The following is a 72,089-nucleotide window of genomic DNA, read 5'->3' on the forward strand; positions in this document are numbered from 1 at the left end:
TGATTGGTTCTCAGTGAATGTTGGTATGCGGCAGGGGTGCGTGATGTCTCCATGGTTGTTTAATGTGTTTATGGATGGGGTTGTAAGGGAGGTGGATGCAAGAGTTTTGGAAAGAGGGGCAAGTATGCAATCTGTTGTGGATGAGAGAGCTTGGAAAGTGAGTCAGTTGTTGTTCGCTGATGATACAGCGCTGGTGGCTGATTCATGGGAGAAACTGCAGAAGCTGGTGACTGATGGAACCATGGAAGCGGAAGTGAATCATAGGGTGGGGGAGGGAGCGAGAATTCTGGGAGCCTTGAAGAATATATGGAAGTCGAGAACATTATCTCGGAAAGCAAAAATGGGTATGTTTGAAGGAATAGTGGTTCCAACAATGTTGTATGGCTGCGAGGCGTGGGCTATGGATAGAGTTGTGCGGAGGAGGGTGGATGTACTGGGAATGAGATGTTTGAGGACAATATGTGGTGTAAGGTGGTTTGATCGAGTAAGTAATGTAAGGGTGATAGAGATGTGTGGAAATGAAAAGAGTGTGGTTGAGATAGCAGAAGAGGGTGTTTTGAAATGGTTTGGTCACATAGAGAGAATGAGTGAGGAAGGATTGACCAAGAGGATATATGTGTCAGAAGTACAGGGAACGAGGAGAAGTGGGAGACCAAATTAGAGGTGGAAAGATGGAGTGAAAAAAATTTTGAGTGATCGGGGCCTGAACATGCAGGAGGGTGAAAGGCGTGCAAGGAATAGAGTGAATTGGAATGATGTGGTATACCGGAGTCGACGTGCTGTCAATGGATTGGACCAGGGCATGTGAAGCGTCTGGGGCAAACCATGAAAAGTTGTGTGGGGCCTGGATGTGGAAAGGGAGCTGTGTCTTCTGTGCATTATTACATGACAGCTAGAGACTGAGTGTGAACGAATGGGGCCTTCGTTGTCTTTTCTTAGCGCTACCTCGCACACATGAGGGGGGAGGGGGTTGTTATTCCATGTGTGGCGAGGTGGCGATGGGAATGAATAAAGGCAGACAGTATGAATTATGTACGTGTGTTTATATGTATATGTCTGTGTGTGTATATATATGTGTACATTGAGATGTATAGGTATGTATATTTGCGTGTGTGGACGTGTATGTATATACATGTGTATGTGCGTCGGTTGGGCCATTCTTTCGTCTGTTTCCTTGCGCTACCTCGCTAACTCGGGAGATAGCGACAAAGTAAAATAAATATAAATATATCTATATATATATATATATATATATATATATATATATATATATATATATATATATATATATATATATATATATATATATATATATAGAGAGAGAGAGAGAGAGAGAGAGAGAGAGAGAGCTTTGATAACCTCTCTCATGTTTGTCGATTAGTGCTGTAGTTTCCATCTGAAGAACAGTCTCTTCCATTTCCTCACTAATGCTTTGAAGGTGAGTAAACTCTACGTAAATTTATTTAGTTTCACTTTCACTATAGAAAAAAAAGGTAGATATACAGCGTAAGAGAACGAGAGTAAAAACCACAACAAGACACTACTACAACTCTGTTTTTTCAACGCTTCTTTCATGTTTTCTTACTGTCTTAATTTCCTCACGTCTGTGTTTCATATTGGACTGCTTCAACACGAGAATGTTTTACAAAGAACACGCTGTTTACTGGAGGTTACGTAGCTCCATCCGGAAGAGTCATGACTTTAAAATCTCTACGAGACCAAAAGCTGGAAGTAATCTGCAAACATTTGGTTCATGGTACACTCAAACTTTCCATACAATGACACATCTTCATACCACACCTTCATGTCTCAATATTATAAGGGACTGGAGTCCATGAACCTATACGAAGGCTGAGGTTGCAAGTATTTTTCTTTTTTTATATAATTCATAAGATATTATTATCAAATTTGACATGTTCATCGATAACGGACGACCAGAAAACCAGTTCCCATTTTTTAACATCTCAATCGATGACCACTGCATAAAAAACGGGACCCTCGGTCGCCGCTGAAAATGTTCCCGCTCACTCAAGGGGAAAATATTGACTCATTTTCTCTTCTTTCGAAATCCTTGTTAGACATGTAAATCTATCTTGTGTGTGTGTGTGTGTGTGTGTGTGTGTGTGTGTGTTCAAAAGACTACAGGCAATAATTCTTAACAAATGACCCTGACTTATCTCTCAGACTGCTTAGCTCCACTTACCGCATCCCACCTGCCCTAACTCAGCCCAGGTCCTCATGTTACCTCACTCAACCTTTCCTTCATGCAGACCCTCACTTACTTCCTCTCACAACTCCATAACAAAATAGTAAACAACACTTACGACGAGAAGGAGTCCCTCTTGGTACGAGAAGTCTGACCTACTCATGATAAGCAGAAGAATTCTTGTATTACTCTTACAGTCAGCCAGCGGCTCCCAACCAAGGAGAGAAAGAGTGTATGTGTGAGACCTTCCATCACCCGCAGCCAATAGAAAGACAATTTCTCGAGGTGTGCTACTTTAGCGTCCGGCCAACCAACAGAATATTCAGGTTCCGCTTCTATTGGAACATTTTACACAACACACACATCCACTCCAAAGCCCACTACACTACAGTTACACAAAGGCCGCCTTGTATTGGTAATACCACCCTGCACACACACACACACACACACACACACACACACACACACACACACGACCTTTGACAAGGGACGGTGCCAAATTAGTCTTGGTGACTCTCTACACCCACACTTCTTCTGAGCCACATAAGGCTGTACGTGGACTCATGGTTATGCCTAACTCCAGGATGATGTGTTAAGAATTTTTCCGTTGGTGGATGTAGCCTGACGTTTACTGCCTTAATGACCCTGGCAGATGATTGGCCTCAAACCCAAGAAACCAGTGAACCATCAGAACACACAGTCACGATACTGTCGTAGCCAGCGTCAGGGCACATTCTCCTCAGACCTGCACGTTCAACTGCTACTAACATCTACATATCCAGTGGAAAGAATTGAATAAAAACACCAGCATATCCATCCCATACCATCCAATGGAAAGAAGACACGCACAGCGCTCCTTCCATCTGGACCCCTACCATACACACTACACACATTCTGGGTCAAGCCATGGCTCTTTCTCTTTCAATGAAACTTCCTGCCTCTATATGTTCATTCTTTCCCTTTTCCTTCCTATTACCCCTTCTTCGTGTGTTACGAGGAGAGACGTTTACACTCGTGTTGCCCCGGTCTTTAAACGTAATATGTGCCATGTCTTTCGTGTATATATACGTATACTCATCATACACTCCCTAGCCTAAAGCAATTTTACTCTTTATCACCTAACCCAGAAGGGAGAATAAACACCTGGGTTGCCTATGGACTGACCGCCAACCCCAGGATTCCAATCCATGTAGGTCCGATCGAGAGGGTGTATTTTAGATGAGAGTGCGTTGAAGATTTAAGCGTAATGTAGACGAGGTTGTTGGTGTTCATGCTCATGAAGATAAAGGTGTTGTCAAGATGCAGTTTAGTGAAAGTGTAATAAAGATGGCATTTCCACTGGACCTCTGAGGTTTGGTTTAAAGCGTTCCGGAAACATGTCGAAGAACCAGTTCAGTATTTTTCTTTGTATGTAAACTATTAACCAGTGTCACACTTAATGAATACATCGAAGGTTAGTGGTGTTCTAAGAGCAGTGATGAGGATGTGAATATTTGTGTAAATGTGTGTAAACATGAGAGCTAACTGAGTAGTAGTGATGAGAGACTTTCCAGCGAATGTGGAGGTCTAGCTGGGGTAGAGTGACGATGGCCGGCCTGTCAGCGTAATGAAGATAAGAATGTAATGAAGAAGAGTTTCTTGAACACTAAATATTCAGTGGTTCAAGTTCGGTCTTGATCATAACTTAGTGAACATGTGGATATCATGAAGATGAGGATGTAGTGAGCTAACCCACATAATTATCCAAGATAGTAGTAGTAGTAGTAGTAGTAGTAGTAGTAGTAGTAGTAGTAATGATAATAATAATAATGATAGTAATGATAATATAAATGATTAAAAGAATAATAACAATAATAATGATAATAATGATAATAATAATAACAATATTGATAATAATAATAGTAATGATAATGATAATGATAATGATAGAATAATGATAATAATAAATAATCATGGTAATAATAATAACAAAGATAATAATAATAATAATAATAATAATAATAATAATAATAATAATAATAATAATAATAATAACAATAATAATAATAATCGATAATGATAATAATAGTATTAATAATGATAAAAAAAAGAGGTGACTGTATTGTTGACTGGTTGGTAAAGTTATTTAATGTACGTATGACTCATGGTGAGGTGCCTGAGGATTGGCGGAATGCTTGCATAGTGCCATTGTACAAAGGCAAAGGGGATAAAGGTGAATGCTCAAATTACAGAGGTTTAAATTTGTTGAGTATTCCTGGAAAATTATATGAGAGGGTATTGATTGAGATGGTGAAGGTATGTACAGAACATCAGATTGGGGAAGAGCAGTGTGGTTTCAGAAGTGGTTGTGGACGTGTGGAACAGGTGTTTGCTTTGAAGAATGTATGTGAGAAATACTTAGAAAAGCAAATGGATTTGTATGTAGCATTTATGGATCTGGAAAAGGTATATGATAGAGTTGATAGAGATGCTCTGTGGAAGGTCTTAAGAATATATGGTGTGGGAGGCAAGTTGTTAGAAGCAGTGAAAAGATTTTGTCGATTATGTAAAGCTTGTGTACGAGTAGGAAGAGAGGAAAGTGATCGGTTCTCAGTGAATGTCGGTTTGCGGCATGGGTGTGTGATGTCTCCATGGTTGTTTAATTTGTTTATGGATGGGGTTGTTACGGAAGTGAATGCAAGAGTTTTGGAAAGAGGGGTAAGTATGCAGTCTGTTCTGGATGAGAGAGCTTGGCAAGTGAGACAATTCTTGTTCGCTGATGAGACAGCGCTGGTGGCTGATTCGGGTGAGAAACTACAGAAGCTGGTAATTGAGTTTGGTAAAGTGTGTGAAGGGAGAAAGTTGGGAGTGGGTGTGAATAAGAGCAAGGTTATTAGGTACAGTAGGGTTGAGGGACAAGTCAATTGGAAGGTACGTTTGAATGGAGAAAAACTGGAGAAAGTGAGGTGTTTTAGATATCTGGGAATTGATTAGGCAGCGGATGGAACCATGGAAGCGGAAGTGAGTCATAGGGTGGGGGAGGGGGCGAAAATTCTGGGAGCGTTGAAAAATGTGTGGAAGGTGAGAACGTTATCTCGGAAAGCAAAAATGGGTATGTTTGAAGGAATAGTGGTTCCAACAATGTTATATCGCTGCGAGGGGTGGGCTATAAATAGAGTTGTGTGGAGGACGGTGGATGTGCTAGAGATGAGATGCTTGAGGACAATATGTGGTGTGAGGTGTTTGATCGAGTAAGTAATGAAAGGGTAAAAGAGATATGTGGTAATAAAAACAGTGCGTTTAAGAGAGCAAAAGAGGGTCTTTTGAAATGGTTTGGTTATATGGAGAGAATGAGTGAGGAAAGATTGACAAAGAGGATGTATGTGTCAGAGGTGGAAGGAACGAGAAGTGGGAGACCAAATTGGAGGTGGAAAGATGGAGTGAAAAAGATTTTGAGTGATCGAGGCCTGAACATGTATGAGGGTGAAAGGCGTGCAAAGAAATGAGTGAATTGGAACGATGTGGTATATCGGGGTAGACGTGCTGTCAATGGATTGAACCAGAGCATGTGAAGCGTCTGGGGTAAACTATGGAAAGTTTTGTAGGGCCTGGATGTGGAAAGGGAGCTGTGGTTTCGGTGCATTATACATGACAGCTAGAGACTGAGTGTGAAGGAATGTGCCCTTTGTTGTCTTTTTCTAGAGCTACCTCGCGCACATGCGGGGGGAGGGGGTTGTCATTTCATATGTGACGGGGTGGCGACGGAAATGAATAAGGGCAGACAATATGAACTGCATACATGCATATATATGTGTATGTCTGTGTGTGTATATATATGTATACCTTGAGATGTATAGGTATGTATATGTGCGTCGGTGGACATGTATGTATATACATGTGTATGTGGGTGGGTTGGGCCATTCTTTAGTCTGTTTCCTTGCGCTACTTTGCTAACGCGGGAGACCGCGACAAAGTATGATAAATGAATAGATATAGATAATAATGATAACGATAATAATAAGAGTGGGGTGCCTAAATGTGTGTGGATGTAACCAAGATGTGAAAAAAGGAGAGATAGGTAGTATGTTTGAGGAAAGGAACCTGGATGTTTTGGCTCTGAGTGAAACGAAGCTCAAGGGTAAAGGGGAAGAGTGGTTTGGAAATGTCTGGGGAGTGAAGTCAGGGGTTAGTGAGAGGACAAGAGCAAGGGAAGGAGTAGCAATACTCCTGAAACAGGAGTTGTGGGAGTATGTGATAAAATGTAAGAAAGTAAATTCTCGATTAATATGGGTAAAATTGAAAGTTGATGGAGAGAGGTGGGTGATTATTGGTGCATATGCACCTGGGCATGAGAAGAAAGATCATGAGAGGCAAGTGTTTTGGGAGCAGCTAAATGAGTGTGTAAGCGGTTTTGATGCACGAGACCGGGTTATAGTGATGGGTGATTTGAATGCAAAGGTGAGTAATGTGGCAGTTGAGGGAATAATTGGTATGCATGGGGTGTTCAGTGTTGTAAATGGAAATGGTGAAGAGCTTGTAGATTTATGTGCTGAAAAAGGACTGATGATTGGGAATACCTGGTTTAAAAAGCGAGATATACATAAGTATACTTATGTAAGTAGGAGAGATGGCCAGAGAGCGTTATTGGATTACGTGTTAATTGACAGGCGTGCGAAAGAGAGACTTTTGGATGTTAATGTGCTGAGAGGTGCAACTGGAGGGATGTCTGATCATTATCTTGTGGAGGCTAAGGTGAAGATTAGTATGGGTTTTCAGAAAAGAAGAGTGAATGTTGGGGTGAAGAAGGTGGTGAGAGTAAGTGAGCTTGGGAAAGAGACCTGTGTGAAGAAGTATCAGGAGAGACTGTGTACAGAATGGAAAAAGGTGAGAACAATGGAAGTAAGGGGAGTGGGGGAGGAATGGGATGTATTTAGGGAATCAGTGATGGATTGCGCAAAAGATGCTTGTGGCATGAGAAGAGTGGGAGGTGGGCTGTTTAGAAAGGGTAGTGAGTGGTGGGATGAAGAAGTAAGAGTATTAGTGAAAGAGAAGAGAGAGGCATTTGGACGATTTTTGCAGGGAAAAAATGCAATTGAGTGGGAGAAGTATAAAAGAAAGAGACAGGAGGTCAAGAGAAAGGTGCAAGAGGTGAAAAAAAGGGCAAATGAGAGTTGGGGTGAGAGACTATCAGTAAATTTTAGGGAGAATAAAAAGATGTTCTGGAAGGAGGTAAATAGGGTGCGTAAGACAAGGGAGCAAATGGGAACTTCAGTGAAGGGCGTAAATGGGGAGGTGATAGCAAGTAGTGGTGATGTGAGAAGGAGATGGAATGAGTATTTTGAAGGTTTGTTGAATGTGTCTGATGACAGAGTGGCAGATATAGGGTGTTTGGGTCGAGGTGGTGTGCAAAGTGAGAGGGTTAGGGAAAATGATTTGGTAAACAGAGAAGAGGTAGTAAAAGCTTTGCGGAAGATGAAAGCCGGCAAGGCAGCAGGTTTGGATGGTATTGCAGTGGAATTTATTAAAAAAGGGGGTGACTGTATTGTTGACTGGTTGGTAAGGTTATTTAATGTATGTATGACTCATGGTGAGGTGCCTGAGGATTGGCGGAATGCGTGCATAGTGCCATTGTACAAAGGCAAAGGGGATAAGAGTGAGTGCTTAAATTACAGAGGTATAAGTTTGTTGAGTATTCCTGGTAAATTATATGGGAGGGTATTGATTGAGAGGGTGAAGGCATGTACAGAGCATCAGATTGGGGAAGAGCAGTGTGGTTTCAGAAGTGGTAGAGGATGTGTGGATCAGGTGTTTGCTTTGAAGAATGTATGCGAGAAATACTTAGAAAAGCAAATGGATTTGTATGTAGCATTTATGGATCTGGAGAAGGCATATGATAGAGTTGATAGAGATGCTCTGTGGAAGGTATTAAGAATATATGGTGTTGGAGGCAAGTTGTTAGAAGCAGTGAAAAGCTTTTATCGAGGATGTAAGGCATGTGTACGTGTAGGAAGAGAGGAAAGTGATTGGTTCTCAGTGAATGTAGGTTTGCGGCAGGGGTGTGTGATGTCTCCATGGTTGTTTAATTTGTTTATGGATGGGGTTGTTAGGAGGTAAATGCAAGAGTCTTGGAAAGAGGGGCAAGTATGAAGTCTGTTGGGGATGAGAGAGCTTGGGAAGTGAGTCAGTTGTTGTTCGCTGATGATACAGCGCTGGTGGCGGATTCATGTGAGAAACTGCAGAAGCTGGTGACGGAGTTTGGTAAAGTGTGTGGAAGAAGAAAGTTAAGAGTAAATGTGAATAAGAGCAAGGTTATTAGGTACAGTAGGGTTGAGGGTCAAGTCAATTGGGAGGTGAGTTTGAATGGTGAAAAACTGGAGGAAGTGAAGTGTTTTAGATATCTGGGAGTGGATCTGTCAGCGGATGGAACCATGGAAGCGGAAGTGGATCATAGGGTGGGGGAGGGGGCGAAAATTTTGGGAGCCTTGAAAAATGTGTGGAAGTCGAGAACATTATCCCGGAAAGCAAAAATGGGTATGTTTGAAGGAATAGTAGTTCCAACAATGTTGTATGGTTGCGAGGCGTGGGCTATGGATAGAGTTGTGCGCAGGAGGATGGATGTGCTGGAAATGAGATGTTTGAGGACAATGTGTGGTGTGAGGTGGTTTGATCGAGTAAGTAACGTAAGGGTAAGAGAGATGTGTGGAAATAAAAAGAGCGTGGTTGAGAGAGCAGAAGAGGGTGTTTTGAAATGGTTTGGGCACATGGAGAGAATGAGTGAGGAAAGATTGACCAAGAGGATATATGTGTCGGAGGTGGAGGGAACGAGGAGAAGAGGGAGACCAAATTGGAGGTGGAAAGATGGAGTGAAAAGGATTTTGTGTGATCGGGGCCTGAACATGCAGGAGGGTGAAAGGCGTGCAAGGAATAGAGTGAATTGGAGCGATGTGGTATACAGGGGTTGACGTGCTGTCAGTGGATTGAATCAAGGCATGTGAAGCGTCCGGGGTAAACCATGGAAAGCTGTGTAGGTATGTATATTTCTGTGTGTGGACGTGTGTATGTACATGTGTATGGGGGGGGTTGGGCCATTTCTTTCGTCTGTTTCCTTGCGCTACCTCGCAAACGCGGGAGACAGCGACAAAAAAAAAAAAAAAAAATAATAATAATAGTAGTAATATTGATAATAATAATAATAATAATAATAATAATAATAATAATAATAATAATGATAATGATAATAATAATTATAATAATAATAATAATAATAATAATAATAATAATAATGATAATAATAATAATAATATTAATAATAATAATGATAATAATAATAATAATAATAATAATAATAATAATAATAATGGTAATAATAGTAATAGTAATAATAATAATAATGATAATAATAATAATAATAATAATAATTATAATAATAATAATAATAATAATAATAATAATAATAATAATAATAATAATAATAATAATGATAACGATAATAGTAATTGGGGAAGAGCAGTGTGGTTTCAGAAGTGGTATGGGATGTGTGGATCAGGTGTTTGCTTGAAGAATGTATGTGAAAAATACTTAGAAAAGCAAATGGATTTGTATGTACCACTTATGGATTTGGAGAAGGCATATGATAGAGTTGACAGAGAGCCTCTGTGGAAGGTACTAAGAATATATGGTGTGGGAGGCAAGTTGTTAGAAGCAGTGAAAAGTTTTTATCGAGGATCTAAGGCATGTGTACGTGTATGAAGAGAGGAAAGTGATTGGTTCTCAGTGAATGTAGGTTTGCGGCAGGGGTGTGTGATGTCTCCATGGTTGTTTAATTTGTTTATGGATGGGGTTGTTAGGGAGGTGAATGCAAGAGTTTTGGAAAGAGGTGCAAGTATGCAGTCTGTTGTGGATGAGAGAGCTTGGGAAGTGAGTCAGTTGCTGTTCGCTGATGATACAGCGCTGGTGGGTGATTCATGTGAGAAACTGCAGAAGCTGGTGACTGAGTTTGGTAAAGTGTGTGAAAGAAGAAAGTTAAGAGTAAATGTGAATAAGAGCAAGGTTATTAGGTACAGTCGGGTTGAGGGTCAAGTCAATTGGGAGGTAAGTTTGAATGGAGAAAAACTAGAGGAAGTAAAGTGTTTTAGATATCTGGGAGTGGATCTGGTAACGGATGGAACCATGGAAGCGGAAGTGGGGGAGGGGGCGAAAATTCTGGGAGCCTTGAAGAATGTGTGGAAGTCGAGAACATTATCTCGGAAAGCAAAAATGGGTATGTTTGAAGGAATAGTGGTTCCAACAATGTTGTATGGTTGCGAGGCGTGGGCTATGGATAGAGTTGTGTAATAATAATAATAATAATAATAATAATAATAATAATAATAATAATAATAATAATGATAATAATGATAATAATAATAATAATAATAATAATAATAATAATAATAATAATAATAATAATAATAATAATAATAATAATAATAATGATAATAATAATAATAATAATAATAAAAATAATAATAATAATAATAATAATGATAATAATAATGATAATGATAATAATACTACTAATAATAATAATGATAATATTAATAATAATTATAATAATAATAATAATGATAATAATAATAATAATAATAATAATAATAATAATAATAATAATAATAATAATAATAATAATAATAATAATAACAATAAGGCAAAGGGGATAAGAGTGAGTGCTCAAATTACACAGGTATAAGTTTGTTGAGTATTCCTGGTAAATTATATGGGAGGATATTGATTGAGAGGGTGAAGGCATGTACAGAGCATCAGATTGGGGAAGAGCAGTGTGGTTTCAGAAGTGGTAGAGGATGTGTGGATCAGGTGTTTGCTTTGAAGAATGTATGTGAGAAATACTTAGAAAAGCAAATGGATTTGTATGTAGCATTTATGGATCTGGAGAAGGCATATGATAGAGTTGATAGAGATGCTCTGTGGAAGGTATTAAGAATATATGGTGTGGGAGGCAAGTTGTTAGAAGCAGTGAAAAGTTTTTATCGAGGATGTAAGGCATGTGTACGTGTAGGAAGAGAGGAAAGTGATTGGTTCTCAGTGAATGTAGGTTTGCGGCAGGGGTGTGTGATGTCTCCATGGTTGTTTAATTTGTTTATGGATGGGGTTGTTAGGGAGGTAAATGCAAGAGTTTTGGAAAGAGGGGCAAGTATGAAGTCTGTTGGGGATGAGAGAGCTTGGGAAGTGAGTCAGTTGTTGTTCGCTGATGATACAGCGCTGGTGGCTGATTCATGTGAGAAACTGCAGAAGCTGGTGACTGAGTTTGGAAAAGTGTGTGGAAGAAGAAAGTTAAGAGTAAATGTGAATAAGAGCAAGGTTATTAGGTACAGTAGGGTTGAGGGTCAAGTCAATTGGGAGGTGAGTTTGAATGGAGAAAAACTGGAGGAAGTGAAGTGTTTTAGATATCTGGGAGTGGATCTGGCAGCGGATGGAACCATGGAAGCGGAAGTGGATCATAGGGTGGGGGAGGGGGCGAAAATCCTGGGGGCCTTGAAGAATGTGTGGAAGTCGAGAACATTATCTCGGAAAGCAAAAATGGGTATGTTTGAAGGAATAGTGGTTCCAACAATGTTGTATGGTTGCGAGGCGTGGGCTATGGATAGAGTTGTGCGCAGGAGGATGGATGTGCTGGAAATGAGATGTTTGAGGACAATGTGTGGTGTGAGGTGGTTTGATCGAGTGAGTAACGTAAGGGTAAGAGAGATGTGTGGAAATAGAAAGAGCGTGGTTGAGAGAGCAGAAGAGGGTGTTTTGAAGTGGTTTGGGCACATGGAGAGGATGAGTGAGGAAAGATTGACCAAGAGGATATATGTGTCGGAGGTGGAGGGAACAAGGAGAAGAGGGAGACCAAATTGGAGGTGGAAAGATGGAGTGAAAAAGATTTTGTGTGATCGGGGCCTGAACATGCAGGAGGGTGAAAGGAGGGCAAGGAATAGAGTGAATTGGAGCGATGTGGTATACCGGGGTTGACGTGCTGTCAGTGGATTGAAGCAGGGCATGTGAAGCGTCTGGGGTAAACCATGGAAAACTGTGTAGGTATGTATATTTGCGTGTGTGGACGTATGTATATACATGTGTATGGGGGGGGGGGGGGTTGGGCCATTTCTTTCGTCTGTTTCCTTGCGCTACCTCGCAAACGCGGGAGACAGCGACAAAGTATAATAAATAAATATAAATAATAACAATAATAATAATAATAATAATAATAATAATAATAATAATATAATAATAATAATAATAATAATAATAATAATAATAAAAATAATAATAATGATAATGATAATAATAATAATAATGATAATAATAATGATAATGATAATAATACTACTAATAATAATAATGATAATATTAATAATAATTATAATAATAATGATAATGATAATAATAATAATAACAATAATAATAATAATAATAATAATAATAATAATAATAATAATAATAATAATAATGATAATAATAATAATAATAATAACAATGATAATAATAATAATAATGACAGTATTCTGAATTTCAATATTGGTGTTTTGAGCGTTTTAGTATGCGCGTCTTTGTATAACTAACTGTGCGAAGAACTTCATTTTTGACCTGACGGTGATAATTCGAATAAAGGTCAGTGGTAATGATGGCCTTATTAGTCCATATGAGGGAGTAGTGAACACAAAATGATCCAGTTTTACTAGTGAAGATAATAAAGATGTAATGTAATGATAATAAGGGAATAGTGAAGATGATATAGAAAGATGACTAGCAAGATGGGATGGGGAAGGAGCATTAGAAAACATTGCTGTATCAAGAGTCAACATGAACAGAATATTGAAAGGTTTGACCCATACGAGACTCTTAGTCAGGACGACATTTCACGACATATGTTGAAAATATGTGCAGAACCAGTAGACACACCTCTTTGAATACTCTTCAAGAAGTCGTATGACAAAGCCAAACTACCATCTATAAGAAAGAAGACTGGGATTAGGCGCTGATATACAGACGAGAGTGGTCAATGAGAAGTTATTCATAAAACAGATGGACGATTTTCTACAGAAGAAAAATTACTTAAATTTGGATACGCATCTCTTAGCTTTCTATGTGAAAGCGAGCTATGTCGCAGACGAAATGGATGGCAGGGCAGACCGTACCTTGATCGCCAGGAAGAATTTGACACGTACCATAGAGAAGACTGATTAACGAACTAGCTCACATGGCCGAAATAAGGAGGAAACTCCTCTGATAAATAGATGATTATTTCAGTAAAAGGGAATAGATGACGCAAGTCAGATGGGCCACCTCCAAATGGGTGGAGGTCACCAGTGGAGTGCCCCAAGTTCCTATTCTGGGACTGATACTTCTTGATCTATGTGAATGACTTGCCAGAAGGTGTGTACTCCTATCTGAATATGTTTGCAGATGATGCATAATAGGTCATGAGGGAAATGAAAAGCGAGTTGACGAGTGATACATGGTTGATGAAATTCTTTCCGAACAAATGTGAAGTAATGAGGAAGGGATGTAGTTCAAGAAGGTCTCAATATGATTATTATCTAGCAGGAAATAAGTTTCAGGGTTCTGTGTGTGAAAGGGACTTTTAAATTGACATCGTCCTTAACCTGCCGCCAGAGTTTTATATTAAAAGTAGAAAAAAGCAAACTGTCTGCTTGAAAACATCAGACCAGCTTTCAACCTTATGGTTAAGGAAATATGAGCTCTGGGAAAAGGATACGGGCTTGGAATTTGTCTATCTTGTAGGAGAGAAGAGTAAGGGGTAACCTAATCATATGACTTAGTAAACAATTCTTAGAGATGGAAGGACAGAGCAACCTGAAGACATATCATGAAATTAAGCAAAAGACTAAGTAAAGAAGATGAAAGATGTAGTTCTTTAGTGTAAGAATGGTGGATGAATGGAAGAGAATGACTGAGGACATGGTTAAAGCAGACAACGTATACAAGTTTCAAAAGTTATGTGATATTAAAGTTTGTTCAAGAGGTGGGGCCCCAAGGGACCATTACGTCCTTCCGAAAACCACAAATTGATATTTACAAATAAATAACTACAAACAGGTTTCCGCGTTTAGCGTTGTTGACCACGAGAAGGGGCAGCAGGGTTCGAATCCTGGACACAGCGGTGAGTCTGGATGGGTTCGATGCGATACTGGTGAGGGCCTGTACCACGAGAGACAGGGATCTCTGGTGGGAAATTACGGTGGCGGGGATGGTGAGGTGGCCTCTCCTTGATCTGTAAGGTTTGGTTTGTTTCCTGGTGTTGCTCTTATCTTAGCGATCCTTATTCCCCTTACTTAGCGAATTAGCTACTTAGCGAGCAGACTACTCTAACTACCTATTTATTACTCTGTTTGTCACACGTGATTCTTCCTCAAAATGAAGATGCACTTTGGGTAAATCTAAGAAAAGCTAAAACGTAGAAAGAAAAAAGAATGGTTTCTTATATTTAGCTGAGTTCTCCGTTCTGGATGAAAAGTTATCATCTCAAACGTTGATCAATCTTTGTGTGAACAGATAGTCCTGGACACCGTGAGGAAGGCGGAGGAAGGGACCAGTTTGGTCTAATTGTTTCGTTAATCATCATGATGAGTCACTGTCTGGAACAATGTGTCTTAGTTAGTACATTATAGACACATATCGTAAACATATGTATTAAAGAGAGCAGGAAAGAAAAGGATGTTACCCGTCTATTTAGTTAAAATGTTGGTGTTGACGTCCATTTCTCCTAACAACGGAGGGTCTGAACCTCAATTTAGTGTCGAGCATTAAGTGTGTGTGTGTGTGTGTGTGCAGCAACACAATGCACAGCATATTTTACCCCCGTCCATGTTGGTTTGATCACATTAAGAAGTGAGCTTCCAGTTCGTAGCTACAACGTTACCACAGTCCTGGCGCATCACTGTGACAGAGACTTGTAGGTCAACGCTCCCTTGTTTCAACTCGCCACACTGGACCCGGTAACCTCCCTCTCTCTTTCACCAATCACATCCCCGCCCTCCCATCGCTCGGAAATAAGCGCCTGTGATTGGCTAATGGTTTTACGCTCGGTCAGAGCCCCACTTATAACGTAAATGTCATTCTATTACGGCTCTGAAGCAGAGACGACAACCACAGAGAAAAGGAACATAAACTGTACACCATTATTACAGATTTTCACTTGGGAATTTGTGTCTTTTCAGTAATGAGATTCCATTTATCATACAAAGCAATATCTGTCATTTATTATGATATATATCATATATGTTGTATATAATAATATATGTCGTATTACTGATATGTATCATATATGTTGTATATTATGATATATATCGAATAGTATGATACGTCAGGTCTAGACGGATCATATATGCTGCCTATACTGGGGTTCCTTCTATTCCTATATTACCACACCAACCACATCAGGTGATGTTTGCCACAAACAACTTAAGTTGACGAACACTAAGGTGATAACTCACTCTTCCGTCCTGCCTCACACCTTGCCAACACCATCCAACATACCTGCAAGACACAAACAAATATTAATATGATTTCTTTAGTGAATATATATATATATATATATATATATATATATATATATATATATATATATATATATATATATATATATATATATATATATATATATATTATTAATTCATTTTGCTTTGTCGCTGTCTCCCGCGTTAGCGAGGTAGCGCAAGGAAACAGACGAAAGAATGGCCCAACCCACCCACATACACATGTATATAAATACACGTCAACACACGCAAAGATACATACCTATACATCTCAACGTATACATATATATACACACACAGATATATACATATATACACAAGTACATAATTCATACTGTCTGCCTTTATTCATTCCCATCGCCACCCCGCCACACATGAAATAACAACCCCCTCCCCCCTCATGTGCGCGAGGTAGCGCTAGGAAAAGACAACAAAGGCCACATTCGTTCACACTCAGTCTCTAGCTGTCATATATATATATATATATATATATATATATATATATATATATATATATATATATGGTGTGGGAGGCAAGTTGTTAGAAGCAGTGAAATGTTTTTATCGAGGATGTAAGAGCATGTGTACGTGTTGGAAGAGAAGAAAGTGATTGCTTCTCAGTGAATGTTGGTTTGCGGCAGGGGTGCGTAATGTCTCCATGGTTGTTTAATTTGTTTATGGATGGGGTTGTTAGGGAGGTGAATGCATGAGTTATGGAAAGAGGGGCAAGTATGCAGTCTGTTTTGGATGAGAGAGCTTGGGAAGTGAGTCAGTTGTTGTTCGCTGATGATACAGCGCTGGTAGCTGATTCGGGTGAGAAACTGCAGAGGCTAGTGACTGAATTTGGTAAAGTGTGTGAAAGAAGAAAGGTGAGAGTAAATGTGAATTAGAGCAAGGTTATTAGGTATACTAGGGTTGAGGGACAAGTCAATTCAGATGCAAGTTTGAATGGAGAAAAACTGGAGGAAGTGAAGAGTTTTAGATATCTGGGAGTGGATTTGGCAGCGGATGGAACCATGGAAGTGGAAGTGAATCATAGGGTGGGGGAGGGGGCGAAATTTTGGGAGCGTTGAAGAATGTGTGGAAGTCGAGAATGTTATCTTGGAAAGCAAAAATGGGTATATTTGAAGGAATAGTGGTTCCAACAATGATATATGGTTGCGAAGCGTGTGCTATATCTAGATAGAGTTGTGCGGATGAGGGTGGATGTGCTGAAAATGAGATGTTTGAGGACACTATGAGGTGTGAGGTGGTTTGATCGAGTAAGTAATGAAAGGGAAAGAGAGATGTATGGTAATAAAAAGAGTGCGGTTGAGAGAGAAGAAGAGGGTGTTTTGAAATGGTTTGGTCACATGGAGAGAATGAGTGAGGAAAGATTGACAAAGAGGATATTTGTGTCAGAGGTGGAGGGAACGAGGAGAAGTGGGAGACCTAATTGGAGGTGGAAAGATGGAGTGAAAAAGATTTTGAGTGATCGGGGCCTGAACATGCAGGAGGGTGAAAAGCGTGCAAGGAATAGAGTGAATTGGAACGATATGGTATACCGGGGTCGAAGTGCTGTCAATGGATTGAACCAGGGCATGTGAAGAGTCTGGGGTAAACCATGGAAAGTTTTGTGGGGCCTGGATGCGGAAAGGGAGCTGTGGTTTTGGTGCATTATACATGACAGCTAGAGACTGAGTGTGAAAGAATGTGGCCTTGTTGTCTTTTCCTAGCGCTACCTCGGGCATATGCGGCGGGAGGGGGTTGTTATTTCGTGTGTGGCGGGGTGGCGATGGGAATGAATAAGGGCAGCCAGTATGAATTATGTACATGTGTATATACTGCACACCGCTTTGACCAAAACACCCAATATCTGCCACTCTATCATCAAACACATTCAACAAACCTTCAAAATACTCACTCCATCTCCTTCTCATATCAAAACAACTTGTTATTACCTCCCCATTAGCCCCCCTCACCGATGTTCCCATTTGTTCTCTTGTCTTATGCACTTTATTTACCTCCTTCCAAAACATCGTTTTATCCTCTCTAAGGTTTAATGATACTCTCTCACCCTAACTCTCATTTGCCCTCTTTTTCACCTCTTGTACCTTTCTTTTGATTTCCTGCCTCTTTATTTTATACATCTCCTAGTCATTTGCACTATTTACCTGCAAAAATCGACCAAGTGCCTCTCTCTTCTCTTTCACTGATAATCTTACTTCTTCATCCCAATACTCACTATCTTTTCTAATCTGCCCACCCCCCACCTTTCTCATGCCACAAGCATCTTTTGCACAAGCCTTAACTGCTTCCCTATATACATCCCATTCCTCCTTTACTCCCTCTACGTCCTTTGCTCTCAGCTTTTTCCATTCTGTACTCAGTCTTTCCTCGTACTTCCTTACACAAGTCTTCTTACCAAGCTCACTTACTCTCACCACTCTCTTCACCCCGACATTCTCTCTTCTTTTCTGAAAACCTCTACAAATCTTCACCTTTGCCTTCACAAAATGACGATCAGACATCTTCTCAGCACATTAACATCCAAAAGGCTCTCTTTCACGCGCCTATCAATTAACACGTAATCCAGTAACGCTCCTACTTACATACGTATACTTATGTATATCTGTCTTTTTAAACCAGTTATTCCTAATCACCAGTCCTTTTTCAGCACAGAAATGTACAAGTTCTTCACCACTTCCATTTACAGCACTTCACATCCCATGTACAACAATTTTTCCCTCAACTGCCACATTACTCACCTTTGCATTCAAATCACACATCATTATAACTCGGTCTCGGGCATCAAAACTGCTTGCACACTCACTCAGATGCTTCCAAAACAATTGCCTCTCATGATCTTTCTTCTCATGACCATGTGCATAGGCACCAATAATCACCCATCTCCCTCCATCCATTTTTATTTTTACCCATATCAATCTAGAGTTTACTTTCTTACACTCTATCACATACTCCCGGTAAGGCGGCGGGTCCAGATGGTATTGCAGTGGAATTTATTAAGAAAGGGGGTGACTGTGTTGGTGACTTGTTGGTGAGGATATTCAATGTATATATGGCTCTTGGTGAAGGTCCAGAGGCGTGGGGGAATGCATGCATAGATTCTTGTACAAAGGCAAAGGAGATAAAGGTGAATGTTGAAATTAAAGAGGTATAGGTTTGTAAAGAGCATCTGACTGGGGAAAAGCAGTGTGGTTTCAGAAATGGTAAAGGATGTGTGGATCAGGTGTTTGCTTTGAAGAATGTATGTGACAAATACTTAGAAAAACAAAAGGATTTCTTTGTAGCATTTATGGACCTGGAAAAGGCATATGATAGAGTTGATATATGTTCTCTGTGGAAGGTATTAAGAGTATATGGTGTTGGAGGCAATTTGTTAGAAGCAGTGAAAAGTGTTTATCGAGGATGTAAGGCATGTGTACGTGTAGGAGGAGAAGAAAGTGATTGGTTCTCAGTGAATGTAGGTTTGCAGCAGGGGTGCGTGATGTCTCCATGGTTGTTTAATTTGTTTAAGGATGGAGTTCTTAGGGTGGTGAATGTAGGAGTTTTGGAGAGAGGGGCAAGTATGCAATCTGTTGTGGATGAGAGGGCTTGGGAAGTGAGTCAGTTGTTGTTCGCTGATGATACAGCGTGGTGGCTGATTCGGATGAGAAACTGCAGAAGTTGGTGGCTGAGTTTGGAAAAGTGTGTGAAAGAAGAAAGCTGAGAATAAAGGTGAATAAGAGGAAGGTTATTAGGTACAGTAAGGTTGAGGGACAAGTCAGTTGGGAGGTAAGTTTGATTGGAGAAAAGTGGAGAAAGTGAAGTGTTTTAGATATCTGGGAGTGGTTTTGGCAGTGGATGGAACCATGGAAGCGAAAGTGAATCACGTGGTGGGGAAGGGGGCCAAAGTTCTGGGAGTATTGAAGAATGTGTGGAAGTCGAGAACATTATCTCGGTAAGCAAAAATGGGTATGTTTGAAGGAATAGTGGTTCCAACAATACTGTATGGTTGCGAGGCGTGGGCTACGGATAGAGTTGTGCGCAGGAGGGTGGATGTGCTGGGAATGAGATGTTTGAGGACAATATGTGGTGTGAGGTGGTTTGATCGAGTAAGTAGTGCAAGGGTGAGAGAGATGTGTGGAAATAAAAAGAGTGTGGTTGAGAGCAGAAGAGGGTATTTTGAAATGGTTTGGGCACATGGAGAGAATGAGTGAGGAAAGATTGACCAAGAGCATATATGTGTCAGAGGTGGAGGGAACGAGAAGTGGGAGACCAAATTGGAGGTGGAAAGATTGAGTGAAAAAGACTGTGAGTGATCGGGGCCTGACATGCAGGAGGGTGAAAGGCGTGCAAGGAATAGAGCGAATTGGAACGATGTGGTATACCGGGGTCGACGTGCTGTCAATGGATTGAACCAGGGCATGTGAAGCGCCTGGGGTAAACCATGGAAAGTTCCGTGGGGCCTGGATGTGGAAATGAGCTGTGGTTTCGGTGCATTATTACATATATTATTATTTTTTTTTATTATTTTGCTTTGTCGCTGTCTCCCGCGTTTGCGAGGTAGCGCAAGGAAACAGACGAAAGAAATGGCCCAACCCAACCGCATACACAATGTATATACATACACGTCCACACACGCAAATATACATACCTATACATCTCAATGTACACATATATATACACACACAGACACATACATATATACCCATGAACACAATTCACACTGTCTGCGTTTATTCATTTCCATCGCCACCTCGCCACACATGGAATACCATCCCCCTCCCCCCTCATGTGTGCGAGGTAGCACTAGGAGAAGACAACAAAGGCCCCATTCGTTCACACTCAGTCTCTAGCTGTCACACAATAATGCACGAAACCACAGCTCCCTTTCTACATCCAGGCCCCACACAACTTTCCATGGTTTACCCCAGACGCTTCACATGCCTTGCTTCAATCCACTGACAGCACGTCAACGCCGGTATACCACATCGATCCAATGCACTTTATTCCTTGCCCTCCTTTCACCCTCCTGCATGTTCAGGCCCCGATCACACAAGATCTTTTTCACTCCATCTTTCCACCTCCAATTTGGTCTCCCACTTCTCGTTCCCTCCACCTCCGACACATATATCCTCATGGTCAATCTTTCCTCACTCCTTCTGTCCATGTGCCCAAACCATTTCAAAACACCCTCTTCTGCTCTCTCAACCACGCTCTTTTTATTTCCATACATCTCTCTTACCATTACACTACTTACTCGATCAAAACACATCACACCACACATTGTCCTCAAACATCTCATTTCCAGCACATCCACCCTCCTGCGCACAACTCTATCCATAGCCCACGCCTCGCAATCATACAACATTGTTGGAACCACTATTCCTTCAAACATACCCATTTTTGCTTTCCGAGATAATGTTCTCGACTTCCAAACATTCTTCAAGGCTCCCAGGATTTAGGCCCCCTCCCCCACCCTATGATTCACTTCCGCTTCCATGGTTCCATCCATTGCCAGATCCACTCCTAGATATCTAAAACACTTTACTTCCTCCAGTTTTTCTCCATTCAAACTTACTTCACATTTGACTTGACCCTCAACCCTACTGAACCTAATAACCTTGCTCTTATTCACATTTACTCTTAACTTTCTTCTTTCACACACTTTACCAAGCTCAGTCACCAGCTTCTGCAGTTTCTCACATGAATCAGCCACCAGCGCTGTATCATCAGCGAACAACAACTGACTCACTTCCCAAGCTCCCTCATCCACAACAGACTTCATACTTGCCCCTCTTTCCAAAACTCTTGCATTCACCTCCCTAACAGCCCCATCCATAAACAAATTAAACAACCATGGAGACATCACACACCCCTGCCGCAAACCTACATTCACTGAGAACCAATCACTTTCCTCTCTTCCTACACGTACACAAGCCTTACATCCTCGATAAAAACTTTTCACTGCTTCTAACAACTTGCCTCCCACACCATATATTCTTAATACCTTCCACAGAGCATCTCTATCAACTCTATCATATGCCGTCTCCAGATCCATAAATGCTACATACAAATCCATTTGCTTTTCTAAGTATTTCTCACATACATTCTTCAAAGCAAACACCTGATCCACACATCCTCTACCACTTGTGAAACCACACTGCTCTTCCCCAATCTGATGCTCTGTACAAGCCTTCACCCTCTCAATCAATACCCTCCCATATAATTTACCAGGAATACTCAACAAACATATACCTCTGTAATTTGAACACTCACTCTTATCCCCTTTGCCTTTGTACAATGGCACTGTGCACGCATTGCGCCAATCCTCAGGCACCTCACCATGAGTCATACATACATTAAATAACCTTACCAACCAGTCAACAATACAGTCACCCCCTTTTTTAATAAATTCCTCTGCAATTCCATCCAAACCTGCTGCCTTGCCGGCTTTCATCTTCCGCAAAGCTTTTACTACCTCTTCTCTGTTTACCAAATCATTTTCCCTAACCCTCTCACTTTGCGCACCACCTCGACCAAAACACCCTATATCTGCCACTCTATCATCAAACACATTCAACAAACCTTCAAAATACTCACTCCATATCCTTCTCACATCACCACTACTTGTTATCACCTCCCCATTTGCGCCCTTCACTGAAGTTCCTATTTGCTCCCTTGTCTTACGCATTTTATTTACCTTTATTTGGACGATTTTTGCAGGGAAAAAATGCAATTGAGTGGGAGATGTATAAAAGAAAGAGACAGGAGGTCAAGAGAAAGGTGCAAGAGGTGAAAAAGAGGGCAAATGAGAGTTGGGGTGAGAGAGTATCATTAAATTTTAGGGAGAATAAAAAGATGTTCTGGATAACATATATATATATATATATATATATATATATATATATATATATATATATATATATATATATATATATATATATATATATATATATATATATACATATATATATATATATATATATATATATATATATATATATATATATATATATAATGTGGCAGTTGAGGGTATAATTGGTATGCATGGGGTGTTCAGTGTTGTAAATGGAAATGGTGAAGAGCTTGTAGATTTATGTGCTGAAAAAGGACTGATGATTGGGAATACCTGGTTTAAAAAGCGAGATATACATAAGTATACTTATGTAAGTAGGAGAGATGGCCAGAGAGCGTTATTGGATTACGTGTTAATTGACAGGCGTGCGAAAGAGAGACTTTTGGATGTCAATGTGCTGAGAGGTGCAACTGGAGGGATGTCTGATCATTATCTTGTGGAGGCTAAGGTGAAGATTAGTATGGGTTTTCAGAAAAGAAGAGTGAATGTTGGGGTGAAGAAGGTGGTGAGAGTAAGTGAGCTTGGGAAGGAGACCTGTGTGAAGAAGTATCAGGAGAGACTGTGTACAGAATGGAAAAAGGTGAGAACAATGGAAGTAAGGGGAGTGGGGGAGGAATGGGATGTATTTAGGGAATCAGTGATGGATTGCGCAAAAGATGCTTGTGGCATGAGAAGAGTGGGAGGTGGGCTGTTTAGAAAGGGTAGTGAGTGGTGGGATGAAGAAGTAAGAGTATTAGTGAAAGAGAAGAGAGAGGCATTTGGACGATTTTTGCAGGGAAAAAATGCAATTGAGTGGGAGAAGTATAAAAGAAAGAGACAGGAGGTCAAGAGAAAGGTGCAAGAGGTGAAAAAAAGGGCAAATGAGAGTTGGGGTGAGAGACTATCAGTAAATTTTAGGGAGAATAAAAAGATGTTCTAGAAGGAGGTAAATAGGGTGCGTAAGACAAGGGAGCAAATGGGAACTTCAGTGAAGGGCGTAGATGGGGAGGTGATAACAAGTAGTGGTGATGTGAGAAGGAGATGGAATGAGTATTTTGAAGGTTTGTTGAATGTGTCTGATGGCAGAGTGGCAGATATAGGGTGTTTGGGTCGAGGTGGTGTGCAAAGTGAGAGGGTTAGGGAAAATGATTTGGTAAACAGAGAGGAGGTAGTAAAAGCTTTGCGGAAGATGAAAGCCGGCAAGGCAGCAGGTTTGGATGGTATTGCAGTGGAATTTATTAAAAAAGGGGGTGACTGTATTGTTGAATGGTTGGTAAGGTTATTTAATGTATGTATGACTCATGGTGAGGTGCCTGAGGATTGGCGGAATGCGTGCATAGTGCCATTGTACAAAGGCAAAGGGGATAAGAGTGAGTGCTCAAATTACAGAGGTATAAGTTTGTTGAGTATTCCTGGTAAATTATATGGGAGAGTATTGATTGAGAGGGTGAAGGCATGTACAGAGCATCAGATTGGGGAAGAGCAGTGTGGTTTCAGAAGTGGTAGAGGATGTGTGGATCAGGTGTTTGCTTTGAAGAATGTATGCGAGAAATACTTAGAAAAGCAAATGGATTTGTATGTAGCATTTATGGATCTGGAGAAGGCATATGATAGAGTTGATAGAGATGCTCTGTGGAAGGTATTAAGAATATATGGTGTTGGAGGCAAGTTGTTAGAAGCAGTGAAAAGTTTTTATCGAGGATGTAAGGCATGTGTACGTGTAGGAAGAGAGGAAAGTGATTGGTTCTCAGTGAATGTAGGTTTGCGGCAGGGGTGTGTGATGTCTCCATGGTTGTTTAATTTGTTTATGGATGGGGTTGTTAGGGAGGTAAATGCAAGAGTCTTGGAAAGAGGGGCAAGTATGAAGTCTGTTGGGGATGAGAGAGCTTGGGAAGTGAGTCAGTTGTTGTTCGCTGATGATACAGCGCTGGTGGCGGATTCATGTGAGAAACTGCAGAAGCTGGTGACGGAGTTTGGTAAAGTGTGTGGAAGAAGAAAGTTAAGAGTAAATGTGAATAAGAGCAAGGTTATTAGGTACAGTAGGGTTGAGGGTCAAGTCAATTGGGAGGTGAGTTTGAATGGAGAAAAACTGGAGGAAGTGAAGTGTTTTAGATATCTGGGAGTGGATCTGTCAGCGGATGGAACCATGGAAGCGGAAGTGGATCATAGGGTGGGGGAGGGGGCGAAAATTTTGGGAGCCTTGAAAAATGTGTGGAAGTCGAGAACATTATCCCGGAAAGCAAAAATGGGTATGTTTGAAGGAATAGTAGTTCCAACAATGTTGTATGGTTGCGAGGCGTGGGCTATGGATAGAGTTGTGCGCAGGAGGATGGATGTGCTGGAAATGAGATGTTTGAGGACAATGTGTGGTGTGAGGTGGTTTGATCGAGTAAGTAACGTAAGGGTAAGAGAGATGTGTGGAAATAAAAAGAGCGTGGTTGAGAGAGCAGAAGAGGGTGTTTTGAAATGGTTTGGGCACATGGAGAGAATGAGTGAGGAAAGATTGACCAAGAGGATATATGTGTCGGAGGTGGAGGGAACGAGGAGAAGAGGGAGACCAAATTGGAGGTGGAAAGATGGAGTGAAAAGGATTTTGTGTGATCGGGGCCTGAACATGCAGGAGGGTGAAAGGAGGGCAAGGAATAGAGTGAATTGGAGCGATGTGGTATACAGGGGTTGACGTGCTGTCAGTGGATTGAATCAAGGCATGTGAAGCGTCCGGGGTAAACCATGGAAAGCTGTGTAGGTATGTATATTTGCGTGTGTGGACGTGTGTATGTACATGTGTATGGGGGGGGTTGGGCCATTTCTTTCGTCTGTTTCCTTGCGCTACCTCGCAAACGCGGGAGACAGCGACAAAGTATAAAAAAAAAAAAAAAAAAAAATATATATATATATATATATATATATATATATATATATATATATATATATATATATATATATATATATATATATATATATATATATATATATATATATATATATATATATATATATATGTATATATATATATATATATATATATATATATATATATATATATATATATATATATATATAATTTTTATATCTAGTATGTATATATGTATGTTTCTGTGTGTGTATATATATGTGTACATTGAGATGTATGGGCATGTATATTTGCGTGTGTGGACGTGTATGTTTATACATGTGTTTGGCTGTGGGTTGGGCCATACTAGATATAAAAATGATATATATATATATATATATATATATATATATATATATATATATTTTTTTTTTTTTTTTATACTATCCGCCATTTCCCGCGACAGCGAGGTAGCGTTAAGAACAGAGGACTGGGCCTTTGAGGAAATATCCTCACCTGGCCCTCTTCTCTGTTCCTTCTTTTGGAAAATTAAAAAAAAGAAAAAAAAACGAGAGGGGAGGATTTCCAGCCCCCCGCTCCCTTCCCTTTTAGTCGCCTTCTACGACACGCAGGGAATACGTGGGAAGTATTCTTTCTCCCCTATCCCCAGGGATAATATATATATATATATATATATATATATATATATATATATATATATATATATATATATATATATATATATATATATATATATATATATATCCCTGGGGATAGGCGAGAAAGAATACTTCCCACGCATTCCTCACGTCTCGTCGAAGGCGACTAGAGGGGACGGGAGCGGGGACCAGAAACCCTCCCCTCCTTGTCTTTTAACTTTCTAAAAGGGGAAACAGAAGAAGGAGTCACGCGGGGAGTGTTCATCCTCCTCGAAGGCTCAGATTAGGGTGTCTAAATGTGTGTGGATGTAACCAAGATGAGAAAAAAGGAGAGATAGGTTGTATGTTTGAGGAAAGGAGCCTGGATGTTTTGGCTCTGAGTGAAACGAAGCTCAAGGGTAAAGGGGAAGAGTGGTTTAGGAATGTCTTGGGAGTAAATTCAGGGGTTGGTGAGAGGACAAAAGCAAGGGAAGGAGTAGCACTACTCCTGAAACAAGAGTTGTGGGAGTATGTGATAGAGTGTAAGAAAGTAAAGTCTAGATTGATATGGGTGGAACTGAAATTTGATGGAGAGAGATGGGTGATTATTGGTGCATATGCACCTGGGCATGAGAAGAAACATCATGAGAGGCAAGTGTTTTAGGAGCAGCTGAATGAGTTTGTTAGTGGTTTTGATGCACAAGACCGGGTTATAGTGATGGGTGATTTGAATGCAAAGGTGAGTAATGTGGCAGTTGAGGGAATGATTGGTATACATGGAGTGTTCAGTGTTGTAAATGGAAATGGTGAAGAGCTTGTAGATTTATGTGCTGAAAAAGGACTGGTGATTGTGAATACCTAGTTTTATAAGCGAGATATACATAAGTATACGTATGTAAGTAGGAGAGATGGCCAGAGAGCGTTATTGGATTACATGTTAATTGACAGGCGCGCGAAAGAGAGACTTTTGCATGTTTGGATGAGAGGTGCAACTGGAGGGATGTCTGATCATTATCTTGTGGAGGCGAAGGTGAAGATTTGTATGGGTTTTCAGAAAAGAAGAGAGAATGTTGGGGTGAAGAGGGTGGTGAGAGTAAGTGAGCTTGGAAAGGAGACTTGTGTGAGGAAGTAGCAGGAGAGACTGAGTACAGAATGGAAAAACGTGAGAACAAAGGAGGTAAGGAGAGTGGGGGAGGAATGGGATGTATTTAGGGAAGCAGTGATCGATTGCGCAAAAGATGCTTGTGACATGAGAAGCGTGGGAGGTGGGCAGATTAGAAAGGGTAGTGAGTGGTGGGATGAAGAAGTAACATTATTAGTGAAAGAGAAGAAAAATGCAAATGAGTGGGATATGTATAAAAGAAATAGACAGGAGGTCAAGAGAAAGGTGCAAGAGGTGAAAAAGAGGGCAAATGAGAGTTGGGGTGAGAGAGTATCATTAAATTTCAGGGAGAATAAAAATATGATCTGGAAGGAGGTGAATAAAGTGTGTAAGACAAGGGAGCAAATGGGAACTTCAGTGAAGAGGGTTAATGGGGAGGTGATAACAAGTAGTGGTGATGTGAGAAGGAGATGGAGTGAGTATTTTGAAGGTTTGTTGAATGTGTTTGATGATAGAGTGGCAGATGTAGAGTGTTTTGGTCGAGGTGGTGTGCAAAGTGAGAGGGTTAGGGAAAATGATTTGGTAAACAGAGAAGAGGTAGTAAAAGCTTTGCGGAAGATGAAAGCCGGCAAGGCAGCAGGTTTGGATGGTATTGCAGTGGAATTTATTAAAAAAGGGGGTGACTGTATTGTTGACTGGTTGGTAAGGTTATTTAATGTATGTATGATTCATGGTGAGGTGCCTGAGGATTGGCGGAATGCTTGCATAGTGCCATTGCACAAAGGCAAAGGGGATAAGAGTGAGTGCTCAAATTACAGAGGTATAAGTTTGTTGAGTATTCCTGGTAAATTATATGTGAGGGTATTGATTGAGAGGGTGAAGGCATGTACAGAGCATCAGATTGGGGAAGAGCAGTGTGGTTTCACAAGTGGTAGAGGATGTGTGGATCAGGTGTTTGCTTTGAGGAATGTATGTGAGAAATACTTACAAAAGCAAATGGATTTGTATGTAGCATTAATGGATCTGGAGAAGGCATATGATAGAGTTGATATAGATGCTCTCTGGAAGGTACTAGGAATATATGGTGTGGGAGGCAAGTTGTTAGAAGCAGTGAAAAGTTTTTATCGAGGATGTAAGGCATGTGTACGTGTAGGAAGAGAGGAAAGTGATTGGTTCTCAGTGAATGTAGGTTTGCGCTAGGGGTGTGTGATGTCTCTATGGTTGTTTAACTTGTTTATGGATGGGGTTGTTAGGGAGGTGAATGCAAGAGTTTTGGAAAGAGGGGCGAGTATGCAGTCTGTTGTGAATGAGAGGGCTTGGGAAGTGAGTCAGTTGTTGTTCGCTGATGATACAGCGCTGGTGGCTGATTCATGTGAGAACTGCAGAAGCTGGTGACTGAGCTTGGTAAAGTGTGTGAAAGAAGAAAGTTAAGAGTAAATGTGAATAAGAGCAAGGTTATTAGGTACAGTAGGGTTGAGGGTCAAGTTAATTGGGAGGTAAGTTTGAATGGAGAAAAACTGGAGGAAGTAAAGTGTTTTAGATATCTGGGAGTGGATCTGGCAGTGGATGGAACCATGGAAGCGGAAGTGAATCATAGGGTGGGGGAGGGGGCGAAAATTCTGGGAGCTTTGAAGAATGTTTGGAAGTTGAGAACATTATCTCGGAAAGCAAAAATGGGCATGTTTGAAGGAATAGTGGTTTAAACAATGTTGTATGATTGTGAAGCGTGGGCTATGGATAGAGTTGTGCGCAGGAGGGTGGATGTGCTGGAAATGAGATGTTTGAGGACAATATGTGGTGTGAGGTGGTTTGATCGAGTAAGTAATGTAAGGGAAGAGAGATGTGTGGAAATAAAATGAGTGGGGTTGAGAGAGCAGAAGAGGGTGTTTTGAAATGGTTTGGTCAAATGGAGAGAATGAGTGAGGAAAGATTGACCAAGAGTATGTATGTGTCGGAGGTGGAGGAACGAGGAGAAGTGGGAGACCAAACTGGAGGTGGAAAGATGGAGTGAAAAAGATTTTGAGTGATCGGGGCCTGAACATGCAGGAGGGTGAAAGGCGTGCAAGGAATAGAGTGAATTTGAACGATGTGGTATACCGGGGTCGACGTGCTGTCCATGGATTGAACCAGGGCATGTGAAGCGTCTAGGGTAAACCAAGGGAAGTTTTGTAGGGCCTGGATGTGGAAAGGGAGCTGTGGTTTCGGTTCATTATTACATGACAGCTAGAGACTGAGTGTGAACGAATGTGGCCTTTGTTGTCTTTTCCTAGCGCTACCTCGCAAACATGAAGGGGGAAGGGGTTGTTATTCCATTTGTGGCGAGGTGGCGATGGAAATGAATAAAGGCAGACGGTATGAATTATGTACATGTGTATATATGTATATGTCTGTGTGTGTATATATATGTGTATGTTGAGATGTATAGGTATGTATATCTTCGTGTGTGGACGTGTATGTGTATACATGTGTATGTGGGTGGGTTGGGCCATTCTTTCTTCTGCTTCCTTGCGTTTCCTCGCTAACGCGGGAGACATCGACAAAGCAAAATAATGATAACAATAATAGTATATATGTGTGTGTGTGTGTGTGTTTATTTTTTATACTATTCACCATTTCCCATGTCAAGTGAACCCAACGACTTCCAGCCAACCCGATCTTCTCCAGTTACCTGGTAAGACCTTTAGAGCAAATGTGAGCCTCTTCCGTGGGAACCGCAAGACCTCCAGCCAACCTGACTCCTTACTTTAGTTAATACCTCCAAGAATCCTGGCAATTTGACCTTCTGTAACAAGAGCCCCAAAGTCTCCAGCTAACCTGACGTTTTGTTTCAGTAATAACCCCAAAACCTCCAGAGAAAGTGAATTTCTAATTTGATAAGAACCTTAACATTTCCGGCAAGCTGACCAACCCAATCAGACTGCGAGGGAGCAGCCATAAGCACGAGGACCAACCCGGCGTTGTTTCTGGTAGTGTTAGTTCGACGTTGTTTAGAGCCGTACATGAGAGTATAGGGAAGGGGCACATGACCTGATGTCGACGACCAGGGGCATCTGCTGAAGGACTGCAATTAGTACATGTGTAAGTCAGACACTAGAAGACCCTGTGATCTAACACAAGGTTGTCTGGGGAGGAGAGCAATGAGCACATGGGGAAGGGGAGGAAAGATAACAGAGAACCTGGTGGGTTTTGAAGAGGTTATCTGCCAGAGAATGATGATGATATCCAGCATTCCATATCTATTCACAAGAAGATGCGACAGTAAAGCAGAAGATTCCAGATGTTTCACTACCCTTACCCCCCACAGCTCGCCCCACAACCCCCCCCCCTCTCAGGGTGTTGGTACCCTAGACAACAACAACCTTGGCGTATTCTTGGTCTTCGGGAACTGATCCATCACCTCTGCCAACACTGGTATTACCAGCGCCCCAGTAAAGGTTCTAACTTTATTAGTAGCGGTCCTTACGCTGGCCTCACAAGCATTTGTAACTATTATGCTTAAGATTGGATATAACATTGGTAACGCTGGTGCTGGAAAAGCTGTGATAACTCTGGTGATGAATAAACCTTTGTATCACTGGCGTTCAGAATTAGCCTGGCATCGATAACACTAGGACGTCTGGCCTTTACCTAGATAAGACTTAAGCATAGATCTGACCTAAACTTTGGTAACACTGGTGCTCAGACTGGTAACTGGTTCTCACGACTTGCGTAAGTTTGGATAACGCTGGTCCCCCACCCTAGCCTGGCCCTAAGTAACAGTAACGCTCAGTGATAACACTGGTGTTCAGCCTTGGTGTCAAGCCTTATCTGGACTCAGAATGAGGCTTTATGTCCTCTCAACCCTCGTGAGCTTTGACCTTCAATCTGGCAACTCTGGTCATCGAACATAGCACGGTCGTACTGTAGTTAGGTATTAGTAAAACTGGTACTCAAGCATCACTTCCTTGAGTCTAGATCCTGACGACCATTGAGCACAACGGAATGATGCCCAGGCCAGTAACCTTACCCTTCACGGTCAGGTCAACCAGTCTTGCTCAGAGGTCGTTCCGTCATTTCTCCACCTGGAAGATAAGATTACCCAGTGTGCACTGGTTCAGTCTGGATGATACAGACACGTCCACAATGATGTGTGTCCACACGTCATCACTACTAACAACTGGGACGCAGTCGACCTTACTGATCACGGGGCAAGTTGTTGTCTTGATACTTAAGGCGCGAGGAAACACTCCAGCTGTGGTAGAGCCACATCAACGCTCCATCTGTAGAAGGGATACATCAACACTCCAGCTGTGGTAGAGCCACATTAACACTCCATCTGTAGAAGGGATACATCAACACTCCAGCTGTGGTAGAGCTACATCAATACTCCAGCTGTGGTAGAGCTACATCAACACCCCAGCTGTGGTAGGGATACATCAACACTCCAACTGTGGTAGGGCTACAGCAACACTCCAGCTGTGGTAGAACTACATCAACACTCCAGCTGTGGTAGGGCTACATCAACACTCCAGCTGTAGAGGGGATACATCAACACTCCAGCTGTAGAGGGGATACATCAACACTCCAGGTGTGGAAGGGCTACACCAATACTCAAGCTGTGGTAGCGGGACAGCAACACTCCAGCTGTGGAAGGGCTACATCAACACTCCATCTGTGGAAGGGCTACATCAACACTCCAGCTGTGTTAGGGCTACATCAACACCTCAGCTGTGTTAGGGCTACGTTAATACTCCAGCTGTGTTAGGGCTACATCAATAATCCAGCTGTTGTAGGACTACATCAGCACTCCAGCTGTGGTAGGACTACATCACTCCAGCTGTGTTAGGGCTACATCAATAATCCAGCTGTTGTAGGACTACATCAGTACTCCAGCTGTAGTAGGACTACATCACTCCAGCTGTGTTAGGGCTACATCAATAATCCAGCTGTGGTATGACATCAGCACTCCAGCTGTGGTGGGGCTACATCAGCACTCCAGCTGTGGTGGGGCTACAGCAGCAGTCCAGCTGTGGTAGGGCTACATCACATTTCAGCTGTGATAGGACTATATCAACACTTGAGCTGTGGTAAGGCTACATAATCACTCCATCTGTGGTGGGACTATATCAACACTCCAGCTGTGGTGGGGCTACATCAGCACTCCAGCTGTGGTGGGGCTACAGCAACAGTCCAGCTGTGGTAGGGCTACATCACATTTCGGCGGTGATAGGACTATATAAACACTTGAGCTGTGGTAAGGCTACATAATCACTCCAGCTGTGGTGGGACTATATCAACACTCCAGCTGTGGCAGGGCTACATCAACACTCCAGCTGTAGAAGGGATACATCAACACTCCAACTGTGGTAGAGCTACATCAATACTCCAGCTGTGGTAGGGGTACAGCTACACTCCAGCTGTGGAAGGGCTACATCAACACTCCAGTTGTGGTAGGGATATATCAACACCTCAGCTGAGTTAGGGCTACATCAATACTCCAGCTGTGTTAGGGCTACATCAATACTCCAGCTGTGGTAGGGCTGCATCAATACTCCAGCTGTGGTAGGGCTACATCAATACTCCAGCTGTGGTAGGGCTACATCAATACTCCAGCTGTGGTAGGGCTATATCACTACTCCAGCTGTGGTAGGGCTATATCAATACTCCAGCTGTGTTAGGGCTACATCAATACTCCAGTTGTGATGGGCTAGATCAGTACTCAAGCTGTGGTAGTGTTAAAACCACAAAACGTACTAACATAGGGAGAGTGGTGAGATACGCCTGTAAGCCCTAAGCTTCTCCGAGAACACTATTAGGTCGATTCTAGGTAGGGAGTCTTACCCCCACGGGGTCATAACCAGCCTCCCCCCCTCAACTCACACTCCCTCTACCTCCCTTGAAAATTCCACTCTGCTTAGTTGAATTTTCTCACTTTCTTGATTCAAACTCCTCCTTCAAAGTTCCACTCTTCTTCCAAGTTCGGCTCTCTTGCTTTAAAGTTCCACTTTCCTGTTTCGAAGTTCAATTTTCCTCCTTCAAAGTTCAAATCTACTGCTTCAAAGTTCCGTTCGCCTGTTTCGTGTTTCCACACTCCTGCTTGAAAGGTCAACTCTCTAGCTTCAAATTCCACTCTCTTTAAAATTTTACTCTTGTTTTTCAAAGTTCCACTTTCCTACTTCAAAGTTCCATTCACCTACTTCAAAACTTCACTCTCCTACTGCTAATTTCTTTTCATAAGTCCTATGATGATATCTACTCAAAGACTTACTTTTCCAGACTCTGTCTGCCCATGTAAAGACATGCTCTCACCCTTTAAAGACACACTTTAGCTCTTGAAAGACATACTTTGCCCCTTTAAGTCACAATCTATAACTTTTTAAACGTTCAGCCTCTTTAAATACCCCACTTTCCGTCATCAAGGACTCTCTTACCCGATTCCAGTCACAAACCTACCATCCCCAGCCCCCACCACTGCAAGACCGAGTACAATCTTCAAAAAGGACTGCAAAAACCTCTCTTACCCCCTTCGAGATACCCACTGTTGTCTCTTCCAAGATCTTCACTTCGTGCTCTCGAAAGGCGAGTCAGCCTCAGCTATTCATGCCACTCTCTCCTGACTTTAAAAGCGACGCACTCTGAACAGTTCTATCCTTCGCCCTTCGTAATCAGCTGGTAGATTGTGGCAGGAAAGTTACGCTAGCGTAATATGTTCCCTTAATTGATGTTCAATCTCATCTATATTCCTGAGGTGCTGCTTGTCTACTCAATAACCAGCCGCCCATGGCCACCCACCGATCTTGGCATGCTGCTGAGGGGTCACTCTTGTTGGAGGCCACTGTTGTTGGGGGCCAGCCAGTGCTGTCCGCCCAGCGGTAGTGTTGTTGGGGGTTGGCCAGCGGTGGTGTTGTTGGGGGTTGGCCAGCTGTAGTGTTGTTGGGGGTTGGCCAGCGGTAGTGTTGTTGGGGGTTGGCCAGCGGTGGTGTTGTTGGGGGTCAGCCAGTGGTGGTGTTGTTGGGGGTCAGCCAGTGGTGGTGTTGTTGGGGGTCAGCCAGCGGTGGTGTTGTTGGGGGTCAGCCAGTGGTGGTGTTGTTGGGGGTCAGCCAGTGGTGGTGTTGTTGGGGGTCAGCCAGTGGTGGTGTTGTTGGGGGTTGGCCAGCGGTGGTGTTGTTGGGGGTCAGCCAGTGGTGGTGTTGTTGGGGGTCGGCCAGTGGTGGTGTTGTTGGGGGTCGGCCAGTGGTGGTGTTGTTGGAGGTTGGCCAGTGGTGGTGTTGGAGGTTGGCCAGTGGTGGTGTTGTTGGAGGTTGGCTAGCAGTGGTATTGTTAGGTGTCGGCTAGCGGTGACATTGTTGGGGCCGGCCAGTAATGGTGAGTTTGGGGTCAGCCAATAGATGGTGGTGGTTTTGGAAGACAGCGGTGCTGGTGTTGAGGAACCTTCTAGTGGTAGTGTTCTGCGTGACCTATGGTGGTCTTGTCTGGGTCTGTGGTGTCGTTGTCAGGGTCTGTGGTGATGTTGCCTGCGTCTGTGGTGATGTTGTCTGCGTCTGTGGTGTTGTCTGGGTCTGTGGTGATGATATCTGGGTTTGCGATGGTGTTGTCTAGGTCTCTGGTAGTTTTGCCTGGGTCAGTGATGATGTCTGGGTTTCTGGTGGTGTTTTCTGGGTCTGTGGTGATGTTGTCTGTGTCTGTGGTGGTGTTATCTGGGTCTGTGGTGGTGTCTCGGTTTGTGGTGGTGTTGTCTGGGTCTGAGGTGATATTGCTTGAGTCTGTGGTGATGTCTGAGTTTGTGGTGATGTTATCTGGGTCTGTGGTGGTGTTATCTCGGTTTGTGGTGATGTTGTCTGGGTTTGTGGTGATATTGCCTGGGTCAGTGGTGGTGTTGTCTGTGTCTGTGGTGGTGTTGTCTGGGTCTGTGGTGATGTTGTCTAGATTTGTGGTGGTGTTGCCTGGGTCTGTGATGGTGTTGTCTGGGCCTGTGGTGTTCTCTGATTTTGCGGTGATGTTGCATGTGTTTGGGGTAATGTTGTCTGAGTCTGTGGTGATGCTGTTTGGGTTTGTGTGTGTGTTGTCTGGGTTTGTAATGTGTCTGGATCTATGTGGTGTCTTTTTGGGTTGATGATGTTATGGGTTTGTGGTTGTTGGGTTTGTGGTGTGTTTCTGGGTCTGTGTGATGTTGTCTGGGTTGTGGTGGTGTTGTCTGGGTCGTGTGTTTTGGTCTTGGTGGGTCTGTCTGAGTCTTGTGTGGTATGTTGTCTGGATTTGTGGTGATGTTGTATGGGTCTGTGGTGGTGTTGTCTGGGTTTGTGGTGGTGTGTCTGGACTTGGTGATGTTTCTGGGTCTGTGGTGGTGTTGTTTGTGTTTTTGGTGATGTTGTCTGGGTTTGTGGTGTGTTGTCTGGGTTTGTGGTGGTGTTGTCTGGGTTCATGGTGATGTATGCGTTTGTGATCGTGTTGTCTGGGTCTGAGGTGGTGTTGTTTGGGTCTGTGGTGATGCTGTCTGAGTCTGTGATAGTGTCGTCTTGGTCCATGTTAATGTTGTCTGGGTCTGTGGTGGTGGTGTTGTCTGGGTTTGTGGTGGTGTTGCCTGGGCTTGTGGTGATGTCTGTGTTTGTGATGGTGTTGAATGGATTTGTGGTGGTGTTGTCTGGGTCTGTAGTGTGTTTTCTGGGTCTGTGGTGATGTTGTCTGGGTCTTTGGTGATGTTGTCTGGGTCTGTGGTGGTGTTGTCCGGGTCTGTGGTGGTGTTGTCTGGGTCTGTAGTTATGTTGTCTGTGTTTGTGGTGGTATTGTCTGGGTTTTTGGTGGTGTTCTCTGGGTCTGTGATATTGTTTGGGTCTGTGGTGATGTCGTTTAGGTTTGTGGTGGTATTGTCTGGGTTTGTGGTGGCGTTGTCAGGGTTTGTGGTGGTGTTGTCTGGGTGTGGTGATGTTGTCTGGATGGGTGGTGATGTCGTCTGGGTATGTGGTGGTATTGTCTGGGTTTGTGGTGATGTTGTCTCGGTTTGTGGTGGTGTTTTATGCGTTTGTGGTGATGTTGTCTGGGTTTGTGGTGATGTTGTCTGGGTCTGTAGTGATGTTGTCTGGGTTTGTGGTGGTGTTATCTGGGTTTGTGTAGGTGTCGTCTGGGTTTGTGGTACTGGTGTCTGGGTTTCTGGTAGTGTTGTCTGGGTTTTTGGTGATGTTGTCTGGGTTTGTGGTGATACTGCCTGTGTCTGTGGTGGTGTTTTCTGGGTCTGTGGTGATGTTGTCTTGGTCTGTGGTAGTGTTGTCTGGGTCAGTGGTGATGTTTCCTGGGTCTGTGGTGGTGTTGTCTGGGACTGTGGTGATGTTCTCTAGGTTTGTGTTGGTGTTGCCTGGGTCTGTTTTGGTGTTGTCTGTGCCTGTGGGGTTGTCTGGGTTTGGGGTAATGTTGTGTGGGTCTGTGGTGATGCTGACTGGGTTTGTAATGATGATATCTGGGTCTGTGAATTGTTTCTGGGTCTGTGGTGGCGTTTTCTGGGTCTGTGATGATGTTGGATGGGTTTCTGGTAATGTTGTCTGTTTTTGTGATGTTGTTGTCTGGGTCTATGGTGGTGTTGTCTAAGTCTGTGGTGATGCTGTCTAGGTCTGTGGTGATGTTGTTTAGGTCTCTGGTTATGTTGTCTGGGTCTGTGGTGGTGTTGTCTGGGACTGTGGTGGAGTTGTCTGGGTTTGTGGTGGTATTGTTTGGGTCTGTGATGATGTTGTCTGGGTCTGTGGTGATGGTGTTTGGGTTTATGGTGGTGTTGTCTGGGTCTCTGGTGATGTTTTCTGTGTCTGTGGTGGTGTTTTCTGGGTCTGTGGTGATGTTGGATTGGTTTGTGGTGATGTTGGATGTTAGCGGTCTGGATCTGCAGTGATGTTGTCTGGATCTGTGGTGGTGTTGACTGGGTCTGTGGTGATGTTGGATAGGTTTGTGGTGATGTTGGTTGTGCTTGCGGTGATGTAGTCTGAATCTGCGGTGATATTTTCTGGGTCTGTGGTGGTGTTTTCTGAGTCTGTGGTTATGATGTCTGGGTTTGTAGTGGTGTTGGGTCTTTGGTGGTGTTGTTTGGGTCTGTGGTGATACTGTCTGGGTCTGTGGTGGTGTTGTCTGGGTCTGTGGTGGTGGTGCTGTCTGGGTTTGTGGCGGTGTTGTCTGGGCTTTTGGGGATGTTGTCTGGGTTTGTGATGGTGTTGGCTGGGTCTGTGGTGGTGTTGTCTGAGTCTTTGGTGTGTTGTCTGAGTCTGTGGTGATGTTGTCTGGGCATATGGTGGTGATGAATGGGTTTCTGGTGGTGATTTCTGGGTCTGTGGTGTGTTGTCTGGGTCTGTGGTGATGTTGTCTAGGTTTGTGGTGGTGTTGTCTGGGTCTATGGTGGTGTTGTCTGGGTCTTGGTGATGTTGTCTGGGCCTATGGTGGTGTTGTCTGGGTTTGTGGTGGTATTATTGTCTGGGTTTTTGGTGGTGCTATCTGGGTCTGTGGTGGTATTGTCTGGGTCTATGGTGATGTCGACTGGGTTTTTGGTGGTATTGTCTGGGTTTGTGGTGGTGTTGTCTGGGTTTGTGGAGGTGTTGTATTGGTCTGTGGTGTGTTGTCTGGGTTTGTCGTGGTGTTGTCTGGGTTTGTGGTGGTGTTGTCTGGGTTTGTGGTGATGTTGTCTGGGTTTGTGGTGTTGTTGTCTGGGTCTGTGGTGATGTCGTCTGGGTTTGTGGTGGTATTGTCTGGGTTTGTGGTGGTGTTGTTGTCTCGGTTTGTGGTGGTGTTTTCTGGGTCTGTTGTGATGTCGTCTGGGTTTGTAGTGGTGTTGTCTGTGTTTGTGGTGGTGTTGTCTGGGTTTGTGGTGGTGTTGTCTGTGTTTGTGGTGATGTTGTCTGGTTTTGTGGTGGTGTTGTTTGGGTTTGTGGTGATGTTGTCTGGGTCTGTGGCGATATCGTCTGGGTTTGTGTTGGTGTTCCCTATGTCTGTGGTGGTGTTGTCTGGGTTTGTGGTGGTGTTGAGTGGGTTTGTGGTGATGTTATCTGGGTCTGTGGTGATGTCGTCTGGGTTTGTGTTGGTGTCGTCTGGGTTTGTGGCGGTGTTGTCTGGGTTTGTGGTGGTGTTATCTGGGTTTGGTGGTGTTGTCTGGGTTTGTGGTGGTATTGTCTGGGTTTGTGGTAGTGTTGTCTGGGTTTGTGGTGGTGTTATCTAGGTTTGTAGTGATGTCCTGAGTTTGTGGTGGTGTTGTGTGGGTTTGTGGTGGTGTTGTGTGGGTTTGTGGTTGTGCTGTCGTGGTTTGTAGTGATGTATTCTGGCTCTTTGGTGATGTTGTCTGCGTCTGTAGTGATCTTTTCTGGGGTTGTGGTTATGTCTGGGTGTGTGGTGGTGTCGCCTGCGTCAGTGGTGGTGTTGTCTGGGTTTGTGGTAATGTCGTCTGGGTCTCTGGTGGTGTCTGTCTGGGTCTGTGTTGATGTTTTCTGGGCTTGTGGTGATGTTGTGTTTGTGGTGGTGTTGCCTGCGTCAATGGTTATGTTTTTGGGTTTGTGGTGATGTTGACGGGGTTTGTGGCGGTGCTGTCTGCGTCTGTGGTGATGTTGTCTGGGTTTGTGGTGATGTTGTTATGTATGTGGTATAGTGTGGGATTGTGGTGATGTTTTCTGGGACTGTAGTGATGTTGTCTAGGTTTGTAGTGGTGTTTTCTGTATTTGTGGTGATGTTGTTGTGTTTGTGGTGGTGTTGTCTGGGTTTGTGGTGGTGTTGTCTGGGCTTGTGGTGGTGATGTCTGGGTTTGTGGTGATGTTGTTGTGTTTGTGGTGGTGTTGTCTGGGCTTGTGGTGGTGATGTCTGGGTTTGTGGTGACGTTGTATTTGTGGTGGTGTTGTCTGAGTTTGTGGTGGTGTTTTCTGGGCTTCTGGTGGTGATGTCTGGGTTTGTGGTGATGTTGTGTTTGTGATGGTGCCTGGGTTTGTGGTGTAGTCTAGGTTTCTGGTGGTGTTGTCTGGGTTTGTCGTGGTATTATCTGGGTTTGTGGTAGTGTTTTCTGGGTTTGTGGGGATGTTGTCTGGGTCTGTGGTGGTGTCATCTGAGTCTGTGGTGGTTGGTGCTGTCTGGGTTTGTGGTAATGTCGTCTGGGTCTCTGGTGGAGTTGTCTGGGTCTGTGTTGATGTTCTCTGGGCTTGTGGTGATGTTAAGTTTGTGGTGGTGTTGTCTGCGTCTGTGGTGATTTTTTTTTTTGTTTGTGGTGATGTTGACGGGACTTGTGGTGGTGCTGTCTGCGTCTGTGGTGATGTTGTCTGGGTTTGTGGTGATGTTATGTTTATGGCGTTGTGTGTGATTGTGGTGATGTTTTCTGGGACTGTGGTGGTGTTCTCTGGGTTTGTGGTGGTAATGTTTGGGTTTGTGATGTTGTTGTTGTGTTTGTGGTGGTATTGTCTCGGTTTGTGTTGATGTCTCGGTCTGTGATGGTGTTGTCTGGGTCTGTGGTGGTGTTTCTGTGTTGGTGGTGATGTTGTCTGGGTTTGTGGTGGTGTTGTCTGGGTTTGTGTTGTTGTTGTCTGGGTTTGTGATGGTGTTGTATGGGTTTGCGATGGTGTTGTCTGGGTTTTTTGGTAATTTTGTGGTGGTGTTGTCTGGGTTTTTGGTGATGTTGTCTGGGTTTGTGGTGGTGTTGTCTGGGTTTGTGGTGGTGTTGTCTGTGACCTTGGTGGAGTTGTTTGGGTCTGTGGTGATGTTTTCTGTGTCTGTGGTGCTGTTGTCTGGGTCTGTGGTGGTGTTTTCCGGGTCTATGGTGGTGGTGTTGTCTGAGTTTGTGGTGGTGTTGTCTGGGTTTGTGGTGGTGCTGTCTGGGTTTGTCGTGATATTGTCTGAGTTTGTGGTAGTGTTGTCTGGGTCTGTGGTGGTGTTGTCTGGGTTAGTGGCGATGTTGTCTGAGTCTTTGGTAGCGTCAATGGGGACCCGTGATGTCGGTGGGACCAGTGACTGTGGTGGTGTTGGGGCTAATGGTGAAGATATTGACGACCGGCCAATGGTGGTGCTGCTGGAGGTTCACTAATGCTGGTGTTACAGGGGTGGGCAAGTGGTGGTGATGTTGAGGGACAGTGATGCGCTTGTGGAGACAGTTCTGGTGGTGTTGGGGCCATTTAGGCTGCTTGAGGCCTTTGCTATTAGAGTTGGATTACTGGTTTTGTTGGTGGTGGTGTTGGGAGGGGGGGGGGGCGTTGGTGTTGTTGTTGGGGACTGCTGGTGATGGAACTATTGTGGACAGGCTAGTGGTGGTATTGCTGGGTCCCAGTGGTGGGGTTGATGGGAAAATTACCAGTGATGTTGTTGTTGGTGACTGTTGGTGATGTTAATTGATGACCATTGATGGCACTGTTGGAGGTTAATGGTAGTATTGTTAAGGGTCGGTAAGTGATAATGGAAGAATTGTTGGATCCAATGGTGTTTTCTTGGGGCCAGTGATGGTGTTGTTGAGGACTAGTGGTAGCGTTGTTGATGACAGCCAGTGGTGGAGAGGGTGTTGTTGGAGACAAGTGGTGGTGATGTTGAAACCAATGGTAGTGGTGCTGGGGACCTATGTTGGTGCTGTTGAGGCCACCCATTTGTGGTGTTGTTGTTAACCAGTGGTGATGGTAGTTCGAGACTAGTAGTGTTGTTGTTGGGGCCAGTGGTGGCGTTCCTGGGAACCGGCTACTGGGTGTATTGTTGGGGCCAGTGGTAGTATTGTTGGGGCCAGTGGTAGTATTGTTGGGGCCAGCGGTAGTATTGTTGGGGCCAGCGGTAGTATTGTTGGGGCCAGCGGTAGTATTGTTGGGGCCAGTGGTAGTATTGTTGGGGCCATCGGTAGTATTGTTGGGGCCAGCGGTAGTATTGTTGGGGCCAGCGGTAGTATTGTTGGGGCCAGCGGTAGTATTGTTGGGGCCAGCGGTAGTATTGTTGGGGCCAGTGGTAGTATTGTTGGGGCCAGCGGTAGTATTGTTGGGGCCAGTGGTAGTATTGTTGGGGCCAGTGGTAGTATTGTTGGGGCCAGCGGTAGTATTGTTGGGGCCAGCGGTAGTATTGTTGGGGTCAGTGGTAGTATTGTTGGGGCCAGCGGTAGTATTGTTGGGGTCAGTGGTAGTATTGTTGGGGTCAGTGGTAGTATTGTTGGGGTCAGTGGTAGTATTGTTGGGGCCAGTGGTAGTATTGTTGGGGCCAGTGGTAGTATTGTTGGGGCCAGCGGTAGTATTGTTGGGGTCAGTGGTAGTATTGTTGGGGCCAGTGGTAGTATTGTTGGGGCCAGTGGTAGTATTGTTGGGGCCAGTGGTAGTATTGTTGGGGCCAGCGGTAGTATTGTTGGGGTCAGTGGTAGTATTGTTGGGGCCAGTGGTAGTATTGTTGGGGCCAGTGGTAGTATTGTTGGGGCCAGCGGTAGTATTGTTGGGGTCAGTGGTAGTATTGTTGGGGCCAGCGGTAGTATTGTTGGGGCCAGCGGTAGTATTGTTGGGGCCAGCGGTAGTATTGTTGGGATCAGTGGTAGTATTGTTGGGGTCAGTGGTAGTATTGTTGGGGTCAGTGGTAGTATTGTTGGGGCCAGTGGTAGTATTGTTGGGGCCAGCGGTAGTATTGTTGGGGCCAGTGGTAGTATTGTTGGGGTCAGTGGTAGTATTGTTGGGGCCAGTGGTAGTATTGTTGGGGCCAGTGGTAGTATTGTTGGGGCCAGTGGTAGTATTGTTGGGGCCAGCGGTAGTATTGTTGGGGTCAGTGGTAGTATTGTTGGGGCCAGTGGTAGTATTGTTGGGGCCAGTGGTAGTATTGTTGGGGCCAGTGGTAGTATTGTTGGGGCCAGCGGTAGTATTGTTAGGGCCAGTGGTAGTATTGTTGGGGCCAGTGGTAGTATTGTTGGGGCCAGTGGTAGTATTGTTGGGGCCAGCGGTAGTATTGTTGGGGCCAGTGGTAGTATTGTTGGGGCCAGTGGTAGTATTGTTGGGGCCAGTGGTAGTATTGTTGGGGCCAGCGGTAGTATTGTTGGGGCCAGTGGTAGTATTGTTGGGGCCAGTGGTAGTATTGTTGAGGACCGTTAGTGGTGCAATTGGTGTCCAGCCGGTGGCGATGTTGTTGGGGCCGTCGGTTGTGTTGCTTGTGGTTGGGATAGTTTTGGTGGCTGATCATTGTTGATAGTGTTGATGTATACCCATGGGTAGTGTTGTTGGGGTCAGTGCTGGTGTTGTTGGAGGATGGATAAAGCATTTTTTCATGGCCAGTGATGGGACTCTTGGGGGTCTAGATAGTGGTGGTGATGGAGTGAGACAGCCGATGGTGATGGTTTCAGCTAGTGGTGGTGGTGTTGGTGTTGGGGCCGACCAGTGGTGGTGGTGACTATTATGGTGGTGGTGGTTGGGGGTCAACCAGTGGTGGTGTTGGGGCTGACCAGTGGTGGTGGTGACTGTGATGGTGGTGGTGGTTGGGGGTCAACCAGTGGTGGTAAAGTTGGCTGTCGATCAGTGGTGGTATTTCTGCAGCAGGCCAGGGATGGTGGTGTTGAGGTCAGTGGTGGTCATACTGGGAACCATTCAGTGGTGGTGTCGCCGGAGCCAGTGGTAGTGTTGTTGGGAACCAGTCTCGATGAAGACCAACATTGTTCCACAAGAGCTAGGTCAGCGGCCGGGCCATCGTGCTCTGAGGTAGTACCGTCGTGCCCAAGGGTCGTACCGTTAAGCTCCCAGGGAGGTAGATCAGTGACGTCAGGAAACCACTCGTGTTCGAGAGCGGCCGTTCTAGGGGTCAATGTTGATAAGTATGTTACCTGGTCTGGCTGGATGAGGAAGTATGATACAGGGACAGCTGTGTCGGTAGGGCCTGTATGTCGCAGCCAAGGCTGTGGGATACATTCCTGGGAAGCACTGAAGATGCATTTTGCTGGGATATCCCTCCTGAGGTAGTGTTGTATGACTGCTGTTGTGGCCAGCCGCTTAGGATATCCTGCTGGGCCAGTCTGCTGGACACATAGTGATGATGAGGCATCCTCTTCATACACAGATGTTGGAGAAAATTTCTGAAACCAGTTGGCTGAGGACCGCTCTGCGTTAGATCTTTTGCGACCAAGCTACTGAACGCATGCAGGTCGGGGCATGTCATCTGTGGTCTTGCAGTTGGTTGTTGGTGTCAGTCTGATCACGTGGGCCAGTCAGCTTGGGCCAGGTCCTCTGAAGCCTGTTTATTAGAGGTCTGCTTGGCATAGCATCCCGCTTCGTGGTGAAGGAACAAATCGACTGGGTAAAGTTGACTTTCCCACCGCACCTTCTCTATTAGGTATTTGCTTACCTATTTTCAATCTATGCGCGCTTGCTGTTAATTTGCTTCCGTAATGTTATGCATCTTGATTCCCTGTGTATAAACTGGTTACATATACTGCTAGGATTAGCCTCTAGGTTCCAGTACATTGCCATTAACGTTGCTATGATGAGGGCGAACTTTATAATGTTATGATCTCCTGACGCTCTTGTGTGAGGTTTCTTGTACATGTTTGAAAGAGATATAATCTGTTTACAAAAACTGTCTTGTTGTTTATATATACGTTAGTCCTATTTCTTTCCAGCATGAAGATCTTAGTTTGACAACTCAAGAAGTGTTTTAGATATCTGGGAGTGGATTTGGCAGCGGATGGAACCATGGAAGCAGAAGTGGGTCACAGGGTGGGGGAGTGGGCGAAAGTTCTGGAAGCGTTGAAAAATGTGTGGAAGGCGAGAACATTGTCCCGGAAAGCAAAAATGGGTATGTTTGAAGGAATAGTGGTGCCAACAATGTTATATGGTTGCGAGGCGTGGGTTGTGCGGAGGAGGGTGGATGTGCTGGAAATGAGATGTTTGCGGATAATATGTGGTGTGAAGTGGTTCAATCGAGTAAGCAATGAAAGGGTGAGGAAGATGTGGCGTAATAAAAACAGTTTGGTCTCTCTTAACCACATTGTTTTTATTACGACAGCTCCTTTTTCAAATGCAGGCCCCATAAAACTTTCCATGGTTTACCCCAGACGCTTCACATGCCCTGGTTCAGTCCATTGACAACATGTCAGCCCATATAACACATGGTTCCAATTCACTATCCCGTACACATCTTTCACCCTCCTGTATGTTCAGGCTGCGATTGCTCAAAATCTCTTTCACTCCATCCTTCAACCTCCAATTTCGTCTCCCCTTTCTCCTTGTTCCCTCCACTTCTGACGCAAATAATCTTTGTCAAACTCTCCTTATTCACTCTCTACATGTGTCCAAACCATTTTAGCATATCCTTTTCAGATCTCTTACCTACACTCTTTTCACTGCCATACATTTCTCTTACCTCTCCATTACTTACTCGATCAAACCTTACATCACATATTTTCCTCAAACATTTCGTTTCCAATGCATCCCCTCCACACAACCCTATCTATAGCCCATACCTCGCAGCCATATAACATTGTTAGGACCACTATTCCTTTAAACATACCCATTTTTGCCCTCCCAGATAACGACCGCTCATTCCACACAATCTTTATCGCTCCCAGAACCATCACTCCATCCCCCACTCTATGACTCACATCTGCATCCACGGTTCCATTTGCTACAATGTTCACTCCCAGATATCTAAAATGCTTCACTTCCTCCGTTTTCTCTCCATTCAAACTCACACCCCATCTTATCTGCCCCTTTGCTTTGGTAAACCTAATAACCTTGATTGTATTCACACTCACTATCAATTTCCTTCTTTCACATTCTCTTCCAAACTCAGTCACAAACTTCTGTAATTGCTCACTGAAATCTACCACCGGTGCTGTGTCATCACCAAACAACAACTGACTCACTTCCCAGGATCTTTCATTCCCAACGGACTGTATACTCAACTCTCTCTCCAAATCTCTTGCATTTACCTTCCTCGCCAACCCATCCATTAAGAAATCAAACAGCCATAGTGACATCACACACTCCTACCGCAGACCAACCTTCACTTCTAATCATTCATTCTCCTCTCTTCTTACGCGTACTCATTCCCTTGATAAAAACCTTCCCACAGCTTCTAGCAGCTTACCTCCCACACCATATATTCTTAGGACTTTCCATAAAGCATCTCCATCAACCCTATCATAAGCCTTCTCCAGATCCCTAAATGCTACATACATGATGCTACATACAGATCAATCTGTTTCTCTAAGTATTTCTCATATACATTCTTTAAAGCAAACACCTGAACCACACATTCTCTACCACTTCTGAAACCACACTGCTCTTCCCCAATCTGATGCTCTGCACATGCCTTCCACCACTCAATAACTACTCTCCCATATATCTAAACAAATACAATCAACAAGCTTATACCTCTAATGTTTGAACACTCACCTTAATCCCCTTTGCCATTGCATTCCGCCAATCCCTAAACACCTCACCATGATCCATATAACAATGAAAATCCTTAGGAACCAATCCCCAACATATCATCCCCTTTCTTAAGAAAATCAGCTGCAATACCATCCACTTCAGTCACCTTGCCACATTTCACTTTACGCAAGCCTTTCTCAACCTCCTCACCGGTGTTCCAATCTGTTCTCTTGTTTTTCACAACAGTATTAACCGGGTTCCCTTTTCAAGGCATATATCATCCCTAAGGTTAACCGAATATCTTACACCCCAACTCTCATTTGCTTTCTTTTTTAACCCCTGCATCTTCCTCTTGACCTCCCAATAATCTGCTTATCCCTTTCCTAGATGTTTCATTGCCTTCAACGTCCTCCTTCCCCTCCTATCCCACTGTTGCTGGGTCCCTAATGTCTTCCTCTGTGAATTTCTTAGCCAGTTCATTATGTGTGTGCTGAAGTGAAAGAAAAACAGAGAGAGAGAGAGAGAGAGAGAGAGAGAGAGAGAGAGAGAGAGAGAGAGAGAGAGAGAGAGAGAGAGAGAGAGAGAGAGAGAGAGAGAGAGAGAGAGAGAGAGAGAGAGAGAGGAACCACAAATGTTCAACCATTGGTATGTGGAACCGATGCAACAGGTGTGTTCCGGTCAAGACAATACATATAAGACAGCTCGGGAGACCACCTCCGTATTTCCACAATCCTTACAGTATTGAGAGTTATTCGTGAACATCACCCGAACATCCCAGTAGTGAGACTTCCAGGAATCTTGCTCATGCCCCGAGGGCCAGCCACCATGGAGCCGAACGGTAGCGTTCAGGAGATCCTTCTCCGCCGTCGCGTATGGGACCACCCGTGTTGTTAATATCCTATTTATATCCTTATACGACGCAGTAAGATCCCCGGGCAGGACTCGAGACAACCAGACGGGGAAGGAAGTGGACATTTATGGTCACTGGGCACCGTAAGGAGACGCCAGCAATATCAACAAGACAAAGGATGGGTCAGGGGAGAGAGAGAATGAGCAGTTCCTTCATGTCAAACACAGCAGAATATAGAGACAGCCTTGGCACAGGATGAAACTAGGACAGGATAATTTTTCTTAGTTCTTCTCTATACCAAAGTGGCTCAGTAATATATATATATATATATATGTATATATATATATACTATATATATATTATATATATATATATATATATATATACACTATTTATTTACTTATTTATATATACATATATATATATATATATATATATATATATATATATATATATATATATATATATATATATATATATATAGAGTGGGGTGCCTAAATGTGTGTGGATGTAACCAAGATGTGAAGACCCTTACTGGAAAAACAATCACTCTTGAAGTAGAACCTTCAGACACAATTGAAAATGTGAAGGAAAATAGTGAAATTGGAGAAAAATGTAGCTTAGACATTGAAGCTTATTGATACAGTGGTTAAACTGATGAGAACTGCTATTGACGTTTGTGTAAATAAATTATACATTTCCTTTTTTCCATAGCCAGAGGTTGAACCATTATGTGACATTCATTTTTTTTCATTCATTTCAAGCTAGAAGTTTCAGTTTTCTAAATTGTTTCTTACATTTTTCATATGTATATATATGTATGTGTGTGTGTGTGTGTATATGTGCGTATGTATGTGTATGTGTGTGTATGTGTATATGTATATATATATGTATATTATCCCTGGGGATAGGGGTGAAAGAATACTTCCCACGTATTCCTCGCGTGTCGTAGAAAGCGACTAGAGGGGACGGGAGCGGGGGGCCGGAAATCCTCCCCTCCTTGTATTAACTTTCTAAAATGGGAAACAGAAGAAGGAGTCACGCGGGGAGTGCTCATCCTCCTCGAAGGCTCAGAGTGGGGTGCCTAAATGTGTGTGGATGTAACCAAGATGTGAAAAAAAGGAGAGATAGGTAGTATGTTTGAGGAAAGGAACCTGGATGTTTTGGCTCTGAGTGAAACGAAGCTCAAGGGTAAAGGGGAAGAGTGGTTTGGGAATGTCTGGGGAGTAAAGTCAGGGGTTAGTGGGAGGACAAGAGCAAGGGAAGGAGTAGCAATACTCCTGAAACAGGAGTTGTGGGAGTATGTGATAGAGTGTAAGAAAGTAAATTCTCGATTAATATGGGTAAAACTGAAAGTTGATGGAGAGAGGTGGGTGATTATTGGTGCATATGCACCTGGGCATGAGAAGAAAGATCAAGAGAGGCAAGTGTTTTGGGAGCAGCTGATTGAGTGTGTTAGTGGTTTTGATGCACGAGACCGGGTTATAGTGATGGGTGATTTGAATGCAAAGGTGAGTAATGTGGCAGTTGAGGGAATAATTGGTATACATGGGGTGTTCAGTGTTGTAAATGGAAATGGTGAAGAGCTTGTAGATTTATGTGCTGAAAAAGGACTGATGATTGGGAATACCTGGTTTAAAAAGCGAGATATACATAAGTATACGTATGTAAGTAGGAGAGATGGCCAGAGAGCGTTATTGGATTACGTGTTAATTGACAGGCGTGCGAAAGAGAGACTTTTGGATGTTAATGTGCTGAGAGGTGCAACTGGAGGGATGTCTGATCATTATCTTGTGGAGGCTAAGGTGAAGATTTGTATGGGTTTTCAGAAAAGAAGAGTGAATGTTGGGGTGAAGAGGGTGGTGAGAGTAAGTGAGCTTGAGAAGGAGACCTGTGTGAGGAAGTACCAGGAGAGACTGAGTACAGAATGGAAAAAGGTGAGAACAATGGAAGCAAGGGGAGTGGGGGAGGAATGGGATGTATTTAGGGAATCAGTGATGGATTGCGCAAAAGATGCTTGTGGCATGAGAAGACTGGGAGGTGGGTTGATTAGAAAGGATAGTGAGTGGTGGGATGAAGAAGTAAGAGTATTAGTGAAAGAGAAGAAAGAGGCATTTGGACGATTTTTGCAGGGAAAAAATGCAATTGAGTGGGAGATGTATAAAAGAAAGAGACAGGAGGTCAAGAGAAAGGTGCAAGAGGTGAAAAAAAGGGCAAATGAGAGTTGGGGTGAGAGAGTATCATTAAATTTTAGGGAGAATAAAAAGATGTTCTGGAAGGAGGTAAATAAAGTGCGTAAGACAAGGGAGCAAATGGGAACTTCAGTGAAGGGCGCAAATGGGGAGGTGATAACAAGTAGTGGTGATGTGAGAAGGAGATGGAGTGAGTATTTTGAAGGTTTGTTGAATGTGTTTGATGATAGAGTGGCAGATATAGGGTGTTTTGGTCGAGGTGGTGTGCAAAGTGAGAGGGTTAGGGAAAATGATTTGGTAAACAGAGAAGAGGTAGTGAAAGCTTTGCGGAAGATGAAAGCCGGCAAGGCAGCAGGTTTGGATGGTATTGCAGTGGAATTTATTAAAAAAGGGGGTGACTGTATTGTTGACTGGTTGGTAAGGTTATTTAATGTGTGTATGACTCATGGTGAGGTGCCTGAGGATTGGCGGAATGCGTGCATAGTGCCATTGTACAAAGGCAAAGGGGATAAGAGTGAGTGCTCAAATTACAGAGGTATAAGTTTGTTGAGTATTCCTGGTAAATTATATGGGAGGGTATTGAGAGGGTGAAGGCATGTACAGAGCATCAGATTGGGGAAGAGCAGTGTGGTTTCAGAAGTGGTAGAGGATGTGTGGATCAGGTGTTTGCTTTGAAGAATGTATGTGAGAAATACTTAGAAAAGCAAATGGATTTGTATGTAGCATTTATGGATCTGGAGAAGGCATATGATAGAGTTGATAGAGATGCTCTGTGGAAGGTATTAAGAATATATGGTGTGGGAGGAAAGTTGTTAGAAGCAGTGAAAAGTTTTTATCGAGGATGTAAGGCATGTGTACGTGTAGGAAGAGAGGAAAGTGATTGGTTCTCAGTGAATGTAGGTTTGCGGCAGGGGTGTGTGATGTCTCCATGATTGTTTAATTCGTTTATGGATGGGGTTGTTAGGGAGGTAAATGCAAGAGTTTTGGAAAGAGGGGCAAGTATGAAGTCTGTTGGGGATGAGAGAGCTTGGGAAGTGAGTCAGTTGTTGTTCGCTGATGATACAGCGCTGGTGGCTGATTCATGTGAGAAACTGCAGAAGCTGGTGACTGAGTTTGGTAAAGTGTGTGGAAGAGGAAAGTTAAGAGTAAATGTGAATAAGAGCAAGGTTATTAGGTACAGTAGGGTTGAGGGTCAAGTCAATTGGGAGGTGAGTTTGAATGGAGAAAAACTGGAGGAAGTGAAGTGTTTTAGATACCTGGGAGTGGATCTGGCAGCGGATGGAACCATGGAAGCGGAAGTGGATCATAGGGTGGGGGAGGGGGCGAAAATTCTGGGGGCCTTGAAGAATGTGTGGAAGTCGAGAACATTATCTCGGAAAGCAAAAATGGGTATGTTTGAAGGAATAGTGGTTCCAACAATGTTGTATGGTTGCGAGGCGTAGGCTATGGATAGAGTTGTGCGCAGGAGGATGGATGTGCTGGAAATGAGATGTTTGAGGACAATGTGTGGTGTGAGGTGGTTTGATCGAGTGAGTAACGTAAGGGTAAGAGAGATGTGTGGAAATAAAAAGAGCGTGGTTGAGAGAGCAGAAGAGGGTGTTTTGAAGTGGTTTGGGCACATGGAGAGGATGAGTGAGGAAAGATTGACCAAGAGGATATATGTGTCGGAGGTGGAGGGAACAAGGAGAAGAGGGAGACCAAATTGGAGGTGGAAAGATGGAGTGAAAAAGATTTTGTGTGATCGGGGCCTGAACATGCAGGAGGGTGAAAGGAGGGCAAGGAATAGAGTGAATTGGAGCGATGTGGTATACCGGGGTTGACGTGCTGTCAGTGGATTGAATCAAGGCATGTGAAGCGTCTGGGGTAAACCGTGGAAAGCTGTGTAGGTATGTTTATTTGCGTGTGTGGACGTATGTATATACATGTGTATGGGGGGGGGGGGTTGGGCCATTTCTTTCGTCTGTTTCCTTGCGCTACCTCGCAAACGCGGGAGACAGCGACAAAGTATAAAAAAAAATATATATATATATATATATATATATATATATATATATATATATATATATATATATATATATATATATATATATGTATATATAAATAAGTAAATAAATAGTGTATATATATATATATATATATATATATATATATATATATATATATATATATATATATATATATATATATATATATATTATCCCTGGGGATAGGGGATTAAGAATACTTCCCACGTATTCCCTGCGTGTCGTAGAAGGCGACTAAAAGGGGAGGGAGCGGGGGGCTGGAAATCCTCCCCTCTCGGTTTTTTTTTTTTTTTTTTTTTTTTTTCAATTTTCCAAAAGAAGGAACAGAGAATTGGGCCAGGTGAGGGTATTCCCTCAAAGGCCTAGTCCTCTGTTCTTGACGCTACCTCGCTAATGCGGGAAATGGCGAATAGTTTGAAAGAAAGAAAGAAATATATATATATATATATATATATATATATATATATATATATATATATATATATATATGTATATATATATATGTATATATAAATAAGTAAATAATTAGTGTATATATATATATATATATATATATATATATATGGGAGCGGGGGGCTGGAAATCCTCCCCTCTCGCTTTTTTTTTTTTAATTTTCCAAAAGAAGGAACAGAGCGGGCCAGATGAGGATATTCCACAAAGGCCCAGTCCTCTGTTCTTAACGCTACCTCTTACGCTACTTCTTAACGCTAACGCGGGAAATGGCGAATAGTATGAAAGAAAAAAGATATATATATATATATATATATATATATATATATATATATATATATATATATATATATATATATATATATATATATATATATATATATATATATATATTCTTTTCTTTCTTTTAAACTATTCGCCATTTCCCGTGTTAGCGAGGTAACGTTAAGAACAGAGGACTGGGCCTTTGTGGAATATCCTCATCTGGCCCCCTCTGTTCCTTCTTTTGGAAAATTAAAAAAAAAAAAAAATGAGAGGGCAGGATTTCCAGCCTCCCGCTTCCTCCCCTTTCAGTCGCCTTCTACGACAAGCAGGGAATACGTGGGTAGTATTCTTAATCCCCTATCCCCAGGGATATATATATATATATATATATATATATATATATATATATATATATATATATATATATATATATATATATATATCCCTGGGGATAGGGGAGAAAGAATACTTCCCACGTATCCCATGCGTGTAGTAAAAGGCCACTAAAAGGGGAGGGAACGGGGGCATGGAAATCCTCTCCTCTCGTTTTTTATTTAAATTTTCCAAAAGAAGGAAGAGAGAAGGGGGCCAGGTGAGGATTCCCCTTAAAGGCTCAGTCCTCTCTTCTTAACACTCCTTCGCTAACACGGGAGATGGCGAATATTATGAGAAAAAAGAAAGAAAATATATATATAATTGGTGTACACGGGGTGTTCAGTGTTTTAAATGGAAATGGTGAAATGCTTGTAGATTTATGTGCTGAAAAAGGACTGGTAATTGGGAATACCTGGTTTAAAAAGAGAGATATACATAAGTATACATATGTAAGTAGGAGAGATGGCCAAAGAGCGTTATTGGATTACGTGTTGATTGATAGGCGTGCGAAAGAGAGTCTTTTGGATGTTAATGTGCTGAGAGGTGCAACTGGAAGGATGTCTGATCATTATCTTCTGCAGGCGAAGGTGAAGATTTGTAGAGGTTTTCAGAAGAGGAGAGAGAATGTTGGGGTGAAGCGAGTGGTGAGAGTAAGTGAGCTTGGGAAGGAGACTTGTGTGAGGAAGTATCAGGAGAGAATGAGTACAGAATGGAAAAGGTGAGAACAAACGACATAAGGGGAATGGGGGAGGAATGGGATGTATTTAGGGAAGCAGTGATAGCTTGCGTAAAAGACGCTTGTGGCATGAGAAGCGTGGGAGGTAGGCAGATTAGAAAGGGTAGTGAGTGGTGGGATGAAGAAGTAAGATTATTAGTGAAAGAGAAGAGAGAGGCATTTGGACGATTTTTACAGGGAAATAATGCAAATGAGTGGGAGATGTATAAAAGAAAGAGGCAGGAGGTCAAGAGAAAGGTGCAAGAGGTGAAAAAGAGGGCAAATGATATTTGGGGTGAGAGAGTATTATTAAATTTTAGGGAGAATAAAAAGATGTTTTGGAAGGAGGTAAATAATGTGTGTAAGACAAGGGAATCAATAGGATCTTCAGTGAAGGGGGCCAATGGGGAGGTGATAACAAGTAGTGGTAATGTGAGAAGGAGATGAAGCAAGTATTTTGAAGGTTTGTTGAATGTGTTTGATGATAGAGTGGAAGATATAGGGTGTCTTGGTCGAGGTGGTGTGCAAAGTGAAAGGGTCAGGGAGAATGATTTGGTAAACAGAGAAGAGGTAGTAAAAGCTTGACGGAAGATGAAAGCCGGCAAGGCAGCGGGTTTGGATGGTATTGCCGTGGAATTTATTAAAAAAGGGGGTGAATGTATTATTGACTGGTTGGTAAGGTTCTTTAATGTATGTATGACTCATGGTGAGGTGCCTGAGGATTGGCGGAATGCTTGCCTAGTGCCATTGTACAAAGGCAAAGGGGATAAATGTGAGTGCTCAAATTACAGAGGTATAAGTTTGTTGAGTATTCCTGGTAAATTATATGGGAGAGTATTGATTGAGAGGGTGAAGACTTGTACAAAGCATCAGATTGGGGAAGAACAGTGTGGTTTCAGAAGTGGTAAAGGATGTGTGGATCAGGCGTTTGCTTTGAAGAATGTATGTGAGAAATACTCAGAAAAGCAAATGGATTTGTATGTAGCATGTATGGATCTGGAGAAAGCATATGATGGCGCTGACTGAGATGCTCTTTGGAAAGTATTGAGGATATATGGTGTGGGAGGTAGGTTGTTAGAAGCAGTGAAAAGTTTTTATCAAGGATGTAAGGCATGTGTACGTGTAGGAAGAGAGGAAAGTGATTGGTTCTCAGTGAATGTAGGTTTGCGGCAGGGGTGTGTGATGCCTCTGTGGTTGTTTCATTTGTTTATGGATGGGTTTGTTAGGGAGGTGAATGCAAGAGTTTCAGAAAGAGGGGCAAGTATGCAGTCTGTTGTGAATGAGAGAGCTTGGGAAGTGAGTCAGTTGTTTTTCGCTGATGATACAGCGCTGGTGGCTGATTCGTGGGAAAAACTGCAGAAGCTGGTGACTGAGTTTGGTAAAGCGTGTGAGAGGAGAAAGCTGAGAGAAAATGTGAATAAGAGCAAGGTTGTTAGGTGCAGTAGGGTTGAGGGACAAGTCAATTGGGAGGTAAGTTTAAATGGACAAAACCTGGAGGAAGTGAAGTGTTTTAGATATCAGGGAGTGGATTTGGCAACGGATGAAACCATGGAAGCGGAAGTGTATCATAGGATAGGGGAGGGGGCGAAAATTCTGGGAGCGTTGAAGAATGTGTGGAAGTCGAGAAATTATCTCGGAAAGCTAAAATGGGTATGTTCGAAGGAATAGTGGTTCCAACAATGTTATATGGTTGCGAGGCATGGGCCATAGATAGAGTTGTGCGAAGAAAGGAGGATGGATGTGCTGGAAATGAGATGTTTAAGGACAATATGTGGTGTGGGGTGGTTTGATCGAGTAAGTGATAATAGGGTAAGAGAGATGTGTGGTAATGAAAAGAGTGTGGTTGAGAGAGCAGAAGAGGGTGTTTTGAAATGGTTTGGTCACATGGAGAGAATGAGTGAAGAAAGATTGACAAAGAGGATGTATGTGTCAGAGGTGGAGGGAACGAGGAGAAGTGGGAGACCAAATTGGAGGTGGAAAGATAGAGTGAAAAAGATTTTGAGTGATCGGGGCATTAACATGCAGGAGGGTGAAAGGCGTGTAAGGAACAGAGTGAATTGGAACGATGTGGTATACTTGGGTCGACGTGCTGTCAATGGATTGAACCAGGACATGTGAAGCCTCTGGGGTAAACCATGGAAAGTTCTGTGGGGCCTGGATGTGGAAAGGGAGCTGTGGTTTTGGTGCATTATACATGACAGCCAGAGACTGAGTGAGAACGAATGTGGCCTTTGTTGTCTATTCCTAGCGCTACCTCGCACACATGCGGGGGATGGGGCTGTTATTTCATATGTGGTGGGGTGGTACGGGAATGAATAAAGGCAGACAGTATGATTTATGTGCATGTTTATATATGTATATGTCTGTGTGTGTGTGTATATATATATATATATATATATATATATATATATATATATATATATATATATATATATATATATATATATATATATATATGTAGGAAGAGAGGAAAGTGATTGGTTCTCAGTGTATGTAGGTTTGCGGCGGGGGTGTGTGATGTCTCCATGGTTGTTTAATTTGTTTATGGATGGGGTTGTTAGGGAGGTAAATGCAAGAGTTTTGGAAAGAGGGGCAAGTATGAAGTCTGTTGTGGATGAGAGAGCTTGGGAAGTGAGTCAGTTGTTGTTCGCTGATGATACAACGCTGGTGGCTGATTCATGTGAGAAACTGCAGAAGCTGGTGCCTGAGTTTGGTAAAGTGTGTGAAAGAAGAAAGTTAAGAGTAAATGTGAATAAGAGCAAGGTTATTAGGTACAGTAGGGTTGAGGGTCAAGTCAATTGGGAGGTAAGTTTGCATGGAGAAAAACTGGAGGAAGTAAAGTGTTTTAGATATCTGGGAGTGGATCTGGCAGCGGATGGAACCATGGAAGCGGAAGTGGATCATAGGGTGGGGGAGGGGGCGAAAATCCTGGGAGCCTTGAAGAATGTGTGGAAGTCGAGAACATTATCTCGGAAAGCAAAAATGGGTATGTTTGAAGGAATAGTGGTTCCAACAATGTTGTATGGTTGCGAGGCGTGGGCTATGGATAGAGTTGTGCGCAGGAGGATGGATGTGCTGGAAATGAGATGTTTGAGGGCAATGTGTGGCGTGAGGTGGTTTGATCGAGTAAGTAACGTAAGGGTAAGAGAGATGTGTGGAAATAAAAAGAGCGTGGTTGAGAGAGCAGAAGAGGGTGTTTTGAAATGCTTTGGGCACATGGAGAGAATGGGTGAGGAAAGATTGACCAAGAGGATATATGTGTCGGAGGTAGAGGGAACGAGGAGAAGTGGTAGACCAAATTGGAGGTGGAAAGATGGAGTGAAAAAGATTTTGTGTGATCGGGGCCTGAACATGCAGGAGGGTGAAAGGAGGGCAAGGAATAGAGTGAATTGGATCGATGTGGTATACCGGGGTTGACTTGCTGTCAGTGGATTGAATCAGGGCATGTGAAGCGTCTGGGGTAAACCATGGAAAGCTGTGTAGGTATGTATATTTGCGTGTGTGGACGTATGTATATACATGTGTATGGGGGTGGGTTGGGCCATTTCTTTCGTCTGTTTCCTCGCGCTACCTCGCAAACGCGGGAGACAGCGACAAAGCAAAAAAAAAAAGAATATATATATATATATATATATATATATATATATATATATATATATATATATATATATATATATATATATATATACGTTGAGATGAATAGGTATGTATATGTGAGTGTGCAGACGTGTATGTATATACATGTGTATGTGGGTGGGTTGGGCCATTCTTTAGTCTGTTTCCTTGCGCTACCTCGCTAACGCGGGAGACAGCGACAAATTATAATGGATGATGAATGAATATATATATATATATATATATATATATATATATATATATATATATATATATATATATATATATATATGTATATATATATGTATATATATATATATATATATATATATATATATATATATATATATATATATATATATATATATATATATATATATATATATATATAATATTTATATATTTATATAAAATATATATTTATATAAAATATATATATATTTATATATATATATATATATATATATATATATATATATATATATATATATATATATATATATATATATATATATATATGTTATCCCTGGGGATAGGGGAGAAAGAATACTTCCCACGTATTCCCTGCGTGTCGTAGAAGGCGACTAAATGGGAAGGGAGCGGGTGGCTGGAAATCCTCCCCTCTCGTTTTTTTTTTTTTTTTTAATTTTCCAAAAGAGGGAACAGAGAAGGGGGCCAGGTGAGGATTTTCCGTCTAAGACCCAGTCCTCTGTTCTTAACGCTACCTCGCAAACGCGGGAAATGGCGAATCGTATGAAAAAAAAAAAAAGAAAATATATATGTATATATATATATATATATATATATATATATATATATATATATATATATATATATATATATATATATGTATATATATATATAAATGTGTGTGTGTGTGTGTGTGTATGTATATTTTATCTATTTATCAAATTTATCATACCTTGTCGCTCTCTTCTGGGTTAGCGAGGCCGCGCAAGGAAACAGACGAAAGAATGGCCCAACACACCCAAATACACATATATATACCTATACATTTCAACTTATATATACATATACATACACAGATATATAGATATATACACATGTAATTATTCACACATGCTGCATTAATCAATTTCCATCTCCACCCCGCCACTCATGTGGTATAAGATGGTATGTTCGAGTAAGTAATGAAAGGGTAAGAGAGATGTGTGGTGGTGAAAAGAGTGTAGTTGAGAGAGCAGAAGAGGGTGTTTTGAAATGGTTTGTTCTCATGGAGAGAATGAGTGAGGAAAGATTGACAAAGAGGATATATATGTCAGAGGTGGAGGGAACGAGGAGAAGTGGTAGACCAAATTGGAGGTGGAAGGATGGAGTGAAAAAGATTTTGAGCGATCGGGGCCTGAACATGCCGGATGGTGAAGGGCGCGTAAGGAATAGAGTGAAATGGAACGATGAGTTAAACCGGGGTCGACCTGCTGTCAATGGATTGAACCAGGGCATGTGAAGCGTCTGGGGTAACCCATAGAAAGTTTTGTGGGGCCTGAATGTGGGAATGGAGCTGTGGTTTCGGTGCATTATACATAATAGCGAGAGACTGAGTGTGAACGAATGTGGCCTTTGTTGTATTTTCCTAGCGCTACCTCGCGGGGAGAGAGGGTTTTCATTTTATGTGTGATGGGGTGGCGACGAAAATGAATAAAGGCAGCTAGTATGAATTGTGTACAAATGTATATATGTATATGTCTGTGTATGTATATATATGTATACATTGAGATGAATACGTATGTATATGTGCTTGTGCGGACGTGTATGTATATACATGTGTATGTGGGTGGGTTGGGTCATTCTTTCGTCTATTTGCTTGCGTTACCTCGCTGACGCGGGAGACAGCGACACAGTATAATAGATAATATGTATGTATATTTCATTTATTTATTTTGCTTTGTCACTGTCTCCTGCGATTGCAAGGTAACGCAAGGAAACAGACGAAAGAAATGGACTAACCCACCCCCATACACATGTATATACATACACGTCCAGACACGCAAATATACATATCTATACATCTCAATGTACACATATATATACACACACAGACTTATGCAAATATACACATGTACATAATTCATACTGCCTGCCTTTATTTATTCCCATCGCCACCTCGCCACACATGGAATAACATCCCCCTCCCCCCCTCACGTGTGCGAGGTAGCGCTAGGAAAAGACAACAAAGGCCCCATTCGTACACACTCAGTCTCTAGCTGTCATGTAATAATGCCCGAAACCACAGCTCCCTTTCCACATCCAGGCCCCACATAACTTTCCATGATGTACCCCAGACAATTCACATGCCCTGATTCAATCCAGTGACAGCACGTCGACCCCGGTATACCATATCGATCCAATTCACTCTATTCCTTGCCCGCCTTTCACCCTCCTGCATGTTCAGGCCCCGATCACACAAAATCTTTTTCACTCCATCTTTCCACCTCCAATTTGGTCTACCACTTCTCCTCGTTCCCTCCACCTCCGACACATATATTCTCTTGGTCAATCTTTCCTCACTCATTCTCTCCATGTGCCCAAACCATTTCAAAACACACTCTTCTGCTCTCTCAACCACGCTCTTTTTATTTCCACACATCTCTCTTACCCTTACAGTACTTACTCGATCAAACCACCACACAACACATATTGTCCTCAAACATCTCATTTCCAGCACATCCACCATCCTGCGCACAACTCTATCCATAGCCCACGCCTCGCAACCATACAACATTGTTGGAACCACTATTCCTTCAAACATACCCATTTTTGCTTTCCGAGATAATGTTCTCGACTTCCACACATTCTTCAAGGCTCCCAGGATTTTCGCCCCCTCCCCACCTTATGATTCACTTCCGCTTCCATGGTTCCATCCGCTGCCAGATCCACTCCCAGATATCTAAAACACTTTACTTCCTCCAGTGTTTCACCATTCAAACTTACCTCCCAATTGACTTGATCCTCAACCCTACTGTACCTAATAACCTTGCTCTTATTCACATTTACTCTTAACTTTCTTCTTTCACACGCTTTACCAAACTCAGTCATCAGCCTCTGCAGTTTCTCACATGATTCAGCCATCAACGCTGTATCATCAGCGAACAATAACTGACTCACTTCCCAAGCTCTCTCATCCCCAACAGACTTCATACTTGCCCCTCTTTCCAAAATTCTAACATTCACCTCACTAACAACCCCATCCATAAACAAATTAAACAACCATGGAGACATCACACACCCCTGCCGCAAACCTACATTCACCAATCACTTTCCCCTCTTCCTACACGTACACATGCCTTACATCCTCGATAAAAACTTTTCACTGCTTCTAACAACTTGCCTCCCACACCATATATTCATAGTACATTCCACAGAGCATCTCTATCAACTCTATCATATGCCTTCTCTAGATCCATAATTGCTACATTCAAATCCATTTGCTTTTCTAAGTATTTCTCACATACGTTCTTCAAAGCAAACACCTGATCCACACATCCTCTACCACTTCTGAAACCACACTGCTCTTCCCCAATCTGATGCTATGTACATGCCTTCACCCTCTCAATCAATATTCTCCCATATAATTTACCAGGATTACTCAACAAACTTATGGTTCTGTAATTTGAGCACTCACTCTTATCCCCTTTGCATTTGTACAATGGCACTATGCAAGGAATTCGCCAATCCTCAGGCACCTCACCATGAATCATATATACATTAAATAACCTTACCAACCAGTCAACAATACAGCCATCCCCTTTTTTAATAAATTCCACTGCAATACTATCGAAACCTACTGCCTTGCCGGCTTTCATCGTCCGCAAAGCTTTTACTACCTCTTCTCTGTTTACCAAATCATTTTCCCAACCCTCTCACTTTGCACACCACCTCGACCAAGACACCCTATATCTGCCACTCTGTCATCAAACACATTCAACAAACCTTCAAAATACTCACTCCACCTCCTTCTCACATCACCACTATGTATATACATATATATATATATATATATATATATATATATATATATATATATATATATATATATATATATATATATATATATTATCCCTGGGGATAGGGTAGAAAGAATACTTTCCACGTATTCCCTTTGTGTCGTGGAAGACGACTAAAAGGGGAGGGAGCGGGGGACTGGAGATCCTCCCATCTCGTTTTTTTTTTTATTATTTTCCAAAAGAAGGAACAGAGAAGGGGGCCAGGTGAGGATATTCCCTGAAAGGCCCAGGCCTCTGTTCTTAACGCTACCTTGCTGATGCGGGAAATGGCAAATAGTTTGAAAAAAAAAGAAATATATATATATATATATATATATATATATATATATATATATATATATATATATATATATTTTTTTTTTTTTTTTCTTTTGCTTTGTCGCTGTCTCCCGCGTTTGCGAGGTAGCGCAAGGAAACAGACGAAAGAAATGGCCCAACCCCCCCCCCCATACACATGTATATACATACGTCCACACACGCAAATATACATACCTACACAGCTTTCCATGGTTTACCCCAGACGCTTCACATGACCTGATTCAATCCACTGACAGCAAGTCAACCCCGGTGTACCACATCGATCCAATTCACTCTATTCCTTGCCCTCCTTTCACCCTCCTGCATGTTCAGGCCCCGATCACACAAAATCTTTTTCACTCCATCTTTCCACCTCCAATTTGGTCTTCCACTTCTCCTCGTTCCCTCTACCTCCGACACATATATCCTCTTGGTCAATCTTTCCTCACTCATTCTCTCCATGTGCCCAAACCATTTCAAAACACCCTCTTCTGCTCTCAACCACGCTCTTTTTATTTCCACACATCTCTCTTACCCTTACGTTACTAACTCGATCAAACCACCTCACACCACACATTGTCCTCAAACATCTCATTTCCAGCATATCCATCCTCCTGCGCACAACTCTATCCATAGCCCACGCCTCGCAACCATACAACATTGTTGGAACCACTATTCCTTCAAACATACCCATTTTTGCTTTCCGATATATATATATATATATATATATATATATATATATATATATATATATATATATATATATATATATATATATATATATATATATATATATATATGTATATATATATATGTATATATATGTATATATATGTATATAATGTATGTATGACTCATGGTTAGGTGCCTGAGGATTGGCGGAATGCGTGCATAGTGCCATTGTACAAAGGCAAAGGGGATAAGAGTGAGTGCTCAAATTACAGAGGTATAAGTTTGTTGAGTATTCCTGGTAAATTATATGGGAGGGTATTAATTGAGAGGGTGAAGGCATGTACAGAGCATCAGATTGGGGAAGAGCAGTGTGGTTTCAGAAGTGGTAGAGGATGTGTGGATCAGGTGTTTGCTTTGAAGAATGTATGTGAGAAATACTTAGAAAAGCAAATGGATTTGTATGTAGCATTTATGGATCTGGAGAAGGCATATGATAGAGTTGATAGAGATGCTCTGTGGAAGGTATTAAGAATATATGGTGTGGGAGGAAAGTTGTTAGAAGCAGTGAAAAGTTTTTATCGAGGATATAAGGCATGTGTACGTGTAGGAAGAGAGGAAAGTGATTGGTTCTCAGTGAATGTAGGTTTGCGGCAGGGGTGTGTGATGTCTCCATGGTTGTTTAATTTGTTTATGGATGGGGTTGTTAGGGAGGTAAATGCAAGAGTTTTGGAAAGAGGGGCAAGTATGAAGTCTGTTGGGGATGAGAGAGCTTGGGAAGTGAGTCAGTTGTTGTTCGCTGATGACACAGCGCTGGTGGCTGATTCATGTGTGAAACTGCAGAAGCTGGTGACTGAGTTTGGTAAAGTGTGTGGAAGAAGAAAGTTAAGAGTAAATGTGAATAAGAGCAAGGTTATTAGGTACAGTAGGGTTGAGGGTCAAGTCAATTGGGAGGTGAGTTTGAATGGAGAAAAACTGGAGGAAGTGAAGTGTTTTAGATATCTGGGAGTGGATCTGGCAGCGGATGGAACCATGGAAGCGGAAGTGGATCATAGGGTGGGGGAGGGGGCGAAAATTCTGGGGGCCTTGAAGAATGTGTGGAAGTCGAGAACATTATCTCGGAAAGCAAAAATGGGTATGTTTGAAGGAATAGTGGTTCCAACAATGTTGTATGGTTGCGAGGCGTGGGCTATGGATAGAGTTGTGCGCAGGAGGATGGATGTGCTGGAAATGAGATGTTTGAGGACAATGTGTGGTGTGAGGTGGTTTGATCGAGTGAGTAACGTAAGGGTAAGAGAGATGTGTGGAAATAAAAAGAGCGTGGTTGAGAGAGCAGAAGAAGGTGTTTTGAAGTGGTTTGGGCACATGGAGAGGATGAGTGAGGAAAGATTGACCAAGAGGATATATGTGTTGGAGGTGGAGGGAACAAGGAGAAGAGGGAGACCAAATTGGAGGTGGAAAGATGGAGTGAAAAAGATTTTGTGTGATCGGGGCCTGAACATGCAGGAGGGTGAAAGGAGGGCAAGGAATAGAGTGAATTGGAGCGAAGTGGTATACCGGGGCTGACGTGCTGTCAGTGGATTGAATCAAGGCATGTGAAGCGTCTGGGGTAAACCATGGAAAGCTGTGTAGGTATGTATATTTGCGTGTGTGGACGTATGTATATACATGTGTATGGGGGGGGTTGGGCCATTTCTTTCGTCTGTTTCCTTGCGCTACCTCGCAAACGCGGGAGACAGCGACAAAGTATAAAAAAAATATATATATATATATATATATATATATATATATATATATATATATATATATATATATATATATATATATATATGTATATTTCTTTATATATTTTTCATTCATTTATCTATCTATATAGTAAAAGCTTTGCGGAAGATGAAAGCCGGCAAGGCAGCAGGTTTGGATGGTATTGCAGTGGAATTTATTAAAAAAGGGGGTGACTGTGTTGTTGACTGGTTGTTAAGGTTATTTAATGTATGTATGATTCATGGTGAGGTGCCTGAGGATTGGCGGAATGCGTGCATAGTGCCATTGTACAAAGGCAAAGGGGATAAAGGTGCGTGCTCAAATTACAGATGTATAAGTTTGTTGAGTATTCCTGGGAAATTATATGGGAGGGTATTGATTGAGAGGGTGAAAGCATGTACAGAGCATCAGATTGGGGATGAGGAGTGTGTTTTCAGAAGTGGTAAAGGATATGCGGATCAGGTGTTTGCTTTGAAGAATGTATATGAGAAATACTTAAAAAAACACAAATGGATTTGTATGTAGCATTTATAGATCTGGAGAAAGCATATGACAGAGTTGATCGAGATGCTTTGTGGAAGGTATAAGATATATGGTGTAGGAGGCAATTTGCTAAAAGCAGTGAAAAGTTTTTTTCGAGGATGTAAGGCATGTGTACAAGTAGGAAGAGAGGACAGTGACTGGTTCGCAATGAATGTCGGTTTGCGGCAGAGGTGTGTGATATCTCCATGGTTGTTTAATTTGTTTATGGATGGGGTTGTTAGGGAGGTGAATGCAAGAGTTTTGGAAAGAGGGGCAAGCCTCCAGTCTGTTGTGGATGAGAGGGCTTGGGAAGTAAGTCAGTTGTTCTTTGCTGATAATACATCGTCGGTGGCTAATTCAGGTGAGAAACTGCAGAAGCTGGTGAGTTTGGTAAAGTGTGTGAAAGAAGAAATCAGAGGGTAAATGTGAAAAGGAGCAATGTTATTAGGTACGGTAGGGTTGCGGGACAAGTCAATTGGGAGGTAAGTTTGAATAGAGAAAAACTGGAGGAAGTGAAGTGTTTTAGATATCTGGAGATGGATTTGGCAGAGGATGGAACCATGGAAGCGGAAGTGAATCACAGGGTGGGGGAGGGGGCGAAAGTTCTGGGAGCGTTGAAAAATGTGTGGAAGGCGAGAATCTTATCTCGGAAAGCAAAAATGGGTATATTTGAAGGATTAGTGGTTCCAATGTTATGTGGTTGCGAGACGTGGGATATAGAAATGGTTGTGCGAAGGACAATATGTGGTGTGAGGTGATTTGATCAAGTAAGTAATGAAAGGGTAAGAGAGATGTGTGGTAATAAAAAGATCGTGGCTGAGAGAGAGAAGAGTTTGTTTTGAAATGGTTTGGTCACATGGAGAGAATGAGTGAAGTAAGATCGACAAAGTGGATACATGTGTCAGAGGTGGAGGGAACGAAGAGAAGTAAGAGACCAAATTGGAGGAGAAAGGATGGAGTGAAAAAGATTTTGAGCAACTGGGGCCTGAGTATTCAGGAGGGTGAAAGGCGTGCAAGGAATAGAAGAAGTGGAAAAATTTGGTATACCGGAGTCGACATGTGAAGGGCATGTGAAGTGTCTGGGGTAAACCATGGAAAGTTTTGTGGGGCCTGGATGTGGAAAGGTTTGTTGAATGTGTTTGATGGTATAGTAGCAGATATAGGGAGTTTTGGTGCGAAGTGAGAGGGTCAGGGAGAATAGTTTTGTGAAATGAGAAGAGGTAGCGAAAGTTTTGCAGAATATGAGAGCCGGTACGGCGGCGAGTTTGGATGGTACTGCAGTGGAATTTATAAAAAAGAAATGGGGTGACTGTGTTGTTGACTGGTTGTTAAGGATATTCAGTGTATGTATGGATCATGGTGAAGTGCCTTAGGATTGGAGGAATGCATGAATAGTGCCACTGTATAAAGGCAAAGGGGTTTGAAGGTGAGTGTTCAAATTACAGAGGTATAAGTTTGATGGGTATTCCTGGGAAATTTTATGGGAGGGTATTGATTGAGAGGGTCAAGGCATGTACAGAGTATCAGACTGGGGAAGAGCAGTGTTGTTTCAAAGTGGTAGAGGATGTGTTGATCAGGTGATTGCTTTAAAGAATGAATGTGAGAAATACTTGGAAAACAAATATATTTGTATGTAGCTTTTATGATTCTGGAGAAAGGATATGATAGGGTACATAGAGATGCTTTGTGGAAAGTTTTAAGAGTATATGGTGTTGGAGGTAATTGCTAGAAGCAGTGAAAAGTTTTTACAAAGTATGTAAAGCATGTGTACGAGTAGGAAGAGAGAAAGTGATTGGTTCCCAGTGAATGTCGGTTTGCGGCAGGGGTGCGTGATATCTTCTTGGTTGTTTAATTTTTGATGGATGAGGTAGTTAGGGAGGTGAATGCAAGAGTTTTGGAGAGAGGGGCAAGTGTGCTGTCTGTTGTGGATGAGAGAGCTTGGGAAGTGAATCAGTTGTCGTTCGCTGATGATACAGCGCTGGTGGCTGATTCGGGTAAGAAACTGCAGAAGTTGGAAACTGAGTTTGGTTAAGTGTGTGAAAGAATAAAGTTGAGAGTAAATGCGAATAAGAGCAAGGTTATTAGGTTCAGTAGGGTTGAGGGACAAGTTAATTGGGAGGTAAGTTTGAATGGAGAAAAACTGGAGGAAGTAAAGTGTATTAGATACCTGGAAATGGATTTGGTAGTGGATGGGACCGTAGAAACGGAAGTGAGTCACGGGGTGGGGAAGGGGGCGAAGGTTCTCGGAGCATTGAAGAATGTGTGGAAGGAGAGAACGTTATTTCGGAGAGCAAAAATGGGTATGTTTGAAGCAACTGTGGTTCCAACGAATTTATATGGTTGCGAGGCATGGACTATAGATATGGTTGTGCGGAGGAGAGTGGATGTGTTGGAAATGAAATGTTTGAAGACAATTTGTGCTGTGAGGTGATTTGATCGAGTAGGTAATGAAAGGGTAAGAGAGATGTGTGGTAATAAAAAGAGTGTGGTTGAGAGAGCAGAAGAGGGTGTGTTGAAATGGTTTGGTCACATGGGGAGAATGAGTAAGGAAATATTGACAAAGAGGATTTATTTGTGTCAGAGGTGGAGGGAACGAGAAGTGGGAGACCAAATTGGAGGTGGAAGGATGAAGTGAGAGAGATTTTGAGCGATCGGGGCCTGAACATACAGGAGGGTGAATGGCGCGCAAGGAATAGGATAGATTGGAACGATGTGGTATACCGGGGTCGAGGTGCTGTCAGTGGATTGAACCAGGTCATGTGAAGCGTCTGGGGTAAACCATGGAAAGGTCTGTGGTTTGGTCACATGGAGAGAATGAGCGAGGAAAGATTGACAAAGAGGATATATGTGTCAGAGGTGGAGGGAACAAGGAGAAGTGGGAGACCAAATTGGAGGTGGAAGGATGAAGTGAGAAAGATTTTGAGCGACTGGGGCCTGAACATACAGGAGGGTGAAAGGCGTGCAAGGAATAGAGTGAATTGGAACGACGTGGTATACCGGGGTCGAGGTGCTGTCAGTGGATTGAACCAGGGCATGTGAAGCGTCTGGGGTAAACCATGGAAAGGTCTGTGGGGCCTGGATGTGAAAAGGGAGCCGTAGTTCAGTGCATTACCCATGATATCTGGAAGTTTAGTGTGAGCGAATGTGGCCTTTTTTCCACATCTAGGCCCCACAAGACTTTATATGGTTTACCCCAAACGCTTCACATGCCCTGGTTCAATCCACTGACAGCACCTCGACCCTGGTATACCACATCATTCCAATTCACTCTATTCCTTGCACGCCTTTCACCCTCCTGTATGTTCGGGCCCCAGTCGCTCAAAATCTTTCTCACTTCATCCTTCCCCCTCCAATTTGATCTCCCACTTCTTGTTCCCTCCACCTCTGACACATATATCCTCTTTGTCAATCTTTCCTCACTCATTCTCTCCATGTGACCAAACCATTTCAATACACCCTCACCTGCTCTCTCAACCACACTCTTTTTATTACCACACATCTCTCCTACCCTTTCATTACTTAGTCGATCAAACCACCTCACACTACATACTGTCCTCAAACATCTCACTTCCAATACATCCACCCTCCTCCGCACAACCCTATCCATAGCCCGCGCCTCGCAACCATATAATATTGTTGGAATCACTATTCCTTCAAACATACCCATTTTTGCTCTCCGAGATAACGTTCTCGCCTTCCACGCATTCTTCAACGCTCCCAGAACCTTCGCCCCTTCCCCCACCCTGTGACATATCCACTCCCATGATTCCATCCGCTGCTAAATCCACTCCCAGATATCTAAAACACTTCACTTCCTCCAGTTTTACTTCATTCAAACTTACCTCCCATTTGACTTGTCCCTCAACCCTAATGAACCTAATAACCTTGTTCTTTTTCACACACACACACACACACACACACACATATATATATATATATGGATTTGTATGTAGCATTTATGGATCTGGAGAAGGCATATGATAGAGTTGATAGAGATGCTCTGTGGAAGGTATTAAGAATATATGGTGTGGGAGGAAAGTTGTTAGAAGCAGTGAAAAGTTTTTATCGAGGATGTAAGGCATGTGTACGTGTAGGAAAAGAGGAAAGTGATTGGTTTTCAGTGAATGTAGGTTTGCGGCAGGGGTGTGTGATGTCTCCATGGTTGTTTAATTTGTTTATGGATGGGGTTGTTAGGGAGGTAAATGCAAGAGTTTTGGAAAGAGGGGCAAGTATGAAGTCTGTTGGGGATGAGAGAGCTTGGGAAGTGAGTCAGTTGTTGTTCGCTGATGATACAGCGCTGGTGGCTGATTCATGTGAGAAACTGCAGAAGCTGGTGACTGAGTTTGGTAAAGTGTGTGGAAGAAGAAAGTTAAGAGTAAATGTGAATAAGAGCAAGGTTATTAGGTACAGTAGGGTTGAGGGTCAAGTCAATTGGGAGGTGAGTTTGAATGGAGAAAAACTGGAGGAAGTGAAGTGTTTTAGATATCTGGGAGTGGATCTCGCAGCGGATGGAACCATGGAAGCGGAAGTGGATCATAGGGTGGGGGAGGGGGCAAAAATTCTGGGGGCCTTGAAGAATGTGTGGAAGTCGAGAACATTATCTCGGAAAGCAAAAATGGGTATGTTTGAAGGAATAGTGGTTCCAACAATGTTGTATGGTTGCGAGGCGTGGGCTATGGATAGAGTTGTGCGCAGGAGGATGGATGTGCTGGAAATGAGATGTTTGAGGACAATGTGTGGTGTGAGGTGGTTTGATCGAGTGAGTAACGTAAGGGTAAGAGAGATGTGTGGAAATAAAAAGAGCGTGGTTGAGAGAGCAGAAGAGGGTGTTTTGAAGTGGTTTGGGCACATGGAGAGGATGAGTGAGGAAAGATTGACCAAGAGGATATATGTGTCGGAGGTGGAGGGAACAAGGAGAAGAGGGAGACCAAATTGGAGGTGGAAAGATGGAGTGAAAAAGATTTTGTGTGATCGGGGCCTGAACATGCAGGAGGGTGAAAGGAGGGCAAGGAATAGAGTGAATTGGAGCGATGTGGTATACCGGAGTTGACGTGCTGTCAGTGGATTGAATCAAGGCATGTGAAGCGTCTGGGGTAAGCCATGGAAAGCTGTGTAGGTATGTATATTTGCGTGTGTGGACGTATGTATATACATGTGTATGGGGGGGGTTGGGCCATTTCTTTCGTCTGTTTCCTTGCGCTACCTCGCAAACGCGGGAGACAGCGACAAAATATAAAAAAAAAAATATATATATATATATATATATATATATATATATATATATATATATATATATATTCCTATGCGGAAAAGGGTACTAACAAAGGGTACAGGTGAGGGATGCTAATGTGCAGTACTAGTATGGGGTACAGGTGAGAAATGCTGGTGCTAGCGAGGGGTGCAGGTGTGGGGTACTGTTGAAGGGTACCAGTGACGAGTATAGGTGAGGGATGTTGGTGAAGGCTACTAGTAAGGGGTACAGGTGAGGGGTACTGGTGAAGGGTACTAGTGAGGAGTGCAGGTGAGGGGTACTGGTGAAGGGTACTAGTGAGGAGTACAGGTGAGTTGTACTGGTGAAGCGTACTAGTGAAGAGTACAGGTGAGGGGTACTGGTGAAGCGTACTAGTGAAGAGTACAGGTGAGGGGTACTGGTGAAGCGTACTAGTGAAGAGTACAGGTGAGGGGTACTGGTGAAGGGTACTAGTGAGGAGTACAGGTGAGGGGTACTGGTGAAGCGTACTAGTGAAGAGTACAGGTGAGGGGTTTGTGAAGGGTAGTAGTGAGGAGTACCGGTGAGGGGTACTGGTGAAGGGTATTAGGAGGAGGTAGCAGTGAGGGTGTGGTGGGCCAGTAGCAGGGGCAGGAGGCTAACATACCTGACCCCCCGTGATCCGCAGGCCCGCTAATACCACCACCACCACCACCATCACAGCCGCCCCCTCCACCACCACCACCATCACCACCGCCATCTCCACCGCTATCACGGCGGCCCCCCTCCACCACCACCACCACCATCACAGCCATCCTCCACCACCACCACCACCACTACCATCACAGCCGCCCCCTCCACCACCACCACCATCACCACCATCACAGCCGCCCCCTCCACCACCACCACCATCAACACCATCACAGCCGCCCCCTCCACCACCACCACCATCAACACCGCCATCTCCACCGCTATCACGGCGGCCCCCCTCCACCACCACCACCACCATCACAGCCATCCTCCACCACCACCACCACCACTACCATCACAGCCGCCCCCTTCACCAACACCCCCATCTTCGCCACTATCACAGCGGCCCCCTCCACCACCACCACCACCACCACAGCCGTCCTCCACCACCACAACAGCCGCCCTCTACCGCCTCCACCACCACCACAGCCATCCTCCGTCACCACCGCCACTACCATAGCCGTCCTCCCCCAACATCACCAGCACCACCACCACCACGGCCGCCCTTCGCCACCATCACCACCATCACCACCACCACCACCAACATAGCCACCCTCCTCCACCATCACCAGCACCACCACCACCACAGCCGCCCTCCGCCACCATCACCACCATCACCACCACCACCACCAACATAGCCACCCTCCTCCACCATCACCAGCACCACCACCACCACAGCCGCCCTCCGCCACCATCATCACCATCACCACCACCACCACCAACATAGTCGCCCTCCTCCACCATCACCAGCACCACCACCACCACAGCCGCCCTCCGCCACCATCACCACCATCACCACCACCGCCATCAAGATAGCCGCCCTCCTCCACCATCACCACCACCATCACCACCACAGCCGCCCTCCGCCACCATCACCACCATCACCACCACCACCATCAACATAGCCGCCCTCCTCCACCATCACCAGCACCACCACCACCACCACAGGCTCTGCAGCAATCATCGACATTGACAGAATTATATTTTCTTGAGCGCGCTCCAACAGTAAACCATCCGTGGCATGTGTGAACCCGTGTGTCGGGAGGAGAGAGCCAGCCAGCCAGCCACCATCTGGGCGTCTGGGAGCTGCCTCACGCAACTGGAACTCTTTGTTTGCCCCATGTTTTTGAGCTGTTCCAGGCTTGATGATATCCCTGGAAATGATGATCGGCGGCGTATCTGTTTAATACAGTCAATCATTAATATTCGAAAACGGACCAATTAAATTCTATGGTTATGTATTCCAGACGTGAGTCATACAGGAAACCGATGAATATTGTCGAAAATGATACGATGGTCTTGTCAATAAAGGCCATGTGGTCTGCGGCCTGGACCCAGGCTCTCCCTGCAGGCCTCCTCATGGAAGACCCACTCCCCGTCTTCCACGTGAAACAGACAGACACAGTCAGGTGCACCACAGGAACCACATACATCACGAACAAGGAAAAGAAACAAGAAAAGGAAAACGTAATTTCTGTGATTCCTGGGGAAACGTTCATGGCAATCTACTTGGCTGCAGATTTCCGTAGATGATATATAGAATGTTGAGGTTCAGACCAAATCAATAGGATCTCTTCTCTACCTCTACACTAAAGTTGCACAATTGTTGTCGTGGTCAGCCAATAGCTAAATTCCTGACAGTCGATCTGGCTGGCGCTGGATTATATAACCATCCTTCATCAAACGTTCCAGTGTCTTATATAACCATCCTTCATCAAACGTTCCAGTGTCTTATATAACCATCCTTCATCAAACGTTCCAGTGTCTTATATAACCATCCTTCATCAAACGTTTCAGTGTCTTATATAACCATCCTTCATCAAACGTTCCAGTGTCTTATATAACCATCCTTCATCAAACGTTCCAGTGTCTTATAATGTCTTTCTCAGGATGTTATCACAGGTGATGTTCACTTCCCTTCCTGATGTTGTGCCCGGTAGTTATGCTGACACCTTACTCTGTGGACCGGGGATACAGCAAGCACTGCTATGCCTCCTTGTTTTATCATTAAGTTCAGTTGGCGTGGCATCCGTTCTGGTGCAAAGTTCTCTTTAAAGTAGCCAATCGTTGCATTACTTGTCTCGTTTTCTATAGTCTCTACATCTGTGATGGTGTTATCATGAGATGGTGTTATCATGTGATGGTGTTATCATATGATGGTGTTATCATGTGATGGTGTTATCATGTGATGGTGTTATCATGTGATGGTGTTATCATGAGATGGAAGATTTCCTCGTCCGCCTAACCTCGTTCCTTCTCTCTATTTTCATATATTCAGAGAATGCTGTCGTCATGTTCCTCTCCCACTTTAGAAGGGCCGACTTCATATATTCTATTTCTTTCTTCTTACAAAACTTTCAGAGTCTACTTCATGCTATACTTTTCTTGGTCTTCATTTAGACTGTTCTCATCGATGGGACTCCATTATTTCTCTGTCATTATTCGTTCTTCAAGTTCTAATTTATATTTGTCGATTGTTAATCTTTTTATGCCACCCTCTTTAAGCCATCCACAGTTTTCTTCTTGATTTACCATATTCCGTGTTATCATTTTTTCTCTTCCCGTGACATTAAACCATCAACCACTGAACTGACTGTTTCAATAACCAATGGTCGTTGCAACACATCATTATGATCCTTGTGCTCAATCAGATCCCGAGCCTCTCGTTTCTCACTATCTTGCCCAAATGGAAGCTCATGTAAGTAAAGTCCGTCAACACCTCCCATCCTCAACCATTTCCACCTTTAGAAGATGCAGTGGGTTTCATAGTATCACAGAATAAAATGCTTGCGTCATCCCACCTTGAGTGTATGGGGAGAGAGAGAGAGAGAGAGAGAGAGAGAGAGAGAGAGAGAGAGAGAGAGAGAGAGAGAGAGAGAGAGAGAGAGAGAGAGAGAGAGAGAGAGAGAGAGTTGGTTGATTGGTTGGTTGGTTAGTTAACACCTTTATTTCCATGACCCCATGCTGA

Source organism: Panulirus ornatus, chromosome 2 (assembly GCF_036320965.1).
Source record: "Panulirus ornatus isolate Po-2019 chromosome 2, ASM3632096v1, whole genome shotgun sequence".
Lineage (NCBI taxonomy): Eukaryota > Metazoa > Arthropoda > Malacostraca > Decapoda > Palinuridae > Panulirus > Panulirus ornatus.